The 72,089-nt window shown below is 47.2% G+C and overlaps 1 pseudogene; it reads right to left on the bottom strand.

Moving 5' to 3' along the window:
* Positions 1 to 37,198: 37,198 nt before the first annotated feature.
* On the bottom strand, positions 37,199 to 71,047 carry LOC135906165 (sterol carrier protein 2 pseudogene; annotated as a pseudogene).
* Between the last annotated feature and the right edge of the window lie 1,042 nt (positions 71,048 to 72,089).

The raw sequence follows: 72,089 nt of genomic DNA, 5'->3' as shown, positions 1-72,089 counted from the left end.
TGCTCCGCAATCAGGTGGTCCAAAACGGGTAGAAAAACTTTTACTCGGAACGTTTCCTTTGAATCTGGAGACTCTTCTTCAACTGGCCGTCCTTCGCTCAATACGCACTGTTCTAAATGCAGCGGAAGGCGCGTCATTCTCTGCTTTTCTCTTTGGGACACCCCGTTCTCCTCGAAACATTGCAAGTTTGCGCCCGGACAGTGTCAAATGCGTTCTGTGAATTTCTCATTTCGGAGAACTCGTCAATGACTTTCACGTAATAGTTCTGCGAAAACCCGCAAGGCGGAGATAATTAATAAAGGGAAAATCGGACATCCACCCGTTCGTAGCAATTGCTACAAAAAAAAAAAAAAGAAAAAACCCATACGGGTTCCTCGAAAGAAAAGCCTCGCAGCCTCGGATCATTTGGGCAATGAATGCCTAAATGATCCGTGATTGCTCTAGGGACGTTATATTGATGCTATTTTAGTTTCTCATTGATGCAGCTGCCAGTTTGACCAACATACATTTTTCCGCGCGAAAGCGGAATGACATAGACAACGTGTGACTGCAGGTTACAAATTGTTTGCGATGTTGAATAGAACATGTGTTTCTTTTGTTATTCCCTGAATTAACCCTTTTGTATAGGGCTCATATCAGGATGACAAGGGAGATTCTGGAGGCATATGAAATTGCAAAATTAGAGGAAAAGCGCGTGAGCAAGCCATCAGTGTCGCTATCTGAAAAAGAGATACGATTCCTCTGTTTATCGTTGTAACTATTGCAGTGTATGTTTTGTCCATGTCTTGGACACGTGTACGGTTCATCGCGATGCCCCACTGAATTTTCTTTTTTGCTGTCTCATTTGTTTCCACCCGTACGGTATATATTTATCGATGCGTGCGAAAATAAAATGGATACTTGAAAGAAGCGCTGTCTCCGTCTATCTGTTTCTTTTTGAACTTATTGATGAATAGCACTCATTCAAATACCAAAAACACTACGTTTGCCCATAATCACAACTTTCTATTACCTAAATTCAATACAAACTAAGGCAAAATAATTTCCTCCTTCTCAGCGATTAGATTGTGGAATGACTTACCCCATGCTCTTAAATCATCAACATCTTCGCATGCATTCAAATATGAGCTTAAAAATTTCCTTTTGTATAACTAGTTGTCCTGATTAATTTACTTTGTATATAAAGTGTGTACTTCATTTGTTAAATAGGTTTATACAATATGTATTGTTAATGTGCGATTTTTCAAATTTTATATGTATGACTCCCTGTATAAAAATTGACTGTATTCCTTTTCACTACTTCGTTCACTTTTTATTTACTTGTAGATTGCATAATTTTACACTGCTGTATTACTTAATCATTTTGTACCAATCTTCTGTTAACTGAGTGTCCCGCTGCAGTCGTTTTTGACTTTGGGACCCTCGCCTATATACTACTAACAACCAACTATGTATCTTGAATGAACAATAAACTGAAACTGAAAGGGGCCAACGTCGACGCCTACCGTGGGAACAACATCGACCTCGGTTTCCCAGATTACCATGCTGTTGCACCATATGTCAGGGCAATGGTGCAACATAGGAGGCGAAGCCGGCGAAACAGTGCGACGTCATGGGAAAGATTTTGTGACCGATTCGACGATTGTGATTGGCCGAGACACTCATCAGATTCCCTAGTTTAGTCTCCTAGGGAAGACGATGGTTTTAAAAGCGCAAACATTTGGTGCACTGAGAAGTGGGCTGATGTGTCCTGATGTGAACTCAGACGTTTAACATGTTCCTACATGGAGTGGGCTTCCATATCTGGAGCCAGTGTAAAATATGTAAAATAAACCATTTTTCTTTCACTCCTATTTCCGGACGTACTCATCAATGTGTCGGGAGGATCCCTGGCCTAAACGCTACCCCGAGCCGCAACACCGCACAGAGTTGCAACGCGGAAACGCCAACAGGAATGATGGAGATTATCATGTCAAAATTACACATACTGCAATATAAATTGTGCAACATTTCTTCCAGCGTAGATATAAAATACTCTTGAAAATGCACTTGTTTATACAGTCGGAATCGATTTCAAGCTTACAATTTTATAGGCTCAATCAAACTGGACTAAATTGTCGCCACAAGATTAATACTTGAGACGGGGGTGTCTACTGAATATTATACTGGCTGCCATCCAGTTTATATTGCCGTTTATTTCTGTTCTCTGCGTTATCGCTTTTTCAGGAGGTCTACGTCAATTTGAGGGAGCTGCTTCTTGTGCGAGTTGGAATTTCATACTGTGTCGGGGTGCACTTTTAAGGAAGGGACAGGGTAATTAAGGCACACAGATAGCGCTCTCATTTGTTTATCCTAATTTTAGGTTATATCTCTCGCGCCGCGCCGCTACCGTAGCCATTCCGACCACAATGCGGCAGAAAGGCGCATACCTCCTATATCGTGACGCGCACGCGCAGTCGACACATGGAAGGTTACCGAAAAAATGTCCGTACTCATACAGTGCCACCTGCAGCTTTACCGCGGTATAGTTTAGGCCAAGTCCTCAACAGCTTTCTGCCGCAAGTCGGTAACGAAACTTCCGTCGCCACCGTCACATATCTGAACTGTCGTCTCTTTTCAATTGTTATATTCATTAGATTAAATTCTGGAGTTTTACGTGCCAAAACAAGGATCCGATTATGAGACACACCGTAGTGGAGGGCTGCGGATTAATTTTGACCACACGGGGTTCTTTAACGTGCGCCCAATCCACGGCACACAAATCCTCTTGCATTTCGCCCCCATCGGAATGCGGCCGCTGCGACCGGGATCGAACTCGCAAGACCTCAAGGTCAGCAACACAATGTCATGGCTACTGGTCTCACCGCGGCGGGTCCACTGGTTATATGGAAACATGCGCTGAAGTTAGCTACGCCGACAACAGCGCCACATCGCGCACCTTTGCGGCATAACTACGGGACAGGCTGTTGTAAATTTATTGGCTTCCTTTTCATGTTCGCAACCTCAGTTGTAAAATTTATACCAACTTGCAGGCTCAGTGTACGAGAGCACGCAGCTTGCCGACACCTCTCTGACGGCCACATACCGCGGTGAAGGAAAGTGCAACATCCCTTGAGTGCATGAGCGTCGGCGCCTTTCGCGTCTTGTTCGGGGACAAGTCAACAGCGTCGCTGACGGGCCTTTATTTTTGCGTCCTTCTTCCGTCGACAGCTTCGAGTGAAGGACCTCGCGCGCAAATTGCGTCCGTTGTTTTCCTCGAATGGCGCCAGAACGAACAAGGCCTCGCGGCCAACATGACAAGGGACCTGCGTATGCCACCGGGCACGTACCGTCGTCGCTTAGTGGTATTCATTATCGCTCATTTGTAGGGACGAATGGGTCGCGGATACTAATCTCGGCCATCGAGATAAATTCAAACTTTCGCTATTTGCGCCGCTCGAAAAAACGCGGTGCTTAGGAGTTGCACCGCAGCTAGTGGCCGCCCGCATGCACTCTGGCTGACGCGCGGCATGCTGATTTTTAACAACATTCGTCGTAACCATGGCCGTGCACTCCGCAAATGAAGGTTGAAATGCATGTAGTACAGCGGGAGACGGACAACCTTCTCTCTCGCTGCCGTGTATTAATTCTCTCGTGTGTTCAACTATTGGGCATGCACGTACACCATTGAAGTCACCCGCCGCCGCGGTAGCTTGCGCTGCTGAGCACGAGGCCGCGGGTTCGATCCCTGCCGCATTCCGATGGGGGTTCACCGAAATGCTCGCGCACCGTGCTTTGGGGGCACGTCAAACAAAGCCGGGTGGTTAGAATTAACCCGGTGTTCCCCGATGCGGCGTGCCTCAAAATCATGTCGTGGTTTTGACACGCAATACCCCAGAATTTAGTTTAATCAGTTACCACAAGTTCAACGGATACAAATGATCCAAAATTCATCTTCTCGTTCAATAGAGAGAAATAACAAGAACAGTGATGTTATAACGCTAATTTTAATAGACACGATGCAATGAGCGTCTCACGACGAGAACTGCCACATTTAGACAAAAAAAAAGGAACAAATCAACAATATTTACTAAGTCCGTGGCAGCAGATAAGGCGCACTTGGCATAGACGTTGTGAGTAAAGACACATACCTGTTTTAGCCAATTATTTATTATGTCCTGTGACGTCAGTCTTGGCACAAATTGTTTTCACGAACGGCTGCGTTTTGCAGGATGCTGAAACAACAGTTCTCCGTTGCTTCCCTGAATAGATAAGCGTAGATGATAAGTTTCACTAACGCGTCACACACTTTTGTGTATGTTTTAATGTAAAACACGCATCCACTGTTCGTATCAAGTGATGGCTGTGAACCGTTAGGGTTATCTTTTATTGCGTCTGGCGAAACAACCTATTTATTGTACTGTTTGTTGACTTGATCCCGATCAGCGTGTGGCTTTCTTATTCTTCTCCTGTGAGAAACGTGAAAAGAATCGCGACACTGTAGGTATTATCATTCAGCGTTGGCTTCTTTCACATCTGCCAGCAAGATCGCATAGTTGAATGAAACTAACAACGCGAGAACAATTTCGCCAATCTTTTGTTTCTACTTGTCTTCGTTTCCAATTGAAACAGAATCTAGGTAGCATTAGAAGTTGTTTTGCGGCTCGGGGTAGCGTTTAGGCCAGGAAGTCTCCAGGCGCATTGATGAGTACTTCCGGAAATAGGAGTGAAAGAAAAAGGGTTTATTTTACATATTCTACACTGGCTCCAGAAATGGAAGCCCACTCCATGTAGGAGCCCATTGAATGTCTGAGCTCACATCAGGACACGTCAGGACACCTCCTCACTGCACCAAAGGTGCCGCGTTTAAAACCGTCGTCTTATCTATAGCAGAATAGACTGGGGAATCTGATGACTCTATCTCGGCCAGTCATAATCGCAGAACCGCTCGCAATATCCATCCCGTGTTGTCGCGCCGTTCCGTCGGACTCCGCCTCCTGTGTTGCACCCTGGCCTCCGCACACGAGGCAACCACGTCAGAATCTGGGAAGCTCAAGTCGACGCCATTCCCACGGTAGTTCTCGACGTTGGCCCTTCTCATCAATGAGTGGTGTTATGATTGGGGGTTCAATCCCATCGCTCGTGATCCGTTGTCAAGATTGGAGTCGGGCATGAATTAGATGGTAGCTGGCCCATGCCGTCGTCCAGCTTATCCACGCTGACGACGTTGATGAAGGGAAGGACTGCTTCTCATCGAGAACGAGGAATATGGGTTTAGTTACAGTATTTACATCAGTCTAACATGACTGCTTGAGAAAGTACATCAGTCTAACATGACTGCTTGAGAGAGAGTGTCAGTCTAACATGACTGCTTAAGAAAGTCAATCGAGCATCCGCACAACAGCCGTTTATAAACACTCTGTCCTCCCGCGATTCCAAGGTGGCGGAAACGTTCGTCCAGTCATCGTAAACACGCCGCCTTTCCGCGGGACGGTTTACATACACACACAGGTGCACGGTCCGGAGCCGACGTCAGAGGGATTTCGTAGAACTCAGAGCCGACCCGTGCAGTGCGCCCGGGTAGCCTTTGTCTTGCGTCTTGATCGGCGCGTGGGAAGGGGTGTCCGACGACGTTCCCGCGGCAACTCCCCCACTCATAGCAGATCATGCCCGCGTTGGGGAGTTTGGTACAATAGAGACTTTTAGCGTGTGCGGTATTTGGGCAAGCGCGGGCGGTTTCCCGGTTTAGCGGGGGCGTCAACGTGAGCGGCCAGATTGGTGGCGCCAGCTGTTGGCGCAAAGCTCAACCACACAAACACAGAGCTAATTACTATATTCTGCTTAGCTGCTGGCGTAAATTTTCTGCAGTGGCGTAATCGTGTTCACAATTACGCCGCTGCCAAAAATTTGCACGAGTGGCGAAGCAGGATATGGTGAGTTACTGCAGTTTTAGCTATGCGTTTGTCTGGTTGAGCTCTACAACACCAGGTGGCTTCACCGCTCCGGCCGCTCACGTTTACGCCCCGACCATCCGGTAATCCGCCCAAACCGCCTCGGTTTGCCTGAATAGCGGACACGCTAAAGGTCTCTAATAGCTGGCCCGCCGAACTCATTCAGTCACAACGGCGACGAGGCTAGAGCGTAACGGTGGCGGTTTCAGCACAAAGCCTGCTTCGTCAAACGCATTCTAGCTGAAGCGACGGAGAGTGGAGGACGCGCGTATTGTTCCCGACACAAAGTAGACTTAGTCGCGCCGTGGCTAGAGGTTGGCGGCGGCGCTCCAGGAAAGTTGCGGCCACTGTCGCAACTGACGGCAAAACTTGCACTGCAGCTGGCCGTTCTTAACAGTGGGCTCTTAGTGACGGTCAGCTTCACGGACCCTTCACGGTTGTTACCGCGTCTACAGAATCCGGTAGTCGTTGTAGGGGAGCTTCTTTGTTGACCCGTCAACGGTCGGCGTCAGGGCTGCGTCGACGTCTGGACGGGTGCTGATGAAAGGAAAGGTGCCTCGTGGGAAGTCCCTTTGCCGTGTTGAGATGTAACAAAGGAGATGTGCGATAAAGCATCGACCGCACGATAAAGGAACTTTCTAAACTCTTAACTATGATTGATCTCGTCTGTACTTGATACGATTTATTGGATCTGGCAGACGCTGAAATTTTTGAACTGTCATTTCTAGAATTTTAAAAATACGACTGCTAGACACGCAAACGGAATTACAGGCCATGGGCTGAAGAAGGACAACAATGATCTTCAGGGCTGCCTTGAGATCGCTCGTAATGAGGCCATCAAGCTAAAGCCATACCTGCAGAACAGAGAAGTTAAGGAACTTCCTTCAAAAGAACGCGGAGGATCTGTTGTGGTGGTGGTGTTGTGGTCAGAGGAACGGCATTTCAATGACTCAATGACTTATTGACGTGATAAACCATGTTGTAGGCACTCTATACAGGCCATATTTTGTCTTGGGTTTTCAAATGAAAAGTGCTTGCGCGTAAGACGCATATTAGGCATGCATTGTCAACATCCGATAACGAACGTGATCTCTTGATAATTTGTTAGCTGTATGGGTTGGTCCGAATGGCACACTATTCAACCGGATAATAACGTTGTGCTCGCTCTTGCTGTTACGCTTTCATTCATTGTAACGTGTAACATTTGCACAAAAATATTGACAAACTTTCATCATGTGCTTCTATTGTTATACAAGCAATTTCCTTGCAAAATATTTGTTGCCTCGGAAACACGGCCTCTCCCAGGCGAGCCACGTCACATTCAGTTCTGCGTTCCCCAGCAAACGGCGGCTGTGATGATTTAACAGTATATGTCAAGTCACCTATGACGTGTTCTTTTGTGAATGGATATTCGTCCTCATGCATGAATGCTTTTGATGTATATTTGTAGTGAGATGCGTATGTTTTGTTGCGATGGTGATGTATAGTCTTTTAAACAAAAAACAATTATGCGTCTATATGCATCACTCTGAGCGCATTATAATTTTCTTGACGGAAGAGTATCCTGTAGTGATTTGAATAATGATATAATGAATAATGAATATCATTATGAATGAATGAATGAATGAATAAATAATAATAATGATTCCGGACAGGCCGCCATTGGAATCTGAACCTGGCAACGTTTAACGTTAGAACGCTATCTAGCGAGGCGAGTCTAGCGGTGTTATTGGAGGAATTAGAGGGTAGTAAATGGGATATAATAGGGCTTAGTGAGGTTAGGAGGACAAAAGAAGCATATACAGTGCTAAAAAGCGGGCATGTACTGTGTTACCGGGGCTTAGCGGAGAGACGAGAACTAGGAGTCAGATTCCTGATTAATAAGGAAATAGCTGGTAACATACAGGAATTCTATAGCATTAACGAGAGGGTGGCAGGTCTTGTTGTGAAACTTAATAAGAGGTACAAATTGAAGGTGGTACAAGTCTATGCCCCTACATGCAGTCATGATGACCAGGAAGTCGAAAGCTTTTATGAAGACGTGGAATCGGCGATGGGTAAAGTCAAAACAAAATACACTATACTGATGGGCGACTTCAATGCCAGGGTAGGCAAGAAGCAGGCTGGAGACAAGTCAGTGGGGGAATATGGCATAGGCTCTAGGAATAGCAGAGAATTATTAGTAGAGTTTGCAGAACAGAATAATATGCGGATAATGAATACCTTTTTCCGCAAGCGGGTTAGTCGAAAGTGGACGTGGAGGAGCTCGAATGGTGAGACTAGAAATGAAATGGACTTCATACTCTGCGCGAACCCTGGCATCATAGAAGATGTAGACGTGCTCGGCAAGGTACGCTGCAGTGACCATAGGATGGTAAGAACTCGAATTAGCCTAGACTTGAGGAGGGAACGGAAGAAACTGTTACACAAGAAGCCAATCAATGAGTTAGCGGTAAGAGGGAAACTAGAGGAATTTCGGATCAAGCTACAGAACAGGCATTCGGCTTTAACTCAGGAAGAGGACCTTAGTGTTGAAGCAATGAACGACAATCTCATGGGCATCATTAAGGAGTGCGCAGTAGAAGTCGGTGGTAACGCCGTTAGACAGGAAACCAGTAAGCTATCGCAGGAGACGAAAGATCTGATCAAGAAACGCCAATGTATCAAAGCCTCTAACCCTACAGCTAGAATAGAACTGGCAGAACTTTCGAAGTTAATCAACAAGCGTAAGACAGCGGACATCAGGAACTATAATATGGATAGAATCGAACAGGCTCTCAGGAACGGAGGAAGCCTAAAAACAGTGAAGAAGAAACTAGGAATAGGCAAGAATCAGTTGTGTGCGTTAAGAGACAAAGCCGGCAATATCTTTACTAATATGGATGAGGTAGTCCAAGTGGCTGAGGAGTTCTATAGAGATTTATACAGTACCAGTGGCACCCACGACGATAGTGGAAGAGAGAATAGCCTAGAGGAATTCGAAATCCCACAGGTAACGCCAGAAGAAGTAAAGAAAGCCTTAGGAGCTATGCAAAGGGGGAAGGCAGCTGGGGAGGATCAGGTAACAGCAGATTTGTTGAAGGATGGTGGTCAGATTGTTCTAGAGAAACTGGCCACCCTGTATACGCAAGGCCTCATAACCCCGAGCGTACCGGAATCTTGGAAGAACGCTAACATAATCCTAATCCATAAGAAAGGGGACGCCAAGGACTTGAAAAATTATAGACCGATCAGCTTACTGTCCGTTGCCTACAAAGTATTTACTAAGGTAATCGCAAATAGAATCAGGAACACCTTAGACTTCTGTCAACCAAAGGACCAGGCAGGATTCCGTAAAGGCTACTCAACAATAGACCATATTCACACTATCAATCAAGTGATAGAGAAATGAGCAGAATATAACCAACCCTTATATATAGCTTTCATTGATTACGAGAAAGCGTTTGATTCAGTCGAAACCTCAGCAGTCATGGAGGCATTACGGAATCAGGGTGTAGATGAGCCATATGTAAAAATACTGGAAGATATCTATAGCGGCTCCACAGCCACCGTAGTCCTCCACAAAGAAAGCAACAGACAGACAGACAGACAAAGAACTTTAATAGCAAGGTCCTGAGACGCTTTGCCCTAGGGCAGAGCTGCGGGCCGCTCCCACGTGGGGACTGGTAGGCCGAGCCTAACCGCCGCATCGTGGGCTCTCTGGACAGCCCAAGTTTGATGTGCATATTCCGAGCTCCGGATGGCAGAGCTCCACTCTTGTTCTGTGATGCGATTGGGTCCCTGTAACGAGGGGCATCGCCAGAGCATGTGTTCGAGATTGCTAACAGCCCCACAGTCGGGGCAAGTAGAGCTGAAAGCCTCTGGAGTGATCATGTGAAAAAGGGCCAGGTTCGGATAGCACTGCGTCTGAAGCATGCGTAAAGTGGACGCCAGAGGTCTAGCCAGTTTGCAGTGAGGGGGAGGATAAGTCCTCCTACCCAGGTGATAGTGCATAGTAATTTCGCTGAAAGTAGAAAATCCCTATAAAGAAGGGCGTCAGACAGGGAGATACGATATCTCCAATGCTATTCACAGCATGTTTACAGGAGGTATTCAGAGGCCTGGAGTGGGAAGAATTGGGGATAAAAGTTGATGGAGAATACCTTAGCAACTTGCGATTCGCTGATGATATTGCCTTGCTTAGTAACTCAGGAGACCAATTGCAATGCATGCTCACTGACCTGGAGAGGCAAAGCAGAAGGGTGGGTCTGAAAATTAATCTGCAGAAAACTAAAGTATTGTTTAACAGTCTCGGAAAAGAACAGCAGTTTACGATAGGTAGCGAAACACTGGAAGTGGTAAGGGAATACATCTACTTAGGGCAGGTAGTGACCACGGATCCGGATCATCAGACTGAAATAACCAGAAGAATAAGAATGGGCTGGGGTGCGTTTGGCAGGCATTCTCAAATCATGAATAGCAGGTTGCCACTATCCCTCAAAAGGAAAGTGTATAACAGCTGTGTGTTACCAGTACTCACATATGGGGCAGAAACCTGGAGGCTTACGAAAAGGGTTCTGCTGAAATTGAGGACGACGCAACGAGCTATGGAAAGAAGAATGATGGGTGTAACGTTAAGGGATAAGAAAAGAGCAGATCGGGTGAGGCAACAAACGCGGGTAAACGACATCTTAGTTGAAATCAAGAAAAAGAAATGGGCATGGGCCGGACATGTAATGAGGAGGGAAGATAACCGATGGTCACTAAGGGTTACGGACTGGATTCCAAGGGAAGGGAAGCGTAGCAGGGGGCGGCAGAAAGTTAGGTGGGCGGATGACATTAAGACGTTTGCAGGGACAACATGGCCACAATTAGTACATGACCGGGGTAGTTGGAGAAGTATGGGCGAGGCCTTTACCCTGCAGTGGGCGTAACTAGGTTGATGATGATGATGATATATCCTGAATAGACCGAATTGTGAATACTGTAATGCATTTCGGAAGGCATATTTATGTTACTTATTTATTGTACCTTCAAGGCCCGAAGGCGTTACAGAAGGGAATGGAACGAAATACAGAGCATGTGCAGATAACAGGGTATAATAATAATAAAAAATTATAAAGTGCGAATTAACAAAAGTATTCTTCAATAATAGTTCTCAAAGCAGATGTATCGGTTATGTTAACAATTAAGGCCGGCAGTTGATTCCATTCATTGGTAGTTTTAGGAATAAATGAATAAAAAAAATAGGTTCGTGCGACAGTGTGGAACGCTCAATTTATGCCGATGGTCAGTACTAGATTATATATATGCAGGTTCGGACAGGAGTTCACTTTTTAATTCCGGATTGTAATAATAAATTTTGTGCAGCAGTGATAAGCGTGCTAACTTGCTACGGGATGAGAGAAGAGGGAGGTTTAAAGAAGCCTTCATAGATGTTACGCTTGATCTCGGAGAATAGTTAGTAAGAATGAAACGCGCGCTACGATTTTGTATAGATCCTATTGCGTTTGTTAAGTAATCCAAGTCACGGTCCCATACAGAAGAGACTTATTCAAGCTTAGGACGTATTAGTGTTTTGTACAGAAGTAGGTTTAAGTTAGCGGGTGCCATAGAGAAATTGCGACGGAGGTAACCAAGCGTAAGGTTAGCATTGTTAGTGATGTGGTTTATGTGCGTTTGCCAGGAAGAATGAGATGTTATGTGGACGCCTAAGTATTTATAGCAACTGACTTCTTCGAGTACAGAGTTCTTCAAGTGATAGTTGGATAGGTTAGATGAAGCACTATCGCGGGAAATCCTCATTAGTTGGCACTTTTGGCTGTCAAGTCGCATTTTCCAAGTGTCGCACCAGTTAGTTACCTTGTCTAGATCAGATTGTAGTTTTAGTGTAAGAATTTGATGATATTACTCTGTAAATGACACAATCGTCTGCAAACAACCTTATGGAGGAGGCTACACAGTTAGGCAAATCATTAATATAAATGAGAAAAAGCAAGGGTCCGAGATCAGAGCCTTGCGGCACCCCGGAACTGACAGGACAACGCGAAGAGTCAAAATTGTTAGCTGAGACAAATTGTGTTCTATTGGGTAAGGAGTGTTCAATCCATGAGATAATATTACGGTCAATGTTAAGTGTATTTAATTTTAGACAAAGGAACTTTTTAGAGACGAGGTCAAATGCTTTAGAAAAGTCGTAAGAAGATGGTGTCAATGTGAAATTCATTATCCAACGCGGCAGAGATGTCATGTGTAAATGAAATAAGTTGAGTATCACAGGAAAACGATTTACGGATCCCATGCTGACGAGATGAAAAAAAAAAGAATTTGTTTCTTGGAAGTTGATGAGATTAGAGTATATTATATGCTCTAGAATTTGCATGGCACACTTGTTAGAGAAATTGGCCTGCAATTTAAAGGTGAATGCACGTCGCCAGACTTAAATAATGAAACCACCTTGCCGACTTTAAAGTCCTTTGGTAATGAGCACGACAGAATAGATTGCGAAAAGATGTTGCACAAAATTATGGATGAGCACACTTTGGTATTTTTCAAACACTTAGAATTAATATCGTCAATTCCTGACGATGACGAAATCTTTAACTTACGAATCAAGTTCACGACACCATCGTAATCAATTAACAAGGGCTCCATCTGAGGAAAATTCATCTTAACAACTTTAGGTAGAGAAGCACAGGGCAACACGTTATTCAGAAATGATTTAGAAAACACTTAATTGAGCACAGAACAACATTCTTCTTGTGGAAAAACAGCACCATGTACATCAGTTAACGATATTATGTTACATTCGGAACCCTTGACAGTTTTCCAAAATTTTTTAGTATTTTCAGTCAGCAGAGATGGAAGTGTATTGTAAAAGAAAACGCGTTTAGCTTCTTTGAATGCGTTTTTAAACAGTGAAGCAACCTGCTGATAAGCACGCCAGCTATCATAATAGCATATAATAGCATACAATTAGATCCACATTAATTGATCATGATATCCCGGCACTACGTTGTCGGGATTCCGTGGTTCGAAGGTTCCTGCTGGACGCCCAGTGCATCTCGCTACCATGGATGAATCTTCTCTCACGTTCTCCCTGCCAGAGCATTCCAAAGAAAGGCTGCCGCTCGAGGAGGAAATTGAACTTGCATTTATTTACATATTGAGAGGCAAGCGCCAGAAAAAAAAGAGGCAGAAATGCTCTAAAAAGAGCGAAATTTGTGTGCGAGTGCTGAATCTCTAATCCCTCAACACACTTCGTGCTGCCCTTTTACAGCGAAAGCTGTATATATACAGAAAAAAATCATCGTGGGTGCCGATCCCGGGGATAGTGCAGAAATTAAGGGTCCATGCTCAATGGCACATATCCCTGTGGACCGATCCTGGTGATAGTGCAGAAAGGGTCCAAGCTCCATGGCACGTATACCCCTGTGGGCTCGGAAACCTGTAACGCGCCCTTGAACTACCCCTGTCACAGGTGGGACAAAAAGAGGTCCCAGGCACAAGGGTAAGAACGTAGTTTTTTCTGGGTCCGGCAACAGAAGCGAACTTAACGATTTCTAGCAAACCCATACGGATGCAGTGCAGAGGCGCAGATGTCAAAATGCGAAACAGATTAGAACGCTCGCCGTGAACAATAGCGTGACGTCAAGGTTATCGCAGTATATAAGCAGGAGAGGTATTGGCGCTAAAAACAGTTGCGTTATCGATGGGGCGGACACGTATAGTTCGTACGCCCGAAGAACAACATGCGTGCGAGGAGCGCCGGAGGGAACAGCGACGAGAATGTAAACGGCGCTGGCGCGAAACGACCACCGACAAAGAACGTTCCCACGATGCTGAACGAAAACGACAGTCGCGAGCCCGGGCACCTCCGAACGAGCAACGACACTAGACTCGCAACGCAAAAAAATGGCAACCATTCTAGTCTGTGAAGGTGGAATGGCAGCGAAAGCACTTTGCTTTTCCTTTGAGGGTTTTGACTGTCGTCAGCTTTTGCTGCCATTGCATCTTCACAGAGTGGAATGGTTGTCATTTTTTAAGCCTTCGTGTCCGCGGTTTTTTGGGTGAAGAAAACGCGCTCAAACAACGCCAAGCAGTCGACGCTTAAAGGAGTACACGCACAAAAATTTTGTTTCTTGTTTTTTCTGCTGCAATAAGTAGCTAACGACCCAGTAATCACGGCTGTTAGATACGGGGCCGTTTCCTGAGCCTACTTCGAGTTCCCCAGACCACATCGAATCGCACCACAGCTAATTAAGGAGCGCAGAAACACAGATGCCACATTCCTGAGGCACGGCACGTGCAAACAAGTTGGCGGATCCTACTTCGTGTGCAGCCGGTGGAGCTATTCACTGTTTGGCTCTTCCCGAAAGTGAAGGGAAGGGACTCTTCCATCCTGGCACTGTTGCGGGTAAAGTGGGTCCCGAAGAAAGAAGGCTGTAATGCGCCGTGACAACCTGGCGGCGTCGCCCCCTACCCTCTATGGTGACAAAGCATTGCAAGTCAGCAAGGCAAGACCGCAGGGAGAAGAAAGCCCTCGGACAAACACCCGAGCAGCGACTCTCTTCGCCGGGTGCGACTCCATCGTACGGGCGCCTACCATTGGCGAAAATGGCGTCACCTGAGCGGGCTCTCCCATTGGCCGAACGTGATGTGTCTTATCGACACCGACGTGCTTAAAAGACGCAGACCGGGAGCAGCAGGAGAGCATTTCTGAGCATTCCTAGAGTATCCCTTGATTCGTTTCTTTCGAGCTTCTTGCCACGGGCCGCAGCGTCCGAGTTGCTGCCGGCCCGTAATGACTCTACGACTGTTAATTGACTCTCACTGTACATAATAAAAATAAACCTCCCAAATTGATTCTTCCCGACGTCCTCCTCAACTCCTACACGGCACAAAACATAATTGGCTTCAGAGCTCGACCGGTAATTATGTGGAGCCTTGTTTGTGGCGATCAGTCCAAGTTTCGGTTTGAGAGCGCGATGAGATGGGCCAAAGAAGGAGATGTAAACGCAGCTGGACACGTGATCGCACAAAACTGTGACGTGCGCTCGCCGCGCTTGCCGGCGCGCGAGCGTCGTGTTGCTAGTTCGTCTGCTACGCCTGCGCGTGCTTTGGGATGTCCTCGCCATCATCGGCGTCCTTGTTTTCGTCGTGCAGCGGCGACTATTTTCTGCTTGCGGTAGTCACCGCCGAATTAGACGTGGCCAACCACATTTGATTGTATCCGCTACAAAGCAGCGACTCAGAAAGTGCGGCTAGCGACCGCTATCAATATGCGTACGCACCGGTACAAGTAGTACGAGCCATTCGTCGTGGGCGTTTTGGGAACGAAGTATATTCAGGGAGCAAGACACAAGGCGAGGTAAAAGTCGACACAGTATCAGGCTTGAGGGTACGTAGTCTTGGTGGAAATAATCGGGCTGCTCTAAGCTCGGCCGGTTTTGTTTATACCAGGCACGCTCGAAGTGAAACGAGCAAATCTGGCTGCTCTTCATGGGGGTCCATTCTAGGCGACAAGGGGCGCGCATGAACTCGGACCACTTCTGCCGCTTATCGACGGCGATGGTATACACCAGAACACCGTGAATTCAAAGGGCGCCGCCATATTGATGAGCGCTGGTCGCGCCATCTATCCCAAGCGCCGCGAAGTAGCAGGCCTGGGCTGCCACGCCGGGAGATGCGACCCGGCGCGAAAGCGAAACTTGGGCTTTTTAGCTGGGCGGAAGGCGTGTTTCACGTTTTTTCTAACCTGTCATTTTCGCTGTCTGGATTCAATCAAACTTCAAGACCTCGTGCAAGTCCACAATGGACACACTGAGTGCTGTGCAGACTGCAGAAGCGAATACATCGGGTAGGTACGCTATTACGTTTGTACAAACCGCGCGCTATATGCTAGAACACCTGTGAGCTTTTTGGCACGTAACCTGTGAAGGAATTTACAGCACTGTGTTGGTGCCATATATTATTAAAGCACGCAGAACACTGTCATCTGCACTTTCAGTTTGGTCTTGTTTTTAATGGTCTCTACTGGGTTGGCCGCGCTTGGCAACCAACTGGCGAGGTCGTTTGACTGCCTGGTTAGCAGACGCCTGCCCTTCACCACCTGCACACTGAAAACAAAATAGATGTTATAGTAAGAAGGGCTGTAGTTCTTTCCCATGCCATCACTTTTGCGAAGATATAAAGTCCTCTCAAAATGAAACAGAAAATACACCAGGCCAATTGTATCGTGCAACCACTTAAGAGTACAACATTCAGAACAAAAGCCTACAGCACTCGAACAAGCAGCATATGATGCTAAACCTGCACTCATTGGAAAATGAGGTACTACAGTAGTTATAATGTTCAACTACATGTGCAGTCAAAGCCCGTATAAAAGGGCGAGCATAACAGATGCAGGTGTTGTACAGTTGCACAAACCATGACAGGGCACGTAAAATTACCATCCCTACTTAAAGCTGCATCATCAGGACCCCTTTGGTACAAGACAACAACCGCACCTGCATTCCAAGAAATTAGCCCCACCAACTGCAGCTACCTGGTACCAGACCTGTTTCGCTTGTGCGAGGCCATCGGATTGTTGGCGCTCCCTTAGAAAAGAAAACAGTAAAAAAAAAACTAGTGAGAACGATCAAAATTTTGTTACAAAATACAAGAATAATTAAGCACCTTATTTTCCTCGCCATATGAACGGAAATATTTTGCGCTTTGCCCCTCATAACAGCCCGCACGCAGTTTAGAGCTCAGGAGGCTCAAATGAATTCGTTACGAATGACACCTGCAACACCAGCTCGTAAAGGTAGGTGCGCTGCAAGAACACCTTCGGCGACGAGTAGTCGTCGTTTACGTTCTTGCGGACGCATGCTACGTGACGAGCAGACTTCGGTTTACTTTCATTAGCAATAACGCTCACCAGCAAGGCCTACAACTTGTCGTTCACGCTTAATGGTCATTCCGTGCACCAGCTGCAAGTATCGCTAACCGCAAACTCAACTGTTCCGCTTAACCGTCGGGAGCTCTGCCTGAATGAAAACACGAAAAGGCTTGCCTTTTTGTTATAGCCAAGGCGAAGCACCGGCGCGGGATCCTGCTCTGTAGGCTTGTTGCCCAGAAAGTGCTCGGAGCAAACCTGCGTATTACGCTTGTAGGGCGCCAAGTTGAGCGTGGCACCAAAATATACACAGATCGAATACTCACTCGTGCATTTTCACTGGGTTGGTAGTTCTTCCTATTCACTGCAGCTATCCACCGGTGGCGCAGCTTGGCATTCTTCGTTGCGGATGGAAATCGGCGCAGGCTGAAAACACCGCACCGGCACGATTCCCTACGTGTGTTGTGCTCTTCGCAAACAGCGCTAAGCAACCTGCTCCTTTTCCGCTGGTTGTTTTGGCATCCAAACACGACGCAATGATGCCCAGATGACTTCTTCTACTTTGGATCCGTGTGAACGGGCACATTTCCGCGCTTTGGAGCCCTAGAGCTGGCGCTTGCCATGCCTACTGCATAGCCTACTGGTCGCCGGCGAACACACTTTGGCAGCCCAGTACAAAATAGCGCCGGTCGACCGGGCAACCCGAGTGCGAGAGTATGCGTTCGGTTAGTCTGGGTGCGAGACTAGCGTGTTCTGGTCTATAGCCAACGAGCAAGCCAAGCGAGCTGGCGTTCGCTGGGAAACGGTATGTAGGCCTAGCTCGCTGGCCGTCGGATGCGAGGCCGACGGCCCTTGCGACCCGTCTGCAGCTGGTAATAAAGCATCTATATTCGTCCACACAATCAACGTCTGCACATTTATGCCGCTCATAAATGACAATACAATTAGTCTTCCTGACGCCGTTGGTAGCGATGAGAAAACACGTTAGCCAGGCGAGCCGCTTCGCAGAGACGATTGCAGCGGCGGCTGCGCTGACCGCTTGCGAGTCAAAAGCACGCCAACAATTTACTATATTGCGCAACGTTTTATAACATGTACACTTTCGAGGTCACTTTATGAGTTTTTTCGTGTCAGAAACAAATTTTAGCCTATTTCTGTGCCGCCGTCAGCGTCGAAAGAGGTCAGCGTCACCGCCAGGGAGAAAAAAAAATAATATAAGACACCGGGACGATCGGAGCGCCGAGAAATTTGTTTGCGGGGCCCCGACTGCAGCGAGAACTCGTGACGTTGCGTTTTCTCGGATGTTTACATTCCTTTCTTGATGTCGATGTCGCGAGGTGCTGCGTTTTGCGGTTGGCTGCGCGCACGTATTGTAAAATTGATTTTAAATTTATTCTAAGATGTATTCGCCGTTGACATTTTGCAGGTGGTGTGTGTGTGCCCACATAAATCGAGCTCAAACGTTAACTCTACTTCGAAATGTTGTGTCAGTACTCCTTTCATTCGTAACAGCAGTCACCGTCGACATTGTGGTCAAGTATCGGGCGGCTGTATTATACTGTTCGTTTCGCGTATTCGTTGTTCTTTTGATTTGTATATCGTTTCTTTTTCTTTCTTTCTTTCCGTTTAGTGTGTCGCGAGTTTAAGCCAATCAGACTAACCTCATGTCTTTTTCTTCTCCCAGTCAAGGGCATTCGCCTTGGGTAGCTTCTATCCCTGCCCGAGTGGCCGATAGACTCATTTTTGCGCAGTAGCATCAATAGTGTCCCTGTGGCTCTAGTGCCGATACGATCTCGACCGGGTGAGGTAGGTCTCTCACCGCAAGAATCAGGAAACGACGATGAAGGTGGGCATCGTGATGATGAAAAAAAAAAGTAGAAAATATTCACTTCATTGGTGCCGTTGTCAGACGGGAAGTGGACTTGGCACCCCGAGGTGCCGCTTCCCTGAGCTTACATGTACGCATCAACTCAACATCATTCGCTACATTGACCCCGGCACTCCCCCTCGGTTTGACTGGGCGGGGGGGGGATTTTTGGTTCGGGCCAACGGTCCTTTCCGGACAAGGGGGCTGCTGTGGTGCAGCGCGACTCAGCTACTGCATTCAACACACAAACAGCCATGTCGGTATTACAAGACACGAACCTGACAGACCCTCGGGTTGCCTTAACACAAATGAGGTCAAGGCATACAACCGTGGAGACCACCAAAGCCATCCGCGGGGCAGCGCGACCACACGAGGGTGCGCCACGACCGGTTCCGGCTCTGGGTTCCACTGAGCCAAACAAAATCCCGTAGATCGATTGGCACGCACGGCCAATTCGAGCGACCTTAGGAGCATGCATCATAACTTAAAGGAGAGCTTTCCACCTGACTCATCAAAAATCACGGCAGGACGAGCCCACGCCTCAAAACTTCTTGTCGCCCACGTGATGTCGCTCGCGGGTGAAATGTAACCAGACCTCCTTCCCTGCTTTCGCAAGCACTTCGTGAAGGCCCGGCGCCCGCCCCCCGAAAACCGCATCACAGCGTGCCAACCAAACTTGGTATGAGCACTCGACAAGAAGAAGCACGAACTGGTTGATCGCCTGCTTAGGCAAAGGGAGCAAAAATCAAAGTCTGATATGGAACACCTGGGAGACTAAAAAGACTAGCAGTCCGTCGGAGAAGTGCTGCGGGAAGCAAATACTGTGTAACGATATGAACCGAATCTTCATGACTGCCACAAAAAGGGCGCACTCCACGAGCCGGAATGGTGTGAAGGGCCGTTAACTCAACGGCAGGCACCCTCGCGCCAGGCGGTACATGAACGTAGCTCGCCTGGCGTCGAGGAAACTCGCAATAGTGAGCTTCCAGCTTGGCCTGTGGATAGACAGATCGTACCTTTGGCAATGCAGGGGGAGACCTGGGGTGAGGATATCGACTAGTTCTTGGATTGGAGTTGAAACTACATCGATGCCGGGGTTGGAAGAGGAAGATATTCTTGACCATTTGAGCAAACACAGCAAGTCTTCCATACTAGCTCTAGACGTAAAGGGCGCCTTTGATAACGTGAGCCATGAAGCCATTCTCCGTAACCTAGAAGATAGCGGCTGTGGAGCCAAAACATACGCCTACATGAGCGCTTTACTCACCAACCGTATGGCCACGGTGGGGATTGCCAACCTCCGGAGCAAGACATTTCACCTACCTAACAGGGGTACGCCACAAGGTTCTGTAGTCTCGCCACTCCTCTTCAACGTGGCCCTCGTCAAACTTCCCCGCCTCCTAGACACCGTCCCAGGGATATTCCATGCTCTATATGTAGATGACATCACACTGTGGACGAGAGGCACAAGCACGGGCGAACAGGAGACCCGTCTTCAGGAGGCGGTCAACATCATCGAACGATACCTCAACAGCTGCGGCCTCCACTGTGCCCCAGATAAATCCGAGCTGTTAGTACTCGGGGCACGCACCCGGGGCCGGCCCCCAAGCCACGACGCACCGGACCCACAAGTCCTTGTTCAGGGAGTCCCGATACCGAAGGTCGACTCACTTCGAATTCTCGGAGTCCATATACACAAGGACGGGTCCGGCTCCGCCACACTCCCTAGGCTACACAACACCGTGTCACAGCTTACTCATCTGATACGACGGGTGGCCAATCGCCGCAATGGCCTCAAAGAGCACGACACCTTGCAAATGGTACAAGCCCTCCTTTACAGCCGCATTACATACGGAACTCCTTACCTGAACCTGAAGACAGCCGAGAAACAAAAGCTAAACCTTCTAATACGAAAGGCCACGAAGCTCGCCCTAGGATTGCCGACAACCGCCTCCACTGACCGATTGCTTCGCATGGGAGTTCACAACTCCTGGGAAGAACTCGCGGAAGCGCACCTCATCAACCAGATTGAGAGACTCAAGCTAACAACCACAGGCCGAGCAGTCCTCCGACGCACAGGATACGTAACCAACCCAGAACACGATGACGAATGTAAGGAAAAGATCACGTCGAAGCTCCGAGAATGTCTACAAGTTCTTCAGATACCTCGAAACATGCATCCAGAACAACATCGAGGCAGACGGCTCGCCAGGGTAAACGCCATCAGACGCAAGCACCGTAACGACCCGCAGGCGCGCTACGTGGACGCAGCCAAGTATCCGGGCCGAAATGCCTTCGCCATCAGCGTCACAGACCACAAGGGTACGACGCTGGCGTTGGCGACCATTCTCGCCAAACGCGCCGACACAGCTGAGGAGGCCGCTATAGCACTCGCCACCCATACAAGCGAGCATGCCATAGTGGTCTTCACCGACTCTCAAGCAGCAGCACGTAACTACATGAAGGGCAGGATCTCTATAAAAGCGATCAACAAACGTGGCGACACTCCTCCCCCCTACACCTGCATCATGTGGGTTCCGGGACACGAGGGACTCGAGGGGAATGAAGCGGCACACGCCGCGGCCCGTGCAAGCGTCAACCGGGCCTCCCCGCACGAGATTCTAGGCATATCCCACCCACCTAAATCAGCGGAGGAAACAGAAACAATACCGCTAACTTATCAAGCACTACTGCAGCACTATCGCCTTGGACGCAGGGTATACCCTCCACCACATCCACAACTAACGAGAAACGAAGGCACTGACTACAGGCGACTCCAGAGCAATACCTTTACCCATGGAAGCTTACTGCATCATTTCCACCCGACGCTATACAGCTACACCTGTCCACACTGCAACGTGCCAGACAGCCTGGCGCACCTCCTACTGCAATGCAAGAAAACCCGAGAAACCATCACAGCGGCACAACCAGTAGCCCCAGCAGACGCAGACCAAAACCTCCTCGCTGAAACGTGGGAGGCTGCGATCTCCAAGCCTGACCTGGTCGACCAGCGCGAACTCGTCGCCCGGGCCCGGAGGGCGATCCAAGCCAGAGGGTTCCTGGAATAAGGGACCCTCCTACCTCGGCTGACAAGTCACTGCTTCAAATAAAGGTTTCATTCTCTCTCTCTCTCTCTATCCCTTCTGTCTCTCTCTCCCGTCTTTGTTTTCCCCTTTCCCATTCCCCTGGTGTAGGGTAGCCGACCGGACGTTATTCTGGTTAACCTCCCTGTCTCCTGCTTTTCTCTTTCCTCCTCCTCCTCCTCCTCCTCCTCCTCCTCCTCCTCCTCCACTATCTACTGAAGAAGTGTTGAACTGGCTTTCTATAGCATATTTGCTGAGACGGGCTTGTTAAGCCGGCTGTGACCATATTCTCTTCCCAATAGGCCTTCAGGCATCTTCTCCAAATAAACTTTTATTTAGTCAATCGCGGAGTAAAATATATATATATATATATATATATATATATATATATATATATATATATATATATATATATATATATATATATATATATATATATAGAGAGAGAGAGAGAGAGAGAGAGAGAGAGAATCAGTACTGCAAGGCTGGTCTTATCCGATATAGTCATTTATCAGTTGAATGAGAATAAAACCGGTTTGGGCATTCTTTAGATGTCAATATGATGCTTCATACTGCGAGCATACAACAAATTAACTTAGAACGGGGTGGCTTTCACGGCATAACCCTTCAATTTTTTCATAGTTAGTAACAGAAATAAGTTGGTTGCTATTCCAAACACAAATTCCTATCTGTCTGATCACGCTGAAAATATCTGTACAAAATTCAGCACAAATTATTCTTTGCTTTGCAAGTATTGTGACTATTCTGACGCAATATCTCTCAGATTAATTTGTTTTGGTATAATCTATACAGCCGCTTTTCTTATTGCGTTGCATCCTGGGCGCCTTTCATATATAAAACTATAGATATATAGTTATACTACTCCAGGAAAGCTGCACACTTTCTGTACTTGCAAGGCTAAAACAATGGCGCTTTTCCAAAGCCCGAGTGTGAGTGAATGATCTTTATTGAATATTTAGTTATCGAGTTGGCCTCTTGTGAGCCTTATCAGTGGTCGGGGCCCCTATATTTCAGGGCTCCGCTGGTTTCCGCAAGCCTGTTGCCTCTTCTGACCGGGATGGTCTGGTCCTCTAAGTATGAGCGGGCCAGTTTCTATTTGGAGTTGTTATGTGAGGTTGTATGTTGTGTGATGTACGTATAAACTGCCTTCTAGTTTATTCATAACTGTGCTACTATTTCGTCTGCTCCGATAGCACTGTGTATTTTTGTAGGGATGCCAACTAGCCTTGCATTAGAGATCCAAATATATTCAATACACGCTACTGTACGTATTGTTCTTATTAAATAAAAGCTCAGTTCAATTCAAATCACGAAATACTATAAAAATAAGCATATTTAACACCTTTTTTTCATATTCACAAAAAATAAATAAGAAGAAGAAAGAAACAGGCTGCATCGCGAGGCGCTTTACAGATTTCACTGTAATATCGCCATGATACGAAAATAACGGGCGCTTTACGCCCTATTCCATGTAAAATAGGACAGACACACGCGTGTCGAAGGTTACAGGAAAGTCCGGTAAAATGTGGGGCTTTCGTCTTCGTGGCTGCATCTGTACGCGCCCCGCGTGTGCACAGCTGTCCATCTGTTGTCCCCGCTTGCAGCTCGTCAATCACAACGTTTAACATTTTCCCCTAGTTTCTAAACGTATAAGTTTAGGAAAATGCCGCAGGAAACGAAAGTGGTCGTATTCTGTCGAGGCAGGTTACAGAGCGTCCGTAAAAACAAAAATGCATGGATTAGCTTGTAAAAGCGTAAGCAGAAAATTCCGTTGAACGAGTAAACATGTCATCTGGGCACATTTTTTTTTTCAATAAATTTCGGGAAATTTTTCTTAGAGCGTTGCTGAGGGATCTTTGTTCGCTGCTTCTTTTATTCAGAAGTATACTAACTGTTGGGCGTGTTGGTAATCCATACTCAAAGAAGAATGGCGCAAACGAACAGGGACGAGATAGCAAACACGGACGAGCGCAGAGTAGCAACAATGGTTTATTTTGAAGAACAGGCCAAAGATATACCCTGGCATAAACAAGTGTAGCAGCTTAAAGATTAGTGGTTAAAATATCAATTTCTAGTTCGTGCAGACTCACCGATGACCTCGCCACGCGCAAGTCACCAGACTTATGAATAACGAATGCTTCAGCAATTTCCCATCGCTATCATATCTTTGTCTTGACAGCACCTTGGTTTCCTTTAGCAATGGTTTCCACTTACATTCTTTGCAATGTAGCCACAGATCTTATTCTTTTCGCGCGACGGACGCAAACGTTTTGTTTGCAGCGCCTTTGAATGGGCGATTTAGCTAAGTTCCTGTTCGAAGTAATGAAAAAATAGAACGGATTAGACGCATCCGCACCCTTTCCCATTTAGAACCCAATATAAGTTTTATAAAAAAACAACGCCGTCATAATAATTTGGGAACTGTATAGTAATTATGATATTGTCCTGCTTGGTGTGTAGGGATAACGAGCTTGCAAATTATACACTTGCAGTTCTCTATTTAAATAAGTTCATGTATGCCATGAACACGGCAATAAAAGTTTCTCTCAGATTCTTCCGAGTTCTTTTAAAAACTTTTGTAGCACATCTATTTAATATTACCATTATTATCTTACATGTCCTGTGATTTAAATTAGATTATTAAACTTGTCTATGCCTGCTACCTGGTTACTAACGGAAATTTGGTTTTTATATACTATTCCAGGGACAAGAAGAAGAATGCAGAAGGGGACAAGATAATTTTCTCAGTTGCTCCCGATTTGATAAGAGCTAACTTGTCATTTTCCAGGACAGCAAAAGCACGTATCGTTAGCAACTGTGGAGGAAAGAGCGCACAGATTGGCTACTTTCTCCAGTGGAAAAGGGAAAGACTTGAAATGAACCTGTCAATCATGAAGCCACTGGCTGTGAGTAATAAAAAAAAGAACATACATCAAATGGTTCAAACTTCGATGAGACGGAATGATCGAAGAACAGGTTCTAGAACATTTCGCATAGGATACCCAAGAGTACAAGCCCGCTTGTGCATGACGACAATCTAGTCTAAGAGCTGTCATTTATTTGTTTATAAATACCTCGAAAGTTTCTTGTTGGGGACCTTAAATGCGGGAAAGGAAATCTTTGAAAGAATTTGCTACGAGACGCGCTAAAACAAATAATAACAGATAAGCATGGGTCACCAAAGAAACCGCGAAAGTATTTGGAAAGAGAGAAATGATGAGAGGTAAGCAGGGAAGTTAACACACGTACACACACGTACAGCCACAAACAGTCACATTTCACAAAACATGGCCACATTAAAGTTCTATTACTATGAAGGAAGTAGCTCGATCAGTCGCGTGCCGGATTAATAATAATAATATTTGGGGTTTTACGTGCCAAAACCACTTTCTGATTATGAGGCACGCCGTAGTGGAGGACTCCGGAAATTTTGACCACCTGGGGTTCTTTAACGTGCACCTAAATCTAAGCACACGGGTGTTTTCGCATTTCGCCCCCATCGAAATGCGGCCGCCGTGGCCGGGATTCGATCCCGCGACCTCGTGCTCAGCAGCCCAACACCATAGCCACTGAGCAACCACGGCGGGTCGTGCCGGATTAATGTGTCTTTGAGAGTCCGCATTTTTCCGCAACAGATGAGTCAGTAGCGACGACGCGAAAATAAAATAAAATAGTAACTTCACGCTTGACCACATCTGAGCACTTGAAACTACCCTGCTGCCGTGTCTCGCCTGGAGCGTTTCACTTTTTCCTCGTTGCGCACGTGAACATCGTTCCGCAGGGAAAAAACAGGCGCGAAGGCAGGAATGTCTTCTTTTTTTTTTATATCTCGTGTACATCATCACCGCGTCGCAGATTTTCTTAGTCTAGCGTCGCTCAAGTTCCCCATTTCAGTTGATGTGCACGTGAATGCCCGATTTTTGCACCCCGAACAAGTTTAATGAAAGTCTGGCTAAACCCTATATTTCTCCCCGAAGTGTCGGCCATTCGTAAAAGCAAAGAATATCTTTAAATGCAGGCGCGATAAAACTGGTGAACACCACCCGACTTGTTTGATGCAAATGGTCGAGATATAATACTGTCATTCGAGTACGAATATATGCTTCATTTTCGCTCTACGCTCAAGCAAAAGCCGGCATTTATAATATATTCAGCATGGCCTTGAGTAAGCGAAAGCTTGTTGCCCGTTTAGTAGCGGCGTTTAGCAGATGAACACGACAATGGCGCGTCGCATCGCAGTTCCCACACGTAGTGGTGATGCGCTAAAAAGCAAACGCAATGGCGACGTTATTCTGCATTGCGAACGGTAGCTGTGAGGTTGATGCGGCTGTTTCTTCAACTTACGTACGTGTTCAAAGTAGGGTGGTGGCAGATTGGGACAGCCGGTATTCCATTTTATTGCAAGCGCGTATAGAGCGAAGCAATAACACAGGGTGACGAGGACAAGTGATCTATAGGTGGACAGAGAAATGCTCAATACGTCAACAAAGGCTTGTACGATAAGGAAATTCATTAATTAAATTCTAGGGTCTTACGTGCTCAAAGGACAGTATCATTATGAGGCGCGCGGTAGTGGGGGATGTCCAGCATAAATTTGACCACCTGCGGCGTTCCTTATCGTGCTCGTAGATCGGCAAGTGCGCGGGCGCTTTTGCACTTCGCGCTCATCGAAATGCGGTTTCGCCGCAGCCGGTATTGAACCCGTGCCCTCGAGCTCACCAGCGCAACGCGATAGCCACTGCATGGTCTACCGCGGGCCTACAAAAATGTATGCACTACTATTTGTTCCTTTTCCTTCTTGATAAAAAAGACTTGCTGAGGAAGTTTTCATATTTGTTTTCATAAGGTTCCAATCTGGCAAGTTTGTTTTGGGGGCTTCCTTTAAAAGCATAATTAACACCCGATAGCGAGGATTTGTATAGATAAGTTTGTCACATTACTTAATTGCGTGTGGCTCTTTTTCGTCGTTATATGTTCCTGCCAGTGATTTCGCTTGTTTAAATAACCCGTTTTTGTCCGAAAGTTACCAGAAAAATCTCAAATATCGGGCTATATATATATATATATATATATATATATATATATATATATATATATATATATATATATATATATGTATATATATATAAACGGCAGAGACATTTCAGACTGCTTACGTGTGGGAATGCGAAAGCATTATAGCTCCTTTGGTGAAGTGTTTTTTTTTTTCCGCGCGTTCCTTGTCCGCGCAAGCTTTTGCCTGCGTTCTAACTGCGCCTCGGTATAGGGCAAATCAAAACGTGCCAAGCGTCTCAACGCGCTCGCTTGCCCGCGAGGAGTTCATAAGTCGAAGGACCGCTCTGCGGCGTTCAATTGGGCACCAATGCTCTTTATTTTACACACTCATTTTATACACTCCTGACGTGGCGCCACCTCCTCCGCATTGGCTGCGCCGTTACGTGCCCAATTACGCGCGCACTATAGGTCACACCTTTCGACGTGACGTGTGTAATGACGCACGCAAAGGCACACCTTTAGTCAACGAGATCCACGGAGCCGCCGAGGCGTCCGGGAAGCGTTCTCGTCTCGCACCCCGGACGCCTGGGTTCGATTTCCATCTAGACCGAATTTTGCCAGATTACATTTTCAAAACCACTCATTTACTTTTTCAGCATTTTTGACATGTTTTAATTCTTTCAACGACGCCGGCTTGTCGCGTATAATGCTTTACCAATAAAAAATTATAGTGACGTTTCGCTTCGTTAACGCGGGGGACGCGCGAGCGTTATGGGTGCTTGCGCGTCACCCGAGAGCTTTAGTTTAGGGGACGCTGGCACCTTGCGTACGCAAGAAATAGGGCCGATGGTACTGCGTGTGTGTGTGTGTGTGTGTGTGTGTGTGTGTGTGTGTGTGTGTGTGTGTGTGTGTGTGTGTGTGTGTGTGCGTGCGTGCGCGCGCGTGCGTGCGTGCGTGCGTGTGTGTGTGTGTGTGTGTGTGTGCGCGTGCGTGCGTGCGTGCGTGCGTGTGTGTGTGTGTGATCAGACCGCTACATCTACTTGCATCCTTGGGTTGCTGGGGCCAACGTTTCTAGATTCCTCTAAAAACGTTGGTTGCGGCGGCCCAAACCATCATTGCCTAAGAGTATGGGCCCTAGAATATTGGCGAGTCTGCCGTCCGCCGACGAGAGCGAGGACTGTTTTCGAATGACGGTGGCGGTGGCGCTGCAAGCAGTCCTCATGTAAAGTCCCTTGATAATTTGAAAGTACCGCCACTCTTTGAACTCTTCCGCCGCCGCGCGACCTCCTCGCCTCCTCCTCGCCCCTTGCGCCCCCCTCCCCCCCGCGGAAGCCAGTTTTGCCTCCGTTTTTCTGCTCGGCGATTAGTCTTCCTGCCGTTGCCCTTGGAAACGCGCGGATCTTGCGTTTGGCTTGTGTTTTTATTTTTCCTTCGCGCCATTTTTCTCCTCAGCTCGGCTGGCTTGGCGCTTTAGCTTGGCGTAGCGAACGTTGCACGCTGTGTTTATTGCTTCATGTGCTAGCGCTATGCCGTGTTGTTGCGCATATAACTGCAGTAAGAAGCCTGCATGATGGTGGTTATGCCGTTTTTATGATACCACAAGGAAAGCCTGACGGCTTGCGCAGGAAGCAGTGGCTGCATAACATTAGCCGAAAGAACGTTGTTCCAACAAAGAACAGCGTTGTTTGCGAGGTGAGAAGTCTTTGTTATTGCTCGTAGCAAAGCATCTCGTAATGCTGCATTTTTTTTTTCATTCTTCCATTGTGCTCACCAGCGTTTTTGTTGCGGCAATTTGTACGTTGCATAAAAATGCGGTTGTCCTCAGTATGCTTAATATTCCGCGGCGGCTCCGTCACCTGGCACGTCGCTAACTGTTAATTGTTATTCAGTCGGAAACGCAGCACTATAGATTCTCCTTTCCGCTGTGAACAATTATGTGCGAAGATGCAGCATCTCGATCGCACTTTTCGCGATTGTTAGGATCCGCTGCCTGTTTTACTGAAAATGAAATAGCGGTTTGTAGAGGAGCTATTATTTCTACCTTACGTCGATCTGTGCGTCAGTCAGATACAATGAATGCAAGCCCTGAAAAAATTAGTGGCAAGTATACCCGTGGTGTTACAGGTAATGAGCGCTAGCTAGTCCACATTGCGTTTAAGTTTTAAGGCGAAAGCCTTTAGGTCTCTGTTTCATGGTGGCGTTGTGAACAGAAAATATCACGTGACCCAAGGAAGGCCAGAGGCGACCCAAAGCATGTCCACCCCTGTATAAGAGAATGATGGTGAGAATGATTAGCCAAGTTAACTAATGATTCATTAGCGATTGAATTAAGGTCAATTAGGGAAGCTTAAGACGGATTAGAGTGTATTAAGGAGGATTAAGGTGCATGAATAAGGATTAAGGTGTGTAAAGGAGGATCAAAGTCTATTAGGGCTGATAAAGGTGGATTAAGACCGATTACGATGGATCAGGGTAGATTAAGGTGGATTAGGGTCTATTAAGGTGGAATAAGGTGCATGAATAAGGATGAAGCTGTATGAGAGGATTAAGGTGGTAGAAGGAGCATTAGGGTGGATAAGGGTGAATTAGGCTTAATGAAGGAGTATCAAGACCGATTAGAGTGGATTAGGGTGTATTAAGAAGGATTAAGGTGCATGAACAAGAATTAAGAAGAATGAGGGTGGATGAGGGAGGATCAAGGTTGTAAAGCCTACTGTAAAAAACCGTAATCCATGCTACTCCTCCATCCACCTTAATCGGCCCTAATACTCAACGTACCTTAATTCATCTCCATTCTCCATAATCCACCTTCATCATTCATCGACCTTAATCCACCCTAAACCTCTTTCATCCACTTCAATGTACCCTAATCTACGATAAACCTTTTTGATGCACCCTAATTCACCTTCATTGACTTTAACCCACCATAATCCTCTTTATTGCACCTTATTCCACCCTAATCTTCCTTCATTCATTTTAATCCACCGCAATACACCTTGATGCACTTAATCCACCTTCATCGACCTTAATTCTCCTTAATCTATCCTAATCCTTCTTCATTCACTTTAATCCTCCCTAATGCACTTAGTCCACCTTTATTCACCCTAAGCCACCTTCATCGACTTTCTTGCACCTTAATTCTCCTTAATGAACATAACCATCCTTAATACACCTTAATTCATCTTAATCCAATCACTAATCAATCATTACTTAACTTTACTAATCAGTAATCATCTCTTAGACACGGCTGCATATGCTTTGGTTCGCTTCCGGCCTTCCTTCTGTCACGTCATATTTTCTGTAGCTCACAACGCGACTCACACACAGTCACACACAAAGGGATGTGCCACAAGCAATACTAGATCAGACGCACAAAGTAAAGCACCTTATCATGTGGCATAAAAGTTATCTGGAGTATAGAACTCGCCTCAAAGCTGCTTTTACATCAGTATACCCCGTTCATACGGCTTTAAGAAAATACCAACTTCCCCATAAACGTTGCCTTCAGCATTATCGATGCTGTTACCAGCATTTCTGAAAATTTTCAACACCACTGGGGCACGCAACTAGCCCAAAATTACACGCCTCCATCGAATGCTACGGCCCGTCCGCGGGAGCCCAGGAGAAAAAGGGTGCCGTGCGCAGCCGGCGGGCGGGAAGAATCGAGGAGGAAAGCGCCATGAGGAGGAGAGAGTTGCTGCTTTCAAATTATCAAGGGGCTTTATCCTCATGTAAAGCCCTTTAAACTTCGTAAAGTACCGACACTCTCCTCCTCCGCCTTCACTCCTCTTCGTTTCTCCTCTCTTTCACGCTCCCCCCTCGACCGTGGCGCCGCCACAGAACGACAAAAAGACAAAAAGAAACGACAAAAAAATGATAGTGTCCAACTCAAGAGATAAGATAGAACTCGCGGAACTGTCAAAACTGATCAACAAGGCGAAAATAAGTGATATTCGAAATTATAACGGGAGAAAGTCTGAAGAAGCCGTAAAGAATGGACGCAGCCTGAAATCAGTGAGAAGGAAATTTGGCATAGGACAAACCAAGATGTATGCACTGCAGGATAAGCAGGGTAATATCATCAGCAATCTCGAAGATATAGTAAAAGCAGCGGAATAATTATATACTGACCTGTACAGTACCCAGAGGAGTCAGGATACCTCAATTAGAAACAGTAATTAGCATCATACAGAAACTCCTCCTATAACTATCGATAAGGTCAAAACGGCCTTGCAAAACACGAAACGAGGGAAAGCGGAAGATGGAATAACAGTCGATTTAATCAAAGATGGAGGAGACATAATGCTTGGAAAACTGGCGGCTCTTTATACGAAGTGTCTATCGACTGCAAGGGTCCCAGAAAACTGGAAGAACGCAAACATTATACTAATCCACAAAAAGGTAGACATTAAAAAACTGAAAAATTATAGGCCCATTAGCTTATTCCCAGTATTATATAAAATATTTACCGACATAATCTCCAATAGAATAAGGGCAACACTGGAGATTGGTCAACCAAAGGAACAGGCTGGCTTCAGGAAGGGATACTTTATACGATAGATCACATTCATGTCATTAACCAGGTTATCGAGAAATCCCCAGAGTACAATAACGCTCTCTATATGGCTTTCATAAATTACGAAAATGCATTTCATTCAGTAGAGATACCAGCAGTCATAGAGGCATTACGTAATCAAGGAGTATAGACGCTTACGTAAATACCTTGGAAAATATCTACAGAAATTCCACAGCCACCTTATTCTACACACGAAAAGTAGGAAGATACCTATTAAGAAAGGGGTCAGACAAGGAGACACAATCTCTCCAATGCTATTCAATGCGTGCTTGGGAGAAGTATTCAAGCTATTAAATTGGGAAGGCTTAGGAGTAAAGATCGACAGCGAATATCTCAGCAACCTTCGGTTCGCCGATGACATTGTTCTATTCAGCAACAGTGCAGACGAGAGTGTAAGAGTGGGGTTGAAGATTAACATGCAGAAGACAAAGATAATGATAAATAGCTGGGCAAAGGAAATAGAGTTCAGGATCGCCAGTCGGCCTCTAGAGTTTGTGAAGGAGTACGTTTACCTAGGTCAATTAATCACAGGGAACCCTGATTATGAGAGGGAAATTCACAGAAGAATAAAAATGGGTTGGATCGCATACGGCAGACATTGCCAGCTCCTGACTGGAAGCTTACATTATCATTGAAAAGGAAGGTGTACAATCAGTGCATTTTACCAGTGCTGACTTATGGGTCAGAGACTTGGAGTCTGACAAAGAAGCTTGAGAACAATTTAAGGACCACGCAAAGAGCGATGGAACGAAGATTGCTAGGCATAACTGTAAGAGACAGAAAGAGAGCGGTTTGGGTCAGAGAGCAAACGGGTATAGACGATATTGTAATTGACATCAAGAGAAAAAAATGGAGCTGGGCAGGTCATGTAATGCGCAGGTTGGGTAACCGTTGGACCATTAGGGTTACAAAATGGGTACCAAGAGAAGGGAAAAGCAATCGAGGACGACAGAAGACTAGGTCATCATCATCATCATCATAATCAGCCTGGTTACGCCCACTGCAGGGCAAAGGCCTCTCCCATACTTCTCCAACAACCCCGGTCTAGGTGGAGGTGGAGACTAGGTGGAGTGATGAAATTAGGAAATTCGCGGGCGCTAGTTGGAATCGGTTGGCGCAGGACTGGGGTAATTGGAGATCGCAGAGAGAGGCCTTCGTCCTGCAGTGGGCATAAAACAGGCTGATGAATGAACTCTATCGTAATTAACTGTACTTTAATTAATTTCACCTTAGCACCAAGGGCCGTGGGTTCAACTCCTACCAATGGTGTGGGTTCAAGTACCATAATGAACTCTAACTTAATTAAACATACCTTAATTCACTCTGCCTTAACTGACTCTACCTTAATTAACATTGCCTAAATTAACTTGGAATTAATTGACGTCATCAACTGCCTCGATTGGCTCACTTGACTTTTTAAACTATCGGGGTCACACCAACGCCGACAACGCCTGATTTTCCGCCTCATGAGCCATATAATGTTTCCGCATTAATAACCAACATGAGGTACAAGTGTGCGATCTGGCGGTAGAGGGTAAAAATAGAAATCAAACCCAAGCTCGTTCAAAACCCATACAAGACAATTAGAAAGCACTCACAGTCAAGGGGGAGCAAGGACAATGAGAACAAATATCAACACATAATAATAGATGAAATTGCAAATGGAAAGAGTAAACAAAACGAAGAAAAAAATAAAATTTGCGAAGCAGGCGCTGATGTTATGCAAGGAAATGACACGATATGTAATGTTGATAACGCGCATGGCCAGAGCGAGCAATCGAATATGTTTCGACAATAGATAAAATTGCGGAATCACGTTTCGCTGCGCGATAATCCCGCGCATGTAATGAAATACAAAGTCAAAACAAATTGTAAAGAGAAGAATGAAGAACCTTTAGAAAACAGTGTAAACAAATTACAGCACAAAACATCCGTAGAAATGGCAAGAGGTTCGTGAATAAGAAGATAAATTATTTAAAAAAAGACAATTACCAAGGCCACTGAGTTTGCGTTCCCGGTGTAACGCAATTGCATAAATGCAATTATTTTCATCTTTTCATTTTCAAATCTTCTAGCTTTTCTTTCTTTGCTGTCCTTTAATTATCGAGAGACTTCGTGAAAAACTGGAGACGCAGAAGATGTAAGCCCACCCGCGTCAACCCACCGCGGTGCATGCAGGCAGCCAAGCAAACGACAGCGAAGAGCCTAGCAGTAGGATAAGTGTTCCTGTATATGCTGTATATACCTGTATATCCCGCAAGGAGCAGAGTTGCGCATAGGTCCGCCGTTATGCTCCTGCTCTGCAGTGAAGCCACTCCTCGCGCGCGCACGAGGCAAATGCCGCGCGGTGTTCCATTTGCTCTTTTGTCTGCTGCTCGCAAGCTACATGCGCCAATTGTTCGCAAGCGCTAAGCAAGATGACACGTTACGCTCGAACGATTGGCGTAGCGGAAGGGGTACCAACCCCCGAAATTTTTGCTTGGATGTACATATATACACGCACATATACAAACACTCGCACGAACGTGCATATAAGGACTAACCCCCCTCAATCCCTTGAAATAAAACGCTGACTACGCCCGTGGCTCGAACAGCTCAAAAGCTCGCGTGCAAACGCGCATTACCTTGCAACAAAAAGTGGTGCAATGTTTTTCAGCATGCATATGAAGTTTTCTTGCGGAGGCCGGAAGGCAAGAAATGTTCTAAAGGGTGTTTAAAGAAAACTTCACACAAGTGTGGTGCACAATTATGTGAGCACATTTGGCTGCCGAAACCAGACGAATAATGATCGTCGCCAAAAGAACTATCCTGCCTGCAGTTATGTCATTGCCCGTTAATCGTGACCGTCATTCATCACTAACCGTCGTTTACAACTGCTGCACGTTTTCGATATATGCTGTACAGACACGTAGATTTAAACGCATTTCAAATGTTCGCATGCGCGCATTTTATGCAAAGCTTATTTTAACGATTTATACCGCAAACTTAACAGCTGCTTCGTAGCAGCAAATTTACAAGTGGAAAACGATTCAAGATGCACTAGCTTCTATAAAAACTTATTTAGTACAACGAAATGGATGAGCAGTGGCTGGTGGCAGCCAAGGGATGAGTACTGGTTCTTGGAGCCTTGGGTGCAGAATTCAAAGCGACTGCAAAGGCAACAAGTTATTACGAGTAACAATAGGTTATTTTTATTTTACTAATCACATAAGATGGCAAACTTGCAAACTTGCAAAAATTCACACATTGCAGACTGTATTATGACAACATATTTTGCTTTATCTCTTCATGTTACTTCATATTACTCAGGTCAGTTTACTATATAACACGGCTCTTATTAAAAGTAAAAAAAGAATTTTACATTCCTCACGTCGACTAAGGCCGATCGAACAAGCAATATATTGCGAGTGGTAAATGCTCATGCTATCATAGCTGTCTCATCAGCGGGGGGGCACGATGTTTTCGCTTACTACAAAACAATGAAAACTAGTAAATCAATCGTCCTTACGTGAAAAATCGGAACGCTGACAAAAAACTAAAGAAAAGAGACAGAGTAGAAAAAAACCAGGGTGCAGCGGGCAAATTGTATCTGATAATATTTACTCTGTTTTGAGTACACTGTTCTAGAGATGCATAGTCAGAACAACTGTACAAGAAACACAGAGAATTGGGCGAGTTGGTAAGTTAACATTCTTTGCGTACATGTGCAGCGCAACACAGACATATCGCTCATTCTTTGTCCCGCGGCCGTGTCGCACTACACATATACCCCAAGAATTGCAGAAGTGAACAACCTCTCATGCTAGGCGTACGCATTTCAGCGTGTAGAGGAGTGTCACTCGAGATAAATGCTGCTTTAGTGTAAACAAGGCGAACGCACCTCGAATATCCTGGTCCCTTTCGGAGCCGGCCGGTTGCCCCCTTCCGTGCGGTTTGTGCAGTTTAGCGCGCTGCACCCCGTCATACTGGCTTACAAGTGTCAAAATGATGTGTATTGTACCACTTCACCAAAGTCATTCGAAGGGGACGCTCATAACATCCATCCATCCATGCGAGCGGCGCCGGAAAAGTTACGCGAAACTCTGCTCCCTGCGGGAGCACTACATGGGTGGATGGATGGATGTTATGAGCGTCCCCTTTGGAACGGGGCGGTGGGTTGCGCCACCAAGCTCTTGCTATTATACTGCCTAATGTCCTACCTAGGTTAAACAAGAAAAAAAGAAAAAAATAACTCTATGAACTCCCACAACCAGATTTTCTGATCCCCTATTGCGAACTTCGCTATTGTACGTCTCCGTTTTTTGTCGTTTCATTACTTTTTTCCACCAATCCTCCAACCGCCTCTTACTAATCCCTACTGCGCACATGTTTACTTTTCCACTGCTCTCGCTGAACCCAAGGGCTTCAAGGAGGCCATTCGTGCCTAAATCGACCGCTGGGCAGACGTCTTCACATTCTAATAAAACATGCTCCATAGTTTTCCTATTGTTATTGTTGTTGTTGTCCTGAGTGGCCGTGGCACATACCCACAGTGGGGTATTGGCCAAGAATCGGGTGGTTTAATTAGGTGCATAAAAATAATAATGATAATAAGGGAGTTAACAATTTGAGCGGGTGAGTTTAAAAGTAAACGTTTTGTGTTTGGAGAAAAAAGCAAATAATCAGCTGAAAACCGGGTATAAAATTATAATAGCTTTACCGCAGCAAACACATGCTTCTTCTTCCTTCTTATATCTCGCTTTATAGGTGCGTGTTCTAAGGCATTCTGATCTCGCTTCGAAACGTAATGAGCTTCCCTTTGAGTTATCATAAATTGTTTCTTTCCTGATTTCGTGTTTTTCTCGTAAGTAGTTACCCATGGCAAGTTTCTTTTCCATTGCCGCCACCCATGAGATTATTTCAGCCTCTCTGACTTTCCGCTTGACGCTTGACTACAGTAGGACTGCTCGCAGTGCCCTTTGTGCTTTCATTCAAAAGGCGTCGCGCCCACTCCATACGGAGCGGCGCGCGGACGGTAGACTAGCCAATATTCTAAGGACCATACTAAGAAGTCACGTTACCCACGTGACTATCGCGGTGTACGAGAACTTACGAGAAGCGAAACCAGCCGAGACAAGCCGCCCATGCAAGCCCCCCATCCCGCCACACAGACGGAGAACATGGCATGCAGGAGGCTCTAAATAAACAAAACAGACCACAACGGATTATGCTGCACGAGAAGTCTAACTACACTTTACCAAACGTACGTTTCGATTGCTTCGGCTCGGCCTCAGCCGTAACGTGGGCGCTTAGATAATCTTATAAATATTTTGCCTTGTGTCGACAGACATCGTCCTTATATATATAAACTACTTTTAATAGAAATTGTTTAATGTACTTTACTTCATATTCCTGATTTCATATTTAAAAATATGATAACGCAGCAACGATCAGACGTTGATGGTGCTTCGAGCGCATGCGACCTCAGTGCGGCTTGCGTTTGGGGTCGCTAACATATCACGTGTTTCTGATTGCGTACGCAAACGCAAACGCACCCAAGCGCTAGGGGCCCCAACGCCTTGCGTCCCCTAAACTATATCTAACTGGGTGCTCACGCGTCATTAGTAACTTCACCCCATTTCCATTTCCTTTATTTCTCTATCTATTTATGAAAATAAAGTGATTACTACTACAGCGAAACACCTTTTGGCTGCTTTATATCAAACACGCGGCAGGGTGCTGTTTGTGGCTGTTCCCCATTTTCCTTGCGCTCCGCTCAGAAGATCAAAGCAAGTGTACCAAAACTGCCAAGTCACGATATCACAGACGCTTCAAATGTCGTGAACGACATGTCGGCGCTTGCCAGCAGCAGCCATCGCATACAGTACAACCGTATTAAAGCCTCTTTTATTGTGCTAGCAGACTGGAGGAGAACAGCCATGGCCCAGTGCAGGCAGCGCTCAGAGGGCGGCCCTGGGAAAGCCGAGGCGGTACAGGGCGACCACGACCGCGCCGCCCACGCCGATGTTGTGCTGCAGTGCGACGCGGGCCCCGGGCACCTGGCGCGGGCCGGCCACGCCGCGTAGCTGGCAGCAGAGCTCAGCGCACTGTGCCAACCCCGTGGCGCCAAGTGGGTGGCCCCTGGAGATGAGGCCGCCGCTCGGGTTCACCACGTACTTGCCGCCGTACGTGTTGTCGCCGCGGTCCACCAGCTCCGCCGCCTTGCCCACGGGGCAGAGGCCCAGAGCCTCGTACGCCAGCAGCTCGTTGGCCGAGAAGCAGTCGTGCAGCTCGATCACCTGCACGTCGTTGGGAGTGAGGCCCGCACGCCGGAACGCTTGCTGGGCTGCCTTGCGCGTCATGCCGAAGCCCACCATTTCGATGCACGAGTTGTCGGCAAATGCAGACGGCAGGTCGGTGGCCATCTCCATGCTGAGCACTTCGACGGCCTGCGCCTCGAGGTGCAGCCGCCTCACCACGGCCTCGCTCACCAGAATGGCGGCCGCCGCGCCGTCCGACGTCGGGCAACACTGCAACTTGGTGAGCGGCCCAGATACCATGGGAGAGTCGAGGATCTCCTGCAGCGTATATTCGTCTCGGAACTGCGCGTTGGGATTGTTCACCGAGTGACGGTGGTTCTTTTGGGCGATCTTGGCCAAGTGCTCGCGTGTGCTGCCGTACTTGGCCATGTGCTCCATCCCAGCAGCGCCGAACATCTGCGCGGCCATGGGCGCCGGCGCTAGGCCGTGCGTGGCAGCCAGCACCTTAGCGTGTTTCTCGACGGGGTTGGCGCGGTCACGGTACTTGGAGGTGAGTGAGCCGCGGTCCATCTTTTCGAAGCCTAGCGCCAGCACCACGTCGGACAGGCCGCCCTCGACCAGCTGCTTGGCCAACAGCAGCGCCGTCGAGCCGGTCGAGCAGTTGTTGTTGACGTTGTACACAGGGATGCCCGTCATCCCCAGGTCGTAGAGACAGCGCTGGCCGCATGTCGAGTCTCCGTACACGTAACCGCAGCAGGCCTGCTGCACGTCGGCGTACTCCATACGGCAGTCCTGCAGTGCCGCTGTCACGGCCTCATTGGCCAATACTGGATAGTCACGCTTCTTGTCGCCTGGCTTGGCGAACTTGGTCATGCCCACACCCACCACAAACACCCGGCGGCCGGCGCGCTCCGCTGCCATGGTCCTGCAAGGAGGCGCCCAAAAGTATTGCCGGTGTCACACGGTCAGTTTTGATCGCGGTCAGGCCCTATCCGCACATTGAGCTCGATCCGGATCAAGTGCTGCTACGCGGTAACTTTCGGTCGTGATATTGCTCGATCCGAATCCTGAAAATGGCGACTATGTGTCCTGAGAGTTGTAGACGATGATAGTATTACCCACAACGACAAACGAAAAAATATTTTCTGGAAAATAAGAGTTTTCTATTACGATGTTTACAGCATACTTGATAAGCTCTTTGGACCCACTCAAGCGGGCCTGAGCTCAGCAAGACGATAGATGCCCAAATTCGATCCGGATCGATGTTGGACCGTGTTGCAGCGATAATTGTCGATCGCGATCAAAGGGGTCCGGGAGACATCGGTATTAGACGGAAAGCCAACAATCCTCACGGCGTGACATCAGGTAGTGGCGTTGTACCGCGGTTGCTAAGGCGCTGCGCGTTTATTTCACTCAAAGGGGACCTCTCAAAAATGCTCCTGAAACGTCGCGGACAGCAGCCTACGAAAAGCCTGCCAAGAGCGAAGATACTGCACCAGGAGAGCAGGCCGGGCCTCTACTACGGCCCCCACTGTTCTCCCGGAAAAATTCGCCATGTCTTTTTGAAGGTAGAGCGCCGTAAAAGGTAAGCAAGGTTTAATCCGGCATCACTGACTCAGCACCAGCGCCGTAGGCGCGAGAAAGTCTGTCTGACGTACCTTCAGACACGGCGATCCCCAAATGGGGCGTCCGTGCCCACTGCCTCACCGCGCGGGCAGCCAGCGTCGGAGCGTAAACAAACTCGACCGCACTCCGCAATGCCGGCATGCCTACGCATACAACACAAGCAAAGAAACTACTCCGTAGTGTCTAGGCAAAGTCAGATATTCAAGGAGCAAAATCCCTCAGATTTTCTCTATCGCATCCGTTCTCACTCGCGCTTGCGCAGAAATGTCCGGTGCCTCCAAAAGTGCCACGCCCCGCTGTACTTACTAGCAATTGTAAACACGTGTCCCGGCCAGACGGAAATGGGTTGGTGGCGTTTCTCTTGGAAAGGTTCGGCATTCAATGTTACACAAATATCAGTTTGTCCACAACGCGTCATCGGTTGTGTATAGACCTCACATTGGCCAAGAACCTTTTGAGTGTCGCCGCAGAGCCACTGGCCGTATATCATAGCGATGATAAAGCGATAGTCACCTTGGTGACCAAATAATAAATCCAAAAAAGCAAACAAAAGAAGGTTAAAAATAAGATAAGTATTGAGTATGCAATTTAATAAAACAACAAGAAATCGTGAAAAAACGAAATTCCTTGTGGCATGTCTTGTTTTCAATCAACATATTTATTATCAACATATTTATCCCCATATATACAGCTCCGCTGGTCATCCACCTTCTCAGAATCGAATGGCTCTGAATTCTTTCTTTTCTTTTGATAAAAAATGTGGTGGCGGTGATGATAAACTTTATTGAAAGGGGGAAGGGTAAAGAGGGACGTGGCTGAGCGTTAGGGCTCAAGTAAGGCCCTGGGTCTGCTTGGCCTTTTCCCCCCAGTCCACCAGTTCCAATTGTCGGTCGACGTCCCCGCAACTGAGCCAGGCTGTCCAGTCAGTCTCGCTGCTGACGGGGGGATGAGAGAACGGGAGCGAGGTGCATTCCCACATTATGTGTGTGAGTGTTCCTGTTTCTGAACAGAGCCTGCATTTGTCGCTTTCCCTGCCCCGTGTGATTTTGTTAATGTATTTTGGGTGTGGGTATGTATTTGTCTGAAGTCGCCGAAACGCGACCGCTTGCGTTTTGTCGAGTTGCTTGGCCGGTCGTGGGAGCGCGCGACGCCTCAAGCGATACCGATGGGCTATTTCATAATAAGTCTCGCAGGGTTCCTCGTGTGTCTCCTCCTCATTCACGCCGTCCGCATCCGCGGACGAGGCTCGGCGCGCGAGATCTCGAGCCAAACTGTGAGCCGACGCGTTGCCGGGCACAGCCGCGTGAGCGGGGGTCCACATGAGGGTTTTCAAGCCGCTTAGGGGGCGTCGTGTGAGGACATGGTACGCGTGTTTGCAAATTCTACCACGGACGAAATTGCCGATGGCCTGCTTGCTGTCGCTGATGACGGTATTTGCGTCCGCATGCATGGCCATGGCAATCGCGGTTTCCTCCGCTTCCACCACTCGGCCAGCCGTGATTGTTGTATGTTCTAGCAGTCCTCCGTTGTGATCAGCTACCACCGCAGTCATGAGGTCGCCGCGAGGGTGTCTGGCTGCGTCTGTGTAGACCACTCCATCTTGCGAGCCATAGCGTCGCCAAATGGCTTCACTACGGGCCTGCCGACGGCCCTGATGGAACTCGGGGTCCATGTTGCGGGGTAGAGGTGGGGCATAAATATGCCCCCTCACCTTTCGCGGAATCGTAACGTACTCTGTAATTTCGGGGATAGCCTCGAGACTGAGCTTCCGGAGGACTGTGCGGCCAGCCGGGGTTAGCGAGAGACGACGGACTTGGGCTGTGTGGTGAGCGTCCAAGAGCTCCTCGATCGTGTTATGCATGCCTAAGGCCTCTAGCCTTGCGGTGGCCGCGTGGTCCGGAAGGCCCAAGGCTGCCTTTGTGCTTCGTCGGATCATGGTGTTTAATTTGGCTAAATCTGTGACTGCGAGTTTGACATATGGTGTCGAGTACATGGTTCTGCTGGTTATGTATGCCTCCACATGTCGAAGCAGATCGCCCTCGCCCATGCCGTGGTGCCGATTAGCCACCCGGCGAATGAGCTGTAGTGTGTAGTTGGTCGCCCTCTGGAGTTTCTTTAACATGAGCCCACAGTGCAGCGTGTTCTGAAAGTCTAGCCCCAATATTTTGATACTGGGGCGCTCCGGGATGGTAAGTTCTCCGACTTTAAGCTCAAGGAAGCGCCTTCGCCGTGGTAATCCCCTGGGACAGTTACTTCTGCTGGGCTTGATCAGGAGGTATTCGGATTTTTCCGGTGAGCACGTCAGGCCCCTTGACTACGCATAAGCTTGTACGACGTCGATGCCGCGTTGCATGATCTCTTGAAGAGCTTGTGGATCATCCGCCGCTGCCCATAACGTCACGTCGTCAGCGTAAAGGCTGTGGTGAAGCCCAGGGATAGAGCACAGCAGTTCCGGGAGCCCGCACATCGCCGCGTTAAAGAGAAAAGGGGAGATGACTGATCCCTGCGGCGTGCCTCGGCTCCCCAGCTCTATAAATTCAGTTTCATGTTCGCCGACTTTGATCCGGCACTTCCGGTCGGTGAGAAAGTCTCGGACGTATTGGTACGCTCGGTTTCCGACACCCAGTTGGGTCAGGCCCTCGAGCACCGCTGCGTGGGCGACATTGTCGAAGGCCTTCTTCAGGTCGAGGCCCAGGAGGCACCGGAATCGGCGAGCGACTGCCGGACTTTCGGGTTGCATCACCTGCCTTTTTACCTGAAGGAGCACATCTTGGGAGGACAGGTGTGGCCTGAAACCAAACATAGAGTCCCCACCTCGTCCCCATCTTCTACGTGTTCATTGAGATGGTCAAGGACCACGTGCTCCATCAGTTTGCCGACGCATGATGTCAGTGAAATCGGCCTGAGGTTGTCCGCATTGAGTGGTTTGCCTGGTTTTGGTATAAAGACGATCGTTGACGTCTTCCAGTCTTCCGGGATGGCGCCCGTCTTCCAGCATTCGTTCATGAACTCTGTGAGCTGCTCCATTGCGGCCTCGTCCAGGTTGCGTAGCATCTTGTTGGTAACGCGGTCCGAACCCGGCGCCGAGTTCGTCCGCAGCTTGTAGGCGGCTGCCGACACCTCAGCGAACGTAATGTCTTCGTCTATGTGCGCGTTCGGCCGGCCCTGGTAGGCCGCAGGTAACGGTGTCTTGAGTTGCGGGCCGATGTACTTGTCTCGCATCTCTGCCAGGAACGTTCCCGGGTCCTGAGCATGCCTGTGGATTAACTTGGCCATGTTTCTTCTGCCTTCGACCCTGGTGGTGTCCGGATCCAGGAGGTGGCGTAGGAGGTGCCACGTCCGGGCTGAGCTGAGGCGTCCCCTCACGCGATCACATATTTGGTACCATTGCTGCCGGGTGACCTCGGTCGCGTGATCGGAGATCTCTGCGTCGAGTCGAGTGATTCTTTCTTTTAGGGCTTGGTATCTTTCCCCTGCTGTTGCCAACGCCGGAGCATGCTCGATCTTGCCTGCCACATGTGGAGCAGCCTGCTGTCGACGTTGGTGGTTTCCGGGGCGTCCTCCGGGTCAAGATGTTCCGTATACTCTTCCACGTCGGCCAGGAGTTGGCTCGTCCAGGATGAGATATTGGCGATGGACCCCTCATTGGCTCGCATTCTTCTGGACTCGCGGAATTTGTCCCAGTTAGTAACCGAGAAGCGATGCTGCCGCCGACGCTTGCCGCGTGCATAGATTTCCGTGTGAAGGATGCAGTGGTCGCTTCCCAGAGTTTCGCCGGTGTTCGTCCATGCGTAGTCTTGCGAGTGGACGACGAACGTCAGGTCAGGGTTAGTGTCTACCTGACCTCGGCTGCCGATTCTGGTGCGGGTGGTAGTATCGTTGATTAGCGTGAGGCCCAGCTCTTGCGCGGCTTCTGCTAGATGTCTACCCTTGCGGGTGTCGCCCAGGTATCCCCACAGAGTATGACCGGCGTTGAAGTCCCCAACGATGAGCAGGGGGCAGTCGCGGCTGACTTTGAGGGCCGAGCGAAAAATCGCATCGAGCTTCGGGTCTGCATGCGGGGCGACGTATACGTCAGATCCCAGCCTATTCATCCTCAACGTATAAAAAATGTGTAGAGAACAAAGAGGGGATCGCCAAAAAACGTTTCCAACTGTTATTCGATTTTATGTAGTTTCTTTTAAAAGTGTAACTAGTGCCTGATGGGGAGAATTTGAAAAGTTCTTCACATCACTTGCGGGCGACTTTCATTGCCATTGAATGTTCGTTCGCATCCGTGATTTCGCTTATTTAAATAAACCGTCTGTCTCCTAAAGTCGACCATTGTCGGTAGTAATCGTTTGTGAAATTTGCCAGAAAAATCCCGAACTTTGGACTGTAGACAACATAACCCCGATTTCTCCCCAGTTTTCATCTTTAAATATAGCACCAGAGATTCACCCTTGCCGAAGAGGCAAATTAGCACACAAAGAAAAAACATCGCACATAGAAAGTGTCAGCATGACAAATTAGCGCAACAAATAGACAATGCTCACAGGAAGGCAAGGCAAAGACAAGCGCTTGTCTTTATCTTCCCTTCCTGCGTGCGATGTATACATTATACGTGCGATGTATACATTCCCTTCCTGCGTGCATAATATACATTAACGATCTTCCGCTGCATGTATCTTGTCCTATTCGTATGTTCGCTGACGACTGTGTGATTTATCGTACTGTGACTAACATCTCTGACCAAGCATCTCTCCAGAATGACCTTAATAACGTGCAGGACTGGTGCAACCATTGGCAAATGGCCTTGAACCCTAACAAGTGCAAATTTATTTCAATTTCCCGCCGTCGTAATCCTTATCTGTCTACTTACACAATTGCAAACGTCCCACTAGAATCAGTTCTAACCTATAAATACTTAGGCGTAACCCTGTCCCACGACCTTTCCTGGAATGCGCACGCTACTAACGTAATCTCGTCAGCAAACAAGTCCCTTGGGTTCATGAGGCGTCATCTTCGTCATGCTCCACAGCACGTCAAACTACTCGCATACAAATCATTTGTCAGGCCACAACTGGAATACGCCGCCGCCATCTGGAACCCTCATCAAACATATATCATCAATGCACTCGAGTCTGTTCAGAATCGTGCGACTAGATTCATCCATTCTTCATATTCATATAACATCAGCGTTACACACTTAAAGGCACAATCTAGCTTGGCATCTCTTGCTTTTCGTCGTCGCATCGCCACGCTCTCTCTTTATCACAAATTTTTTTACAGCTCACTAAGCCGCCCGCCTTACGTCACGCCATCATCTTCACGCATGTCACAGCGCACCAGCCATCAACTCCAAGTTTCTCGTCCTCGAACACGAACTGTCACTTTTCAATCATCATTTTTTCCTCGAGCTGCCAAGGACTGGAACGACCTACCCATTAATGTCGCTGCCATCACATGTCATTCACAATTTCTAGAAACTGTTGAAACTTGTATTTCAATGTAACACCTGCCTTTTCCTATGTTCACATGTTAACCACCCCTTATGTAATAACCCCGAATGGGGTCTTTAAGGTAATAAAATGAAATGAAATGAAATGTCTTTTAGAGCGCAGCTCAAGGAGTCATTCGTGCGTTTAGCGCTGGCGTACCTCGGCGTAACCGAGCAAACGAGCACAACGAAGGATGAAAGAGCGAACCTGGAGCGTAGCGAGGGATGAAGGACGGTGATAGCGAAGAGAGCGCGAGGAGGAATGCGGAGGAGGAGAGTATGGCGAAAGCGTGAGAAGCGCAGTGCCGCGAAAGACGTGTTTTGCGGTGACGATCGCTACGAGATGGCGCCAGAGTAGCGCGCGTCCTCTGTTCACCAATGACGCCATCGATAAGGCATGCTGCGAGCGCGTTGTAATGTTTGGGGTTGGGCATGAAATAGATGGTAGCTGGCCCATGCCGTCGTCCAACTCATCCACGCTGAGGACGTTATTGAAGGGAAGGACTGGTTCTCATCGAGAACTAGGAATATGGGATTTATTTACGGTATCTACATGAGAACGTTGCAGTTCATCACTCTAACATGACTGAAAGAGAATGCACACTGAAGAGCCGACAACGGCTGCTTATAAACAGTCTGTCCTCCCTAGATCCCTAAATGATGGAAAACGGTCGTTCAACCTTCGACCAATTCGGAGCGTCCAAACTCATCGTAGCCTACCCGGCTTTTAGGGGGAGGGTTTCCACACTCATTTCCGCACAGGTTTTACTGACCACAGCGAGGTGAGGGGGTTTTCGCAGACACGGGTCTTGCCCTGAGCAGGCGCCTCTTGATCCCAGAGTTGACGCAGCAGACAGTGGCCGCCGCGTTTGTCCATTGACTGACGTCTTCTAAGGCCCGTGAGACGGCGCCGCAAAACACCTTCTTCCAGGAGTTCCCCAGCTCCAAACAAACCGTGACGGTGACGGTGAATCAACTAACTCCTGGTCCACTGGTTCGCCGACTGCGTCTAGACATCCCGGCGCCGCTCGGGTGGGGACGCGGCGCATAGTCGTCCTTACAAAGCGAGTCGCCGCAGCGGGCCGGGCAGGTTTTGACGGTCGCTTCCCCGAAGATCGCCAGCCCCCGCAGGTCGAACATAACAGCGTCCAGATATGGAAACAAAGTGCTGCATGAGCGGACGTCTGTTTACGGCTGCTGCTGTGAATAGCACCCACGTGTCACTCACGCGCTGCGTCTGGCTATCCTCCGATTTGTGAGATAGTCGCGCCACACTTCGCTCCGCTTGCAACGTGCCGCACGAGACAGATTGTCCGCGCCAGCCAATATATCGCGAAATGAAAGCACGTATAGAGCTGCGTTCAAATTGCGCGTTAGGGAGTATCGTAATCGCCAATGATTTTTTTGTTGCACTAATTTTCCTCTTCAGCATTCAGCAATGTAAGATGAACAAGCTCAATAATTAATTCTTCCCGAGTTTTAATCCCCCACCCCTACACCGAGTTAAAAACAAACAAAACACGAACACGAAGGACCCTAGATATAATGTGCCGAGTATCCGCAATTCTACGTATATATTTCCACTGTGTGTAGAAATCGAAGAAATTCCTATATTCATTCAGTTCCCGGCAGCTTAGGTTTGTTCAACAAAGATTAACCTCTCACTTTCGTAAACAGCGTGGCGTGACGAAGCGCGCAAAGCGAAGTACGATAGGCGTGCAAAGAACTGGCGGGCAAAACATTTCCATCGTGCCACGGTTTCTGTGGCAATGAAGGGGAAGCCATGGAGTATTCTAGTATACACTCTACTACGGAAGCAAAGGGCGCACAAGCAAGAGCGCTTCTGAAGAAAGTCCCGCGCTTTCATATGCATGAGTTTAAGCTGCGGAAGGGAAAGCATAAACACCTTATAGTCACGTGGTAGTGACGTATAAAGAACACAGTAGCAATACTGTGGAAGACGAAACTCACTTTTATTGGGCGAACCTGTGCCCACAAAAACAGGCTACATATAAAGGGCCCCTCACTAGGCCTCATAGAAAATTTCGGTTATACGCTGGAAGTTGTTACGTCTCCTCTAGGGAGCGTTCTGTCGCAAAGATTTTTCAAATCGGCTCATTAATAGCCGAGATAGAAATATTTCAGTGCCGCGAACCCATGATTTCAGCAGGCGGGCTCCACTGGCAAGCAAGACGTTCTCTCCACTCGCCCCGTCTAGCCTACGCAAGCGAAATTCCTTCCTTGCGTTCTCTCACACCGGACCTCGGGGATCGCGTGGCGCATACACCACAGAAAGGCTTTCATATTTTCTTTTTGCTCCTCACTTTATTTTTCGGCGCTACGCACTTCCGCTGACGGCGTCGCGTGCGAGCTGTTGTCTCGTTCGCGCAGCGCAAGATTTTGCGCGCTGTGCACAAGGAAACATGACTAGCGGTATAATTCAGTGCTACACGAATACTGAGGCAGGGCAAGCGGATCGCAGAGCATGATCACGGCGCTGGAACACGGTAGAAACTGGCATAGTTTCGGTACCTGCGCACGTGACCGCACGAACAAGTAGACGAAGCCGAAGTACATCTCTCTTGCTTCGGTGCGAAGTCAAACAAAAACACGCAGACATTCCGTTTGTGTGTTTTATTATTTCTCTAAACTTAGATTCGTCAATTTAAGCAACAGATATCGCACGGATAACAGATGTTGTGTTGAATAATTCTCGAAGTAACGTGTCACCACGAGCGACGTCACTGTGGACATGATTACGTAGCCGCAGGGGCACGATTAAGTCACAGTCCGGCTTAAGTCACAGTCCGACCGCGAGAAGAAGGAAAAACGGAGTTGGGTTTGAAATTTCAGATCTTTCCGCGGTGCGTAGCGATGTAACACTTTGCAGACACGATCGTTATCGCGCAATGTATGCTCTGCGTTTTTCAGCTCAAAATGGCCAGACGTGGTGAGGGACCCTTTAAAGAACGGCGACAGCGGCGAACACAGTCGGCGATCGTCGAAATCTGATCAGCGGGTAAAGCGCGTCCGTTTTTATAAATAAGTCGTCGAATGTTCCAGAGTAATCACTGGGACCCGCGTGTCTTCCACAAAGTTCTGTATTATTCGAGTCGTGCATACGTGCAATCATATTACACAAGGTTCGGTCACAGACAGTGGATGGAACCATCGATAACACTGCAGAAACTTCCGGTACATGCAGATGCATCCTGCTCTGTACGATAACATATGTTAGGCGGTGAAACATGGTCTCCCGATAAAGATAAACAAGTACACGTGTCATTATTTAGAGCAGATAAGATAAAATACACAACTGAGCGCTCAAGTTGACCTATTTTTCTACTTTTCCTCATCCGGCATCTGGGTGAAAATGCAAAGCCGTGGCACGTAAAAGCTACGCTTAGTTTTTGTTCCAAGAAACCAAAAGTGCTGCCAAACGCTGCCCCCCGCAGTTCAACTTGTAAAAACTACCACTAAAACAAGCAAACAAAGAAACAATACCGCTGCCTTTTTTTTGTTTGTGATTTACACATACAACCGCACAATAACTCACAGGCACGATGACCTGGCTCAGCGGACGAGCACATGACTCATGAAAAAACAAAATTACTGCAACAACTCTCTCTCTCTCTCTCTCTCTATATATATATATATATATATATATATATATATATATATATATATATATATATATATATATATATAGATAGATAGATAGATAGATAGATATGTTGATGATATCGCAAGCTGCTTTATGCAGATAGGCCTTTCACGTATAGGCTCTATAAAAGCTGATTGACAATATGTAAGAATATATATTTCCTTATCCTATCTTGATGCCGAGATGGCGAGGACAATGGCGATCCCTTCTGCTGCGACGAAGTTGTGTGTATACGAACGGATGCAAAAGCCAGTTCCTCTGGTCTGTCTTGCCACGCCGATTACCATGCCCTAGTGGCTAGCAGAATCTTTCGCCGTCTTGCCATAATCAAGCATTAGCGTCACGTGCGCGATAAGTCAGCGCGATCAGAAATCATATGCTTTCGTCATCTGCAGTTCCACAGCATTCTGACGGGTGCGAGTTCACCGCCACCTCCATTCATTCATCACAATATACGCTTCGTTTTGCTTGTCTGCGTACTGCATTCATTTGTGCTCGCACTACATTATCACCCAAAGCATTTCATACGAGTATTCTTGCATTCCACCATAGAATATATTTAGGAATGACGTTGTGAGGTGTATATATACAACTCTCTCTCTCTCCCTCTCTCTCTCTCTCTCTCTCTCTCTCTCTATATATATATATATATATATATATATAAACGAGAAGAAAGGGGGTTAACCGAGGGACCCGATAATTATTAGTGATATAATGAGAAGCCAGCAAACAATGACACCAAGTACAACAAAGGGGAAATTGCATGTGCTTAATAAATGAAATCAAGTAATGATAAATTAATGGAAATTAAAGTGGATGAAAAAACAACTTGCCGCAGGTGGGAACCGAACCCACAACCGCACGCGACATGCGAAGGTTGTGAACTTCGGAGAGGAAGGCGCGACCTCGATCGCTGAGGAGTTCTCAAGGTGCGCCGTGTCGAAGGATGAAGCGATGTAGGACGAAAGAGGCTACACCCCGCGCGGTAGCACTTGGTAAAGCAGCAGTTTCGGCGTACCGTGTCAAGTGGTCAACATCAACTACAAACCACCGATTGCCGTCTGGTGTCATAGGAAGCGGGCCGTATATGTCGATGCCGACGCGATCGAAGGGTGTGGCAGGGCACAGGCTGCTGCAAGGCACCAGACGGGCGTAAAGGCGGCGATTTGCGGCGTTGACAGTCACGACTGCACCGAACAAAATTTTGTACAAAATTGTACATGCCGCACCAGTAGCAGCGGTGGCGAATTCGTTCGTACGTCTTGAAAACTCCGGCGTGACCACACTGCGGATCGTTGCGGAAAGAGGCACATATTTGTGACCTTAAGCTCCGGGGAATCACCAGAAGCCACCGACGGCCTTCAGGAGTGTAATTGCGTCGGTGGAGCAGCTGGTCACGAATGGTGAAATGAACTGCTTGGCGTCGGAGGGTTCGGGATACAGGGATGGTCGATGATCCAGATAAATAGTCGAAAAGAGAAATGATCCATGGGTCACGAAGTTGTGCGGTGGCAAAGGAGTCCATGTCGATAGATGACACGGAATGTGCGGAAGTTGTTCCGCAGGCCGAGTCTGGAGGTAAAGGTCGCTCAGAGGTATGTAAAGTATGTAAAGTATGTAAAGTAAAGAGGTATGTAAGTCGCTCGGTAAAGTCGCTCAGAGGTATGCATAGAAGTCACCGCAGAACGTTACGCTTCGGCTACCCCCCCCCCACACTGTCATCACCTTGTGAGCATTAAACTGCAGAAAAAAATATCAGGCTCTCTCGAAAATAATTAATCCGTAAACACCAATTAGGGCAGGCCTGTTTTTTCACTGCTGCGAAAGAGTGTCACGGCGTTAGTTATAGCTAAATCCTTTAATTAGTTGAGTCTAAAATCTTTGGTCAATGATACTCTTACGGACATTTACCCTATAAATTATGACTTTTTTGTGAACGAGTTAAACTGAATTTATCGCAGCAAAAGACAAAAGAGCCGCTTATTGCTAATAAATTTAGTTGCACTGGAAGAATAATCAGAACAGATAAGCAGCCTATATATATATATATATATATATATATATATATATATATATATATATATATATATATATATATATATATATATTTGCCTGACACCGCCAAAATGCTGAGAGCCAGTGGGGTTATACTATACTAATCCAGGTGCAACCAAATTAGAAAGACCCACTAAGCTTCAACAAAAGACACTCCCTCACCAGAACAGGAATTGGCCTCCTTGGTGACCAACTGGACGACGAACCGCTGTCCGAAAAAAGAATTCTGCAACATCGAAAGGACCTACCGTCACAGAAGAAGGCCGTGCAAGCGCTTTTGCGCTTCTTGCGATCTACCGGCCTGTGTGAACGACTTTAATTGGAACGCTTTTTGTGTGTGTGTCTCCATGTGTGCGCGTTCGGTTTTTTTGTTTTTTTTTTGCGTTTTCCTCTCTGTCATCTTTCTAACCCCTATCCCCCATCCCCAGTGTAGGGTAGCAAACCGGAGACTCATATCTGGTTAACCTCCCTGCCTTTCCTCTCCATTCTCTCTCTCTCTCTCTCTCTCTACGTAAAGCTTAAACATGATCACCCTGTAGAATATGTTGCTTGGCGAGTCGGTTCACGTCTAGGCGGCATATATTAGCGCGACATGGAAACAAATACTTAGTAGGAGGGTGTTATAGGAAAGAACAGAGTGGGCGCTAAGCTCTATTAGCACCCGCTCTGTTCTTTGCTGCTCCTTCCTACTAAAGTATTTGTTTTCGCGTCACGTATAATATGCACCCCCTACACATTGTCCGTTTGCGTGAATCATTAGCTAACACTGCATAACTAGGAATTCCATGTAAAACCAAGAAGTCCATGCAAGATAATGTTCGTTTTATTAACATTCTATAACCAGGCATTTCTCTTCTATTTCTGAATCCTATACCACTCCCCTCTGTAATGCCTTTGGGCCTTGAGGGTATAAATAAATGAAATGACACCATCGATAACTTCAAGGCTTGTATCGCGTAAAGCATAGTTCGCCTCGCCCTGATGGATCCAGCTCCTGTGGACGGAAACTTTGTATGGTTATTTTAATAAACGTTTTAACAGCAACAAAGCTGGTTTTGATGTGTGAAATATGACGTCGTAAGGTAAGGTCTACAAGGTGTGTGAGTGAGCAAACCTGTCCAAAAATTGTTAATTGCTACCACGGTTTTCAAACTTTACATTTGTTTGGGTATTCCCATGCTGAACAAATATGTCTGCTCTAGAGCTTTCACCTATATATATATATCAATAACGTTTTCAGTGGTTCTCTAGGAAGGCAAGAAACAACGCGCTCACTTGAGAGCACCTTAAGCCGATTCAGGCTGCGCCAATCATTGTGAATGCTAAAATAAAATTACACCCACAATGGTGCTTTTATTTCTCTATCACCCCTCATATACAGCTGTGAAACATTTAGTTTTGTGTGAGGTGAGCACCCTTAAAAAATGCGCAATTCACAAGGCACCCTTGCCAACGTGAGATTTTCAGGGGTGTCTTGCGAGAGCTAAATGATCTCTTTAAAAAGTCCAATGCTCGTACAAGGCGACAGCATGATAAGTCACAGTATCCACTAAGCATACGAAAATAGCGAGAATACTATAGGTATGTGCGTCGAGGCAGCGATGCGAGCATGAGGTGACCACAGTTATCAACAATGCGTCATCATCGCCACTTCACAATTAGGCTAATTGCACTGATTGCGAATTCACCACACGGCACGCAAAAATAAAGAAAAAAGAAAGAGAGAAGAAACAGACAAGTGGCACAAGGGGCAACCCACTTATCGAGCTGATATAACTAAGAGCTCATATAGAAATTTACAAGCTGCCCCAGTGCGGCACTAGGGCGACTCCTAATTCGACCACGACGATGGGCAATGGGAAACGCTGTGGGAGCTGGTTACCAGTCTCACTCACTCGCTCAGTGCCTTTCACCCAAAAAAAGAAAAATAATCGCGGCAACGCATGCCGGCTGCCTTTCTATACAGCATACAGCATATTCTTGTAGACTAGCGCTATATACTCTCTGAGTCTCAGCCCGGTAACGGCAGACCAGACACACGAGACCGCCGGGTAACACGAAAACGCGTACCCCTAACTCGCGAATGGAGGAAACTGGACACATGCTTGAATTATGCCTGCCTCCAAGGACACCAAAACAGGTAAAGCGCGAGCCTGGCTCTACGTGTTGCGTGCCACATTCCGTAGTGTCTGCCGACCGGCAAGACGCGTGTGAGTCCACTGCGGTGGATATGGTGCACACCGTGCAGTATTATGATCGCAGCCTACATGACAACATGGGTGTACGTGTCAGCATGGGTGTACGTGCTGCTGCAGGCATACTGCCGTCAACAGCACGCAAGGCCGGGAGGCTTGCGCCACGCCGGACCTCGCTCAAACGGACCGCGATCGCCAATGTCGATACCAGGAAGTGTTTCTCGTCGTTCGAAGGCCGAGAGCGATAGGAGGAAAGATCGCGGCCAGCCGATGATTCCCTCTCAAGGTGCGCTCGGCGACGACTCCGTAGCCCCCGCGGGCTCGTGCGTAGCCGGCTTCTCGCGAGCGCACTCCCGCGTCCTGCTGGCCGGTCGCCCACCAAGAAGGTGACGCCGCTGCACTTGGGTCCCTTATGAGGTGCCCCCGATAACCTGCACCAGATACGATACTGTTGTGCCTTTTATTACCGCTTCCAAACCGACGCCATTGCCAAATCGAAAGGCGTTTCGCCCACGTTATAGAACTGTACCGTGTACCTAAATGCGAAAACACCTGTGTACTTAGATTTGGGCGCACGTCAAAGAACCCCAGGTGGTCCAAATTTCCGGAGTCCCCCACTACGGCGTGCCTCATAATCGGATCGTGGTTTTGGCGCCTAAAACCTCATAACTTAATTATATTTCTTGGTGGGGCACCCTATAGCTGTAGGCTCCTATTCTAAACATCCATATTAATTTAATTCTATAGGTCGGGCAAAACCAGCAGCGGCAAACCGTCCCCAGCATTTCTCCATATCCGCTGATTCAGCACACGACGGAGAATACGTGATGGTCCAAACCTGCAGTGCATCTAATTCAATTATTCATGTACATAATATATCGTCAGCCCGCTAAAGCCCCGACGCTTCACAGCACGCCCACCTCTGACGGAGAAAAGAATTTCTAATCCTCGCAAAGCAAGCGGTTTTTCTTCCGAGCTTCCTCAATGAAGGCACAAAAAAGAAATGACAGTATCGCCCGAAGGGCGAAGCATGGACAGCGATATAGCAAAAAATTAGGGTTTATCGTTGGGCTCGAACTCCTCGTTGTGGTGTTCTAACTATGCGCGGGTGCGACACGTTGGCACGACGTAGCAGGCAAGGCAGCAACTGCTGCGGCGCAAAAGGAGCATGGTTCTGGGGTCTCACAACACTGGCGAGGTGAGCGTCACCATTGGGGGCGTTGCAGCTTCAGTGATCCGACCGATGATGAGACAATGCCAAGGAGATATTTGCATGGTGAGATTGAATTCCCAGTGCTATCGCCAGCGTGAACAGCTCGCAGATCGCCGTTCAGCAATCAGAAGGGTTCAATCTAGGCTGGCTCAGCGCTTCCTTCGTTCGGCTGATAAAACTATACAGTCAGGATGGGAAGATATTGTGGAGATCTCTTATTTGGCTGCCCTTTTTTCTCTAGTTCCGGAGTGCCACACTTTGTTCCTCAATTTCACGGCACAGCGCGCACCGTCAGCACCACACTCTTCGATTTTACTTCGCGCCGGCAATACAGGGCCCGTATATCATAATGTTCGACTTCAAGTTCCATTGCTTCTATCGCGCGACGCGCCGTGGGGCAGATCGCAGGGGTAGCGGCAACGCGGCGGTGAACGAGTCATGTCCGAGCCGATGACGAAGGGCGAAAAAAGAAGGAAAATTGATATAGTCGGTTACTAAAGGTGTCCCTAAGAACCAGTTCACGGTTTTGTCGCGCTCGCTACTTAAGATGGGCTGGCAGTGCGTTCCTGTTGCGTGCATCGTGCGAGCTCCTGGTAGCAGACGACATAGCGTTACGCTCTGCCAGCTCAATTACGCTTGCAATACCGCCTGTCGGCTGAGAATGAAAAAAAAATGACATTAATAAATTACTTCTGCATTGCGTAAACGCCCGGCACCACACGTGTATACTTCAGAACTTGGCGTATAGTATTTAATTTATATTTTACATTTATTTTAGCAAGCAGAAACATTCTGCAATTCCTCGATTAGCTCGTCATATAATGACGTACACTTCAGAGGTGGCACCCTTTCATCAATTGGTCGCGTCCTCCCCTTCGTCCACCACCGGCTTGGGAGTGGCACATCTAGCGACGTAAGCGGCGAAGCAATCGGTTCGTATTCCGAACTGTTATAAGATTCGGCCCCAGGGCCCTATTCTGGACATTCCGCCATTTTCTTCGATGCGTGACGTAGACGCGACGCGAATTAAATGGCGCTGATGGCCCCATTTTGCTTTTGTAACGTGACGCTAACTTGACATTTTGCCTAAGAAACTGAAATGAAGGCTCTGAGCATAAGGTTTTCGGTAAAGCACAACAGTTTTCCTCCGTAGCCAAAATAAAGCAGCTAGCTCAAAGCGCATGATTATACCATCGAAAACGCTTCTCGCTTCCGTCGTCAAGCCGTACGTACAAGCCGTTGTATCATTGTACAAGCCGTCGTCTGCTTCATTAGCTAGGATGCCTGTCCCCGGGAAATGGAATGAGTCATCGTACGTTGGCGCCAACGCGCTTGTTTCTTCCTTGAGACAACATGCGCGACCTACCAGTGGTGATGCGCGCACGTTCTAGGCGACGTTATCACTGTCTCGTGAAACGTGACTCAGCTCGACTCGGTTGGCTGAGAAAGGCCGATTATCACCGATAGCGTTGCGCGCGCCAGAGATATCCGCTAGCGCGACGCAAGCGCCGGCGTGCCATCTCTTGTTCGCTGGTTACTCCCACCGCGGGAGGAAACTTCCAGGCGCTCCCATAGAGAAAGAAATTGCGCTCCTGTGACGCTCCCCACAGCATATTCCTTCAGCCAATCAGCAAGCTGGCATGGCGGCTATCTTGTATCGCCACCACATATTCGCGAAATTGCAGATGCATTGCACTGGCTTCTGTACGCTACCGCTCACTTTCTTTTCGAAGCGCTAACGTCGCAATATAGCTACTAAGGACTCAAAAAAATGTATTAGTCGATAAAATTTGCAGCTCCACGTCATGTTTAGTCATCTTGATGAAAACTCGAAATTGCATTTTGCGAAACTTCCGTTTCCCGGCACAAATTTCGAGGAACATGAGCTCTCGACAGCCAATCAGAGAGTAAACATGGTGGATAATGGCGGCCGTGCAGCTGTAGTGCCTAGGGGCGCTATTCTGGACATTCCGCCATTTTCTTCGATGCGTGACGTAGGCGCGACGCAAACAAAATGGCGCTGGTGGCCCGGTTTTGCTTACGTAACGTGACGCCAACTTGACGTTTCGCCTAAGAAACTGAAATGAAGGCACTGAATGTAGCGTTATCGGTAAAGCAAAACAGTTTTCCTCCGCAGTAAAAATAAAGCAGCTATCTCAAAGCGTATGATTATTCTGTCGAAAACGCTTCTCGCTTCCGTCGTCTGCTGCGTACAAGCCGTCGTCTGCTTCAGTAGCTCGGATGCGTGTCCCTGGAAAATGGAATGAGTCATCGCATGTTGGCGCCAACGCGCTTGTTTTCTTTCTTGAGACAACATACGCGACCTACCAGTGGTGATGCGCGCACGTTCTAGGCCACGTTATCGCTATTTCGTGAAACGCAAGTGACTCAGCCCGACTCGGCTGGCTTAGAAACGGCCGAATATCACCGATAGCGTTGCGCGCGCCAGAGATATCCACTAGAGCGACGCAAGCGCCGGCGCTGCCATCTCTTGTTCATTTCGCTGGTTACTCGCACCGCGGGAGGGAACTTCAAGGCGCCGCCTTGCGTACATTTCTTTTTGTAAGTTAGAAAAAGGCCGTTGTAATAACTTTTGATTGTGCGAAAAGGCATTAATCTCGATTACAATACAATTGCAGCAGTGAAAAGTGGACAACATTGCTGAAAGTTTGCTATATTCAACCAATATTATTTCGTATAAACGCGTTCTTTTAAAAAACGATGGCCCAAAACACAAATGCCAACACCACCCGAGAGCGATGCAAATACTATGAGCACGCGTTATGAATAAAAGATTTTCGTGGCGCCAAACGACGGGGAAAATGTGGCGATACGCATTCCTCTCGGCTGCCATTGCATATGGCTGCCCATTAGCATAATTCGCGCGGCTCGTCGCAGCAAAAATTATGGCGGAAAATCTCAGCAATGGCGGCCCTGCGAAACGTCACGCGTCGTCAAAATGACGTTTACGAAACAGCCCTTCCTGTGACGCTCCTCATGAGATATTCCTTCAGCCAATCAGCAAGCTGGCATGGCGCATATCTTGAATCGCCACCACATATTCGCGCAATTGCAGATGCATTGCACTGGCTTCTGCACGCTACCGCTCACATTCTTTTTGAAGCGCTAACATCACAATATATCTGCCAAGGACCAAAAAAATGTATTAGTCCATAACATTTGCAGCTCCACGTCACGTTTCGTCATCTTGATGAAAACGCAAAATTGCATTTTGCAATACTTCCGCTTCCCGGCACAAATTTTAAAACACGTGACCTCTCGACAGCCAATCAGAGAGTAAACATGGCGGATAATGGCGGCCGTGCAGCCGCCATGCGTGTCCAGAATAGAACCCTAGAATATACTCTAGGCAGTATAGATAGTTTGCACAGACGTCATCGCAGCCGCCATCTTTAGGTACTAGCACGTCGATAAGGAGTGTAATCAAGAAACGTGACAGCACGACAGCACGATGGGTCCATCATATGTCGAACGACAGAGCGATAACAGTGATAAACCGGTGAAAAACAGTCGCCGTCAATAAACAAAACAATGTGCGCGTGATAACACGATGCATTACCGTCATCGTGGTCGCCTTCTTTGGGTACTAGCGCAGTGAGAGGTGCATCCGTGACGTCACATGAAAAATATCTATATTCTAGGCACTATAGTGCAGCCGCCATGCGTGTCGAGAATAGCGCCCCCAATAGCGCCCCCGCACGAAGCTTCTGGCGAAAAGTGGTTCAGAACAAATTGCCACCGACATCAGCAGGGGTGGTTATGGGAGCAACGATTGAAGTGCGACCATCTGAGGAGGGAACAAACATTGCGAAAGGAAATATTTTTGTAATTAAGACGAGACACAGATTAATTCAAGGAAAATAAAATTCCTAATCAGTTTTTTTTATACGTGTGACGAAAGAAAAGACAGGTCTATTTTACTTTATCATTGTCAATAAATATCTTTTTTTCCAGATGCCGTGTTCACTTGCAAAGCAATGCAGTTAGATTAATTCAATGAAAATAAAATGCCTAATCAGTTTTCTATACGCGTGACGAAAGAAAAGACAGGTCTATTTTACTTTATCATTGTCAATAAATATCTTTTTTTTCCAGATGCCTCGTTCACTTGCAAAGCAATGCAGCTCCTGAAGTGCGCAGAAAGTTCATCTGTTACAGTACGCCCCCTTCACACGTTGCGTTTTTTTTTTGCTTTTGGGCGTTTGTCTGAATTTGGTGGCACGGGTAGTTTCATCGTTTCTTCACCTGTTCAGTGAAAAGTAGCGAGTTACGACCGCCAGATAATGGTTTACTCTAGCTGTTTTCGTGCGACTGCGCTGGCCGACGGGCTTGTGGTCCGACGACGGACTTGGCGCCCGTTGTCGGATCTAAGTCCGTGTTGTTGATAAGGAGCAGATTGTTATCGATTAGGTGGGACATTATGTGCATTATGTTCCAACAGTTTACAGCAAACTGCGGTCAGCGAGATTGGTCTATAATGGTTGGGACACGTGCTTTCGCCTGACTTGAATACCGGAACGACGTGCGCTATCTTCCAATCGTCGGCAAGACGTGCCGATTCCAAATACTGCTGGAATATAAGCGCTAATAATGTAGCTGACATGTGGTACGTTAGTTTAAGTAGCTTATTGCTGATACCGTCAGGGTCCGGGCTGCTATTCTGCGGCAGTCCCTCGATGGCGCGTGCTACACCAAATTCACTTATTAAAATCGATTGACATTAGTGATGACATTGGGTCAATGTCATCGGCTAATTCGCGTAGTGGAGCCTCATTTGCAAATACTTGTGCAAAATTTTTGTTAATTAAATATCTCACTTGTAGTTTCAATGGACAGCGCATCACCATTTTTACCCTTTAGAGCAGTTGTCTTAAATTCAGACTTGGGATTTACGTGTTGCCAAAATTTTGCTGGTTTAGCTTTGAGTAAACGGGGCAACGTTTCGGTAAAATACTGGTATTTAGCTGCTATAATTGAAGCCTCAACCTTATTCGAAGCCTTTTTATAGTTTTCTAAGTCCGGATTTTCGTTTTTTTGCTTGGTCCTGCATGCGGTTGTAATGTTTGGGGTCGGGCATGAAATAGATGGTAGCTGGCCCATGCCGTCGTCCAACTTATCCACTCTGAGGACATTGTTGAAGGGAAAGACTTGTTCTCATCGAGAACGAGGAATATGGGATTTATTGACAGTAACTACATGAGAACGTTACAGTTAATCAGTCTAGCATGACTGAGAGAGAATGCACCCTGAGGAGCCGCCAACGGCTCCTTAAGTACACTCTGTCCTCCCTAGATCCCTAGGAGAAGAAAAACGGCAGTTCGACCAGAAGGAGCGTCCAAAGTCATCGTCGCCGACCCGCCTTTGAGGGGGAGGGTTTACACACACACTTGCGCACAGGTTGCGCTGACCACACCAAGGTGAGTGGGTTCTCGCAGATACGGTGCTGCCCCGAGCAGGCGCCTCTTTATCCCAGAGTCGACTCCGCAGACAGTAGCCGCCGCGTCTGTCCATTGCATTGACGACTTCTAAGCTGCGTGAGACGGCACCGCAAATAATCTTCCCGGAGCTCCCCTGCTCCAAACAGACCGTGACGGTGTCGGCGTACACACTAATGTTGAATTTTAATGGCGGGGAGCCGACGGACTCTGCGAGCGAGCACTCGACTCTGGCGTAGAGCAACGCCTCCAAATGCGCGAGTGGAACACAACCTGCGCCGCCGGAGCAAGGCGGAAGCGGAACTTCTATCGCCGAGTTACCCAGGATACTTTGCGTGTTGTCATTCCCTTCCGCTGTTTGCTCCCAGCACCGCCGCACCGGTCGCTTGTCTCTTCAGCGCCGTTCACCTGTTCTTTTTTTTTTTAAGTGCGGAATGGATATCTCGCCAAGCGTGCAGCAGCTTTTGCTTCCTCGCGAGTTGTGACCGGTGGCGCCTCCCAACAGACAAATGTGGTAAAGGAAATACGTCACGCAGAGTTCCGGTCCACTCCGCCGATTTTGGCGGAGCATCTTTTTCTGCTCCACGAAGTGACTCCCGCTCTGAATCCACTCCGACTCTCTCATTGGAACACCTTACTCCCGCCCTTACTCTGTCATTGGAACAAACTTGCTCCGACTCCGCCATTGGAATTCAACATAACTTGCTCCGCCGACTGAGTCTAGACTATTCTAGTACACTGTAGTCTAGACATCTCGGCGCCTCACGGCAGGGGAAGCGGCGCATTGTCCTCCCTACAAAACGAGTCACCGCCGCAGCCCTGGTGGCGCCGATGGGCTGGGGACTGAGGTATTCTTTCAAAGCGAGTCGTCGCCGCAGACATGGTGGCGCCTTTCCGTCGGTCGCTTTCCGTCGGTCGCTTTCCGACGGTATACTCTTTTTTTCTTCTATTTAGGCGCTTTTTACATCTTTCGTGAACCAAACAGCATTGTCGCTTGTTCTAATTGTTAACTTCCGTAGGCAGGCACACTCTGTTTTAGTCTGTCACGAAACAGTCACCAGTTTTCATTGACCGTGCGGATGCAGTAGGAACCTTTAAATATGAGGCCAAATTCCTGCAACATACTATTCATTTTACTGCAGTCAATTCTAGAGTAGTTCGAAATCGTTTTTGTAGTAGTTGATTTATCAGGACTCGGAGCTGGAAGAACGCTATGCACTATGTTATGGTCGCTTAGTTCCTCTAGCACGTGAGTTTCAGAATTATCAGAGCTTTTTCAGCAACAGGTCTTATATATTACTGCCTCGTGTCGCATTTTTGAGAAGCTGATTGAGCTTGTCATTGATTAAACTTGGATACCAAGAAATGCACCGATCCAGATTGGATACACAATGCATTCTTTGTTCGCTATTACTTGTGGTCATCAAGTTATCTGATGGTCATATTCAAGAAATCTTTATCATCTGTCACTGTTCCTTCTCCATGGAAGTTAGCTAAAGTGCTTCATCTTGATAAATCCGGTGATAATTAAGCAGTATTTCTCGAATTACAGACCGATTTTATTGACATCATAGTCATGCAGAATCTTGGACCATATCATTCATAAACACGTCGTGCTTTTTCTAAAATCACACAATCTGTTATCTAACATACAGCATGGGTTTAGGCGCTGTTTAGTACGACAACGCAGTTAGTTGAGTTTACGCATGACATCTTCGTTAACCTTGATCTTGGCAACCAGATTGACGCTATTTGTATAGATTTCTCGAAAGAATTTGACACAGTATGACATTCTAATCTCCTTGGTAAACTTAACACTGTACTAAATAATCCTCAACTACAGAAGAACTTCAGTTTGACCTAGTTGGTGTTTACTGCATATTTACACAAAAACGACACGGGCAGTAAACAACACCGCCCGTGTCGTCTTTGCGTTCTCTTCCGCTGTCCCCGTCTTTGTTTGCGGTCAATATGATATGCAGTCATCAACTCGTTAACTAGATTTGAAGCTTTCTTTCACTTCGCTCCCGGTTTGTCACTTACAGCCAGTGCTAGGCAGTATCAAAGATGCTCTTTGGGTATCTTGTATCTGTAATATGATACGTCTGGCAAGACGTGTATCAGTATCTGTATTTCCGATAGATGAATAAATGTATCGTGTATCTTAAGGTACAAGATACTGCTATCGCAACATCACCGTGCGAAACTATAAACGTTGGCTGAACTCCGCTTCGCAAGCTGTATCGCTGCCGCGAAGCCGCCTGAATTTCCACAGGCACTGAATTTTCTATTGTCTGACCTAACAGGTACGTGTGAACAGGTATACATCACTTGTGCTAAGCAGGGTGTGTATTCCATTCTATTATCTTGTGGTAGAGAGTGCGTGGGACAAACGAAGCGATGTGTGAGTGTTCGACTTCGGGATCATGAGCTATCTCTTCAAGGGGTTGCGCCACTTCATCTTCCGGGGCGTTGCAAGTCGTGCGGTTGTCGCCCTGAACTAAAAAAAAAAAAAAAAGCTAGTGTCATTTTTAAACACGCGAGCCAATTGACAAGGGAAATCGCCGAGGCTTACAATATAAAGATTAGGGACAAAGCATGTATCAGCGAACCGTCTTTCACTCTTCATGACAAGGAACTGCGTCACCTATGTCAATTTTGATTATGCGTCACTTTGTCACAGTTGCCTCGATGCATCTCTGTGTGTCGTACATATCATGCTTATCAACTGGCACCTATATATATGTTAGACATATCTTCAATAACATATCAGTTGAGAGTCAGCGCCTTGTCGTCGTTTTATACCTTCTTTTGTCCTTGTCTTGTGTTGCGCTGTAACGAACCTTCCTATAAATTCCAACCAACTGGTCCAACTTGCCGTCTTGATTCACTGACCATCTGCAACGCTTAGATGAAGTGCTCACATGCCTTTCTAATGCCGGACTTCAACTAAACGCTAGGAAGTGCCGTTTCGCTAGCACAACGATTAAAGTCCTAGGTCATCTCGTTAGCAAAAGACGGCATCCAGCCCGATCCGGACAAAATTTCCGCAGTGCTAAACTTTCCACGCCCACTTCGTGCGAAAGAACTGCGCAGCTTCCTTGGACTCGCCTCATACTTTCAACGTTTTATCAGGAACTTCGCCAGCATTTCCTCGCCCCTCCACAAGCTCCTTGCTAGTTCCAGTTTCTTGGATTAAAACGATCCGTGTGAAGCCGCGTTCCAAGAACTCAAGCGCGCACTAACATCCCCACCTGTTTGTCATTTTGCTGATAAGGCACCCACATTACTGCATACTGACGCTAGTGGTCAAGAAATTGGTGCCGTACTCTTGCAACGCGACCACGAATTTTGCGAAAAGGTTGTTGCATATGCAAGCCGCGTTCTGACTTCCGCGGAAAAGAAGTACCCGATCACCGAACAAGAGCGTTTGGCTGTTGTCTGGTCCATTCAGAAATTTTTGTCCATACCTCCAAGGTCGACTTTTCACGGTTGTGACCGACCACCATGCCCTATGTTGGTTGTCGAAAATCAAAAACTTGTCTGGACGCCTTGGTCACTGGATACTCCGATTACAAGCATATGATTTCGATGTCATATAAAAGTCCGCAAGGAAGCACCAAAATGCCGATGCTATTTCATGATGCCCATTACTACCATCATCGGAGCACATCACATCACCTTGCCAAATTGGCCGCACGGAGGACGCATCGTCTATTACACCGATTTCCTCCTTGATTCCATCAAACCGCCCTTCAGTACTTTCCACTCACCAGCGCGCCAATTCTTATTGCCATGCATCAATCGCCTTAGCGGTGTTTCATGTCCACCCAATGCCAGGCTACGGAAGCAGCTCAAACTGTTCAAGTTCGAAGACGACGTGCTTTCCGTTACATTTTTCACCTGCAAGGCCATCGATGGGTTCCCGTTCTACCGCGCTCTCTTCGCGCTGCAATTCTGCAGGCCTCACACGATGACCCTACGTCAGGCCACTTGGGTTATCACAAAACACACGAGCCCATACGCAGCCGATTCTTTCGGCCAGGTTTTTCCACGAGTATAGCTAGATATGTTGCCTCGTGCACGCTTTGTCAACACCGTAAGCGACCTACTACTGCTCCGGTCGGGACGCTACAACCACTTCCTTGTTCAGCAGAACCCTTCTCTGTCGTCAGCATTGACCTTTTGAGACCACTCCCAACTACGCCAGACGGTAACAAATGGATCGTTCTGCCGTTGACCAGTTGACCGGTATGCTGAAACAGCCTCAGTACGTTCAGGAGCTGCCTCAGAAGTAGCGGCCTTCTTCTTGCAGGCTATCTACTTACATCACGGGGCGCATCACGTTCTTTTGAGCGACCGAAGCAAGGCATTTCTTTCAAGCACTCTTAATCAAGTTCTGCAAGCGCCCAACACCGTGCACAAGACAACGTCTATCTACCTCCCTCAAACCAATTGCCTCACAGAGCAATTTCATCACACGCTGTGCGACATGATATCCATGTATATTCAACCTGACCATCATAACTGGGATGCGATTCTCCCATTTGTAACATTTGCATACAATACGTCTGTTCAACGGACCACCGGATACTCTCCGTTTTTCTTAGTATACGGCCGCCACCCAACCTCATCACTCGACGTTTCTTTTTTCTCTGACCCCGTCAACGCTTCACCATTCATTTGCGACCAGCTTGTGTCTCGTCTTGCCCAATGTCGTCGTCGCGCCCGTATGAGCACTGAAGCAAGCCAAGAGGATCGCAAACATCGGTACGATGCCTCTCACCGTGTCGTTTCCTACCGCCCTGGTGACGACGTGCTCCTATGGACACCTGCACGGACACCCGGTTTATGTGAGAAGCTTGAGTCTCGATACATTGGTCCCTACAAAGTCATAGAGCAGACCTCGGCGGTGAACTATCGGGTTACACCTCTTGATGCCCCAACTGACCGACGCAGCCGCAGAACAGAGATCGTGCACGTTTCCCGCCTGAAGCCCTTTCATCTCCGTTCCACTGTCTAATGTGCGGCCAGGCTGGCCGCTTCCGTCCACGGGGTAAATTAGTGGAAGCAATATGTGGACTTCATCTTCATCTGTACAAAGTCATCATTACTCATCGGCTCGTGTTCGCTTTTGCGTCGTCGGTACTAGTTTTCTTTCCTGGAATAAAACGTCGTCTCGACCGTGGTATTTCAATACGTTTACAGACAAGGTAAAACACCAGAGCGGTATTTGCGCCATCGTGCAGAGGATTCTTATTGAATTTCTTGTAATTACATGGCGACCCGCTAGCCGTTCGGCAAGCAGAGCAGCGACTCCCATCAATTACAAAAGCGACAAGCAAAAACCGCAGACAGCGCAGCGTACAAAGAGCTTTCATGTTAAGCACCTAAAGCAACCCCTATAATTTTTTTCGGAATGAAAACATTATACTTTGAACAAGAAAGCAAACATTACAAAATGCTAACAAACATTTCATTCAAATGAAACGAGATTGGGCGGAGTTTTTAAATTTCCTAGCAAACATTTTTGTGCATGTGTGTTTGCTGCTACATCATATATATCTATAATAAGATATTTACGAATGTATCGAAATATCTTAAGATACAAATTGAAAGTATCGTATCGGTTACAATAATTGTGATAGTCTCTTCTATATGTATCTCAAATAGTTGCCCGAGTATCTTGCATCGTATTATGATACAACTTCAAAGTACCTTTGCCCAGCCCTGCTTAGAGCTCGACCGACTCTACTGCTATTGATGTGACATCTGGAGTGCCCCAAGGCTCCGTTCTTAGGCCACTGCTTTTCTTAATCTATATAAATGATTTGCCTGGTAGAATTCCTTCTAACTTTCGTCTTTATGCCGATAACTGTGTTTTATATGAAGTGACTAACTGTTCTAATAATCATCACCGCCTCGAGGAGTCGTTTGCTAGGTTTTGCAGTTAGTGCAACACATGGCAAATGAACATTAATTTTGATAAAACCGTCCTTATGTCCTTCTGTAACAAATCTTCTCGTTCTTGCTTTCTCTCTCTTCTGGTTCACTTTTTAATTACTCCTTCAATACCCGTGCTATGGGGTACGGGATCTGAGTATCTCGGTGTTACTTTTACGCATAACATGTCATGGTCTAAGCATACCGATTACATATGTAACAAAGCACTATAAAAATGAGGTTATCTATACAACTCCCCAAAAGATACTAAACTACTATTATATAAATCGCTAATCCGTGCTGGTGTTCATTATGCATATGTTGTTTGGAACCCTTATAAGCAGTGTAAGATTAAGAGGCTAGAAGCAACTAACAAAAAAAGCAAGGTTTGTATGTCACCTATTTTTGGATTGTTGCGCGAAGTGACACAGACAGAGACTAGAAGCAGACAGGACGAGCGCTATGTCACCGTTATGATCGTGACTTTTTACACTCTTCTGCACTTGGTTCCTTGAATTTAACATGGCTCTATTCACGCCGCCGCATAGCATCATGAGATTTCTTGCACGGTATCATCAAATCTTCGGTTAGACTTTCAAAAAACATCTATACTAACCTCGCGCCACAGTCATCGACGAGGCGACATCACAACTTAAACTTGATGCCCTAGCTACTTTCCTAGCATGTTTAAATTCAGCTTTTTCCCTCGTTCCATAGAAGACTGGAATTATTTACCTGGGTCTATTCGCTCATGCCCCTCCCGAAGTTTTGTATCCGCCATCCAAGATGTATGGTATTTTGCTGTGTATATTTCCCTCGGTTAACCCACTCTTGCTATAAAGCTCTTGTTGCGCTGCAGTATGTGCAAATAAACAAACAAATCAATAAATAGCCTCCGGGCGAATGCTGAAAACACTTTTATGATCTGATTTTATGAGACTTATGATGATTTTATGAAACCTTTATGATCGACCTGTCAGGTGCGAGAAGGCTTCAAGCGGGCGTCCCCATGTCGATATAATTGCCCTCTTCTCCGAAACAGCGTCACCGCTTTCATTCCCCGAGCTGACACAAAGGGAAGGACGAAGGAAAGAAAACCCGAAGGGCAGGAGATCGTCGATGGCAGAACCTACTTCCACAGGCTGCCCAAGAAGACGTCGACGACCACAAGACCGCAAGGGCCGTCCTAGCCCCGTTTAAGGCCGTCCTGGCCCCGTGTTAATCAGAACCGCTCAAGACTCGGATGAGAGTCACAGCCATGTACCAATGAAGTGAATACAATCGTTTCTGCATTTTTTTCATCATCATGATGCCCGGCTTCGTCGTCGTTTCCTGATTCTTGTGGTGAAGACCCACCTCACCCGGCCGAGATCGTATCAAAACACACGCATTGAAGCTGGTAAGGAAACTCAAGAACGCGAACGTTCACTGCCAATTACTTTGTAAGACAGCTGCGGACGATGTTATAAAATTCTGCCCTCTGAACCATTTTTTTATATTGTCCACTAACTCATGTTCTTAGATAAAACAGCAGAATGAAGCTGACCATAATGCTTAATGCTCGCTCGTTGCCCAATTGAGGAAGGATCTAACAAGTGTGGAGAAACCTTCTTTCCAAGTTAACCAGCGAAGAGGAGGAGGAAATAACTTTATTCGAAGAAACAACAACATTAAAACGCATGCGAAACGCAATAACCGTCCGTAAGCATGCGTCCAGCGGAGGGGATCCTCAGTCCTGGTCTCCTGCGGCTTTTGCTGCTTCCCGGGCCTGTCACACCAGCTGCTGCAGGTCACGCGGGTTCAAGCTGGACAGCACGGCATCCCCCTTTTTCTAGCGTAGGCTTGAACGTGGGGAGAAGTTTCAGTATGCAGTAACATTACACCACACAACGTGTGGTGTAATGATGAGTATGTCTCGCAGTGTAGGCATTTGTACGTGTACAGTGTGGGGTGTTTAGAAGGCAACTCCGGGGATTTTTTTGCCATGTCAAGGTAATGGAATATTTATGTTCCCGAGACCCCCCTGTCACCTGTCTGATAGTAGAATTGTTCCGCAAATTCGAAAATAATTTTAAATAAGCAAGGAAGTGCGAAAACGAAACCTGGCCAAGCTGCCAAGCGGACCTCTTTGAGTGGCCATAAGGGTGGCTTGTGCTGTCAGGAGTGTCCCCAGCGGGGAAGGCGCGCAAGGCATACCGGTCTCGTCCGGTGGGCGAACGAAACCAGCGAAGAGCTCACGGCCCCGACCCACAGGCCGCCCGGCTTCCACCTTTGATTCCCCCGCTACCCCTTGGGTGCCCTGGAGATCCTGCGCCGCCTCTTTTATTATAATCTCAGGTCCTCTCCTGAGGCCTCCGTTTGCCGGTTATATGTGCCCTCCTGGAGCAGTACCTGTAAAAAATCCAATCTATCGTCGCAACGAGAATCGTCGCAACAAGAAAAGCGGCCCGCGACTTCTACAACACCAGCCAGAACCTTGCAATAAGCACTACCCTCGTATAAAAGTAAACACGACGAAAACCCGCAGGGCAGAAGAGCCCATCCATCAAGAATTGTCGCGGGTAACACCTAAAAATATTCACATTGTTGACGAAAAACGAAGGCCAATGTATTTCACTTACCGGAAAAAAAGTGTTATCCGAACGTGCGACGTACAAAGACGCACCGAGACACGAAGGCGGCGAACGCAGATCCCGCCATTTTGGTAGTAAACCGTCGGCGAAAACACGCAATACAGCCGATTTCACGAAGCACTGATGGAAAACACACGACAAACAGCATCAGCACAGCTAAACGACTCCAGTTGATATCCAGTATAAATGTACAGAGCGGCTTAGAAAGACGCACAACTGGCACAATGAACCCACGACCGAGACATTGCGGGCGGCAGTGGCCGTTTTTTCAAACTTCCTGCCTCCCAGCGTTTCCAGCACGGAATGAGATGTCTGACAAATTTGCAGCGTGCCTACTTGATTGCCGCCGAAGTGATCGCAGCGCGGTGGCTCTGTGACACTGCTGTGGTCACTGCAACACCGGCGTTTCGCTCCTGCTGCTGTCAGTACCTGCTGTGCGAGCATAGAAGAATGGTTTCCAGGCGTCGTGTGCACGCCCCGTATGGAAAACAATAACACGCCCTTGATTGTTGAAGTTCTGGTGTGAAATTATGTAACATTAAAGCCAACTTATTATGTTGCTTCCAACGAGTTCGATTTGTCTGTGGTGTCTTTTATTCGTTAACGCCGACGGCCGACGGTAACCGCACTTTTAACACGTCGTTTGGCATTTTATGCACTTTTAGACGAAAGGTCTAAAAAAGTTCTTGAGTTAGACGTTCTGAATGTGTTTACCAAAATACTCTAGTGACACCAGTAGTGGGTTTTACCGCAGATAATATATACTAGCATAATCCAAGTGTTGAGGTTATGTTTAGAAGAAATTCTATTTTCAGTATTATCATAGACCAAGACGCCTATAGCCGTTTGTAGCCGTTTCAAGAGGTTTTTAAGAGGTTCTGTGTTTCGTGGGCGGCAGCGTACCGATGTCGATACTGATCCCTGTCGTCGCTTGTCGCTTTTTGTGTGTGCACTGTACCAAATGAGTAATGGTTTATTTCAAATCCGTATGGTCAAAGCTAAACCACAGAAGGAGTTTTCTTCATCGTGATGGCTTAATTCAGGTCATCCACATTGAAAAAAAAAATCTTTAGGGGGCAAAGATCGGAGAGGTAAATACTTATTACGGCACAAAAGAGTTCAGAAACATTTCCACATTGGCCCAACTTGTATACCATTTACCGCATCTTTTACGTTGCGTCTGAAAGAGCCTTTCTAGCATGAGCGATGAAAAAAAGAAAAGAAAAAAAGGAGCGTGACAACCTTCAGCTGAAAACCAAACGCAGTGGTTGTAGACCTACTTTCCCTGTGATTAGATGGAAATGTGTCAATATGAGCATCGATCGAATAATAAGAACATCATATTCTACTGTAGTGAAAGTAAATGTGCTTATTTATTTGCTCATATTTGTTTATATGTATATTTAGTTATACTGAACAGAGACTTTTGCTTGAGTTTTAGGAACGAGTAAACAGGTATTTCTGCTTTCGTGGTCTGTTTCTTTGCGCCTGTGCAAAATAGCACCGTTTTCCAAATAAACAAGGAATAATCCATTATTGGGCGCTGTACTTTGTTACCATGATAGTTAAAAGACAATCGTGTGTATCGCTGCTATTAGAATTCTCAAAACATTACTACAGGATCTATTGCACGTTTTCTGATTCTAGTTTTCTTTCTGAGCAAACGAAACCTAATACAGGTAATGAAATGTCGAAACTTCATGGCATAAAACTCTGCTTGATAAATGCACATGTGACGTAAGTTGCAGAAAGCTTAATTTTTGAGGAAATTATTTAACGGTTGCGGTCATTTATTTCAACAGCCTGCTATATATCGTTAACGTTCCTGTTGTTTTAGGTCATGTAGCGAAGTATTTGAACAAGAAATTTGCGCGCAGAGCCAAACGCAGGGTAAGGACGAATGCCCTGTAGGAATGCCGTGTAGGGCTTTTTTTTTTTTGGACGTCACATACGTTCATTTTTAAAAAAAGTGGTTGGGCACTGTTCGGCACGTCGCGGGTTGACTAAATATACGGCAGTAAGAGCTGCGATTCTAACCTACACTCTGCCAAGCATTGGAGGGTTCCCTCTACGACGATAATGGAGATAATGTAGCCATTGTATAAGCGATAACTCTTCCAACAAATAACCCATACGATAGACGCGGACAACAGCAAGGGAGACAAACACGCCCATTTGACTCCGGAAGGAATGCTTGTATGGGTAGCCGGTGGAACCTATGCTACTGCAATTTTTTTCCGGATTGGCGCACAGGAGCGACACTGGTACAAATTGTCCACACTGCCAAGTGCTGCAGAAATACTCGCACACGTGTTTTGTGTTTGTCCTGCGTACACGTTTGAACGACAGAAGCTAGCCTCCTCGACTGCACGAGTCGATAGCAGATCGCTATCTGATGACTGTTTTGAGTCCTTGGCCTAACGCACACAGCGCAGCCCAGGTTATAAGGGCGGCAGCTCTAGCTCTTTTGCGAGCCGTTCGCCTTGACACGCGGCTTCAGAGATATCGCAACGTAGCGGAGATTTGTATATAGGGACTTTCACATTTTCATCATCATCACTTCTTTTCTTCCCCGTTTCCCTTCCCTGCAGTGCAGAGTTGCAGACCAGAGTTCAAGCCGACCTTTCTGCCTCTCTGTGAATAAAATTACGCATATCTAAAGTGCATGTTTGAATCTATGTAAAGTGAGGCTTTGGCAAAGTGAATAATGAAATGTTATACAAACGTGCTATCTCATGCAATGTTTATGCACCGTACACGTACTTAAGCGCGCAGGAATAAAGTGAAGGCGCGTCACGCTTTTTAAAGCGAAGCTTTCTTTACCTCTTCCCTCGATTTTTCTGCTGCTGCGCTGTATTTTACACTTTGCGACGGGGGGTGGTTGAGAACGTGTGTATACTGTACATGGCAGGGGACGCGGAGAGTTGTCTATGAAACCTTCCCAAGCAGCTCCGTGGGCGTCGCCACAATGCCCTCCGGAGCTTCTTGGCGGTTGCCACAATACCATCTGAAATTCCATGGCCATCGACACAATGCACTCTGGAAGGTTGTAATTGCGCACGAACCTGTGCAAAAGCATCGCAGAAGCTGCAGCGCTTACCTTTGTACTCACGCGCAACAGTCCGGTGGGGAGGTAGAATGGTAGAAAGAGGAGCCGGAAGTGACGAAACGGGTGAATGAGTGTTTCAGGCCCCGAACACTAAATGCCACTAAATCATCATCATGCGTTCCAGCAGGAAGCGCGCAGTAGCGACTGTAATTTGGTCGTATACTTTGATTCATGTTTTTTTTTCTGCTAGGGGCACTGAACGCGGCTAAGTATTTGATTTGTAAATGTACCTATAATAACCGACAAGCATAGTTAGCATGTCATTCTTTACAAAATGAGTAGACCATCATTTTTATTAGACTTTTGTTATTAAAGTCAGCGCTTTATAATTGAATAAAGGTTTTGAGACCTCACTGACGTGCGATAAGCAGCAACCCATCGATGTCGACTGCAGTCCGGACCGTTTATCTATTCAAATTGTACGGCGGTAATATTTGCAGACGGCATGGTCGTTTCATTTGATCAGCATCACCCAGGCTCGTTTTAAGGCAGTTTTATTTTAATAAAAATATTATCTGCGCCAGTTTATGCGTCAGACATTCGATAGCCGCCACCAAGCGAACGTGTTTAAATACGGTGATTTTTATCAGCTGCGGCGCTTCACTTGCATAACGGCTGCACGGCTTACATCGTTACGATCTGCCGCGTATGGCTGCGTAATGACGAGTTGCTTGAGAAAAATATGCTAGCTAGCGCGCAAATTCATTGCTGGAACCGAGCACAGTCGGCTTGGAGACTACCGACGAAAGCGGATTAACCATGCAGCCCGTGGGCGTGTGCATCGGTGAGTAAAAAAAGCACTGCTTCGCATTTTCAACTTTGAATTCCTTGACATGCGAGGAGGTTAAAGCAGATTCCTGTAGTCATTTCTTAAATGTAAAAAAATAATTATTATATGGTTATTGCTCTTCAAAGGCAATGCAAACGAGGCTCTTGTTATTTTGCCGCGTTGTTATAATTCCTAACATGGAGTATACAGCATGAATAATAAATATTATTGGCTCTTTCTGCATAAATGATCCACCGCGATAAATTCACTGCACATTAGCCGCAAATGTACCTCCGGTGATACATTTAGATTAATTGCATTTCAAACATAATAAAATGACTTTGTTTATTATTAGTATCTGACAGAAACAACTGCAAC

The sequence above is a fragment of the Dermacentor albipictus genome, chromosome 1 (genome assembly GCF_038994185.2).
Source record: "Dermacentor albipictus isolate Rhodes 1998 colony chromosome 1, USDA_Dalb.pri_finalv2, whole genome shotgun sequence".
Taxonomy (NCBI): domain Eukaryota; kingdom Metazoa; phylum Arthropoda; class Arachnida; order Ixodida; family Ixodidae; genus Dermacentor; species Dermacentor albipictus.
Note: the sequence above shows the minus strand (reverse complement) of the source record. Positions and strands in the feature narration are given on the sequence as shown.